The sequence below is a fragment of the Cryptomeria japonica genome, chromosome 2 (genome assembly GCF_030272615.1).
Source record: "Cryptomeria japonica chromosome 2, Sugi_1.0, whole genome shotgun sequence".
NCBI lineage: Eukaryota > Viridiplantae > Streptophyta > Pinopsida > Cupressales > Cupressaceae > Cryptomeria > Cryptomeria japonica.
This window is the reverse complement of record NC_081406.1, coordinates 204,853,227-204,925,315: the sequence shown is the minus strand read 5'-3', so window position 1 is coordinate 204,925,315 and position 72,089 is coordinate 204,853,227. Positions and strand designations below refer to the sequence as shown.

At 36.0% G+C, this 72,089-nt stretch overlaps 1 protein-coding gene across 3 annotated transcripts; it reads right to left on the bottom strand.

Annotated features, from left to right (window-relative positions):
- Positions 1 to 35,099: 35,099 nt before the first annotated feature.
- Positions 35,100 to 60,773, bottom strand: LOC131044348 (uncharacterized). 3 transcript variants are annotated; one of them, XM_057977661.2, is made up of 8 exons: positions 60,636 to 60,773; positions 60,319 to 60,420; positions 39,840 to 40,212; positions 36,851 to 36,928; positions 36,387 to 36,485; positions 36,072 to 36,264; positions 35,472 to 35,881; positions 35,100 to 35,375 (listed from the first exon to the last, which is right to left on the bottom strand). In XM_057977661.2, the coding sequence occupies exons 3-8, from the start codon at positions 40,164 to 40,166 to the stop codon at positions 35,157 to 35,159; spliced, it is 1,326 nt and encodes a 441-aa protein (XP_057833644.2). In that variant the 5' UTR covers positions 40,167 to 40,212; positions 60,319 to 60,420; positions 60,636 to 60,773; the 3' UTR covers positions 35,100 to 35,156. The 3 variants fall into 3 exon arrangements, with proteins under 3 accessions (XP_057833644.2, XP_057833645.2, XP_057833646.2); XM_057977662.2 differs by having other exon boundaries at positions 60,631 to 60,771; XM_057977663.2 differs by lacking the exon at positions 36,851 to 36,928.
- Between the last annotated feature and the right edge of the window lie 11,316 nt (positions 60,774 to 72,089).

Genomic DNA, 72,089 nt, shown 5'->3' with positions numbered 1-72,089 from the left:
TCCAGACACTCAAAGATTATCCTTTGAATCCACCAGTTTTGATGCCACTAGTTCCGGACCAGCCTCTATTACTATACATATCAGCTACTTCAATAGCACTGGGGGCACTCTTAACACAACAAGTTGCTGAGGGCAAAGAAAAGGCAGTATACTATATCAGTCGCACATTGGTGGGATATGAGCTAAACTACACACCAATTGAGCGTGCATATATCGCTATGGTCTTTGCTTCGCAGAAATTATGACATTACATGCTAACTCATAAGACTAAGTTGGTTGCAAGGATTGATCCATTGAAATACCTTCTCAATAAAGCAACACTTACTGGGCGACTAGCCAAATGGGTGATGCTCCTGAGTGAATTTGACATCGAGTATGTGGACAGAAAAGAAATAAAAGGACAAGCTATCACAGATCAGTTAGCAGATGCTCCCATGTTAGATGATGTTCCTCTAATTTCAGAATTTCTAGATGAATCCATTTTAATAGTGTCACATGCAAAGCCTTGGCAACTATACTTTGACAGCTCATACACATAGTATGGGGCAGGAGCTGACATCCTCTTCATAACTCCTCAAGGGGATTCTATACCAAAATCATATCGATTATCATTTCCCCGCACTAATAACATAGTGGAATATGAGGCATTAACAACTGGATTACAGATTGTTGTTCAGTGGAAGATCCAGGAACTCGTGTTTTTGGAGACTCTCAATTTGTAATTCGTCAGGCAACTAATGACTACCAAACAAAGGATGATAAATTAATGTCTTACAAAAGAATGGTGGATGACCTGAAACAACATTTCACGAAGATAGACTTTGAGCAGATACCTAGAGAGCAGAATCGAGCTACAGATGACATGGCTACAATTGCTTCACTAATTGATCTACCACTGAATGAGACCCGCTATGAGTTCTTGGTGGATAACCTTTTGGTTCCCTCATATGAAATCACTCCTACTGAGATGATATGTGTTGTTGGTCCTGAGTCCCAGTTATACGGTTCCATTTTCGCATACCTTCGTGACAATATCCTACCTCCTGACCTATCCAATAACCAACGTCGCACTTTCATTCGCCAATCTTCTCGATATATCATTTTAGCTGATATCCTATACCGTCGAAGTCTAGATGGCACTCTTCTTAGATGTTTAGAAAGTGACGAAGCTCAGATTGCATTATGTGAAGTACATGAAGGGATATGTGGTCCACATTCTAGTGGTCCTACCTTAGCCAAGAAACTCATCAGGACTGGATATTACTAGCCCAATATGGAAAAAGATTCATATCAGTTTGTCAAGAAATGTAAGCAGTGTCAACTTCATGGAGACCTCATCCATGCGCCAGCGCAAGAACTTCAACCAATTGTGACTCCTTGGCCCTTTTGTCAGTGGGGACTCGATCTCATAGGCAAGACTCACCCTCCATCTTCCAATGGTCATAAATTCATCATCACTGCCACAGAGTATTTCACAAAATGGATCGAAGCTGTGCCTCTCACACAAGTCACTGGAAAACAAATTACTACATTCATTCTCAACTATATCATTTGTCGATACGGTATTCTTGTTTCCATCATCACTGATAACGAGAGTCCCTTCAAAAATCAGGATGTTCGTGAACTCTATGACCGCTTCCATATTACCCATCATTTTTCCACACCTTATTATCCCCAATGTAACGGTCAAGCTGAGGCATCTAATAAAACAATCCTTAAAATCTTGAAAAAGACAGTCGACGATGCTAGCCGTAATTGGTATATCTAACTTAATCCTGTACTTTGGGCTTACCGCACAAGCGTTCGCACACCTACAGGAGCTACACCCTATTCACTTGTCTACGGCACTAAAGCTATCTTTCCTATTGAGGTCGAGTTACCCTCTTTACGAGTCTCTTTGCAAAACATTATCAGTGATGAAGACTACAAGGTCTCTCGCTTACAAGAACTTGAACTATTGGATGAACGAAGACAAACTGCTTTTAATCATCTCAAGGCTTATCAACAACGAATGAGTCGCAGCTGCAATCATAAAGTGAAGCCTCGCACATTTGAGGTAGGTGACTTGGTTCTCAGAGAAAATCCTAAAAATCAACAAGACAGAGAGAAGAAGGGCAAGTTTGAACCAAACTGGCTTGGTCCCTACATTATCACAACAGCCTATGGATCTGGTGCATATCAACTCTCAACTACAGAGGGTGAACCTTTGGAGGATCCTATCAACAACATACATCTTCGCAAGTTTTACACATAGCTCTTCAGAGTATCCTAATTCAAAAATACAAAAAAAATAAAAATAAATTAATTAATTAAAAATACAAAAAAATCATAAAGCATAAAAATTGTTACTTGGTGAAAACCTGGCAAACAGGCGCCTTGTGACACAAAAAAAAAAATTAAAAAATAAAAAAAGTAAAGAAAAAAAAAATATTCCGTCCAACAATGAAAATCACTTTGGTGGTGCCCTGGGCGAGTACCATGGTGAAAACTGGGTCACCAGCACCATGCGTAGAGACATTGCTCCTCCCTCCTTTAGGATTCCACCTCATCCTTTCACTTTTGCACACACTCACAACCTATTCATTCATAATAAACTTTACACATTCCCATCATGGCTTGTTATTGATCTACCCAAGATTGGTTCGTCATTCATAATAAACCTCCCTTTCCTCCCTTTTCATCCATAATAAATCAGCTCCTATCTGTGGCTAAGGCAAATCCTATGTCTAGTGATGGGTGTGGAACTAAGAGCATCACACGTTTTGAGGAGTACAGTTTCTTCTACTTTTCTTCAATCTATCCGTGCACAATCCACAATAAAGTGACACTTGCATCACAGATCTGCAATAAAGTTTTGTCTTCTCCATAATAAAGTATCAGTTTCATGGATTCAGTCAGTTTCAGATGAGAGACAACAGCAACAATGGACTTTAACAAATCAAATCTTTCAACAGACTCAGAAAACATTATGGTTCAGTGCTATCTATCCTTTTTGTGAAAGTAAACATTGTGACCACAATCAAATACGACTTATACAAGTGACAAGAGACACTAAATTTGAGGACTATAGTGAATGTTTGTGTCGAGTCTTGGTTTTCTTTTGATTTTATCTTTTGGTGACATGTCTTTTAGCTTTTCCAGGATGTCTCTGACTAGAGATTCTATCTCCAGGATGTCTTTGACTAGAAAGGCGAGGATGGGGTATCGTCACCTATTTTTCTTTTGCTATCTGTGGATTGTCTCTTAGTAATGCTATGACTTGTCCAAGGATATGAGGACACTGAGAGTCTAGTATGAACTGGGTCATTCCTTGTTTGTGACTGTCTTATCTCCATGCAAACAGGTACAATGACTTTCTGGGTCGAACATATGCCTCGATTGTCATAACCTATTTTTCCATAATAAAGCTCAATGATGATAATGCACAAGAAGCTCTTTCACTTTCATATATTCTATCTTCCATTCCCCTTTCTTGATTGACTTCCATCATCCTTCTTGAGTCTATGTAGCCTGCTATCACAAGACTGAGTATAATGACGCACCAAAAAAATATCTGCATTTCATATAGTTGCACTTGCATTACCACATATAAGCATTTCATACATACATATAGATATCACAATTGCATCACATCATGCACACAACACATATTAGCACATTTTACATTTTCATCATGTAAATAATCATTTGCATTATCATATTCATTGGCATTTCATACATTTACATTCACATATGCATAACGTATTAAAAACATAAAAGAACAAAAATATTGCATTGCATCATATACATATTTGCATCCATATCATAAGCATCACATAAAAACATACATCATGAAACATCTCATCACATAGGTACACATGCATATAGCTGCCACAAAGATGAATCGTCTCATATATATCTCAAAATAATAAGTGTCATGATACAATGATGTCAAAATCATATGGCTACAATCTACGTGAAGGTGTCTACATCATAATACAAAATGGTACAAAACTGATACATAGGGAGCCCTCTATGGCTATGATGAACTCCCTCCCTCAGAGCCGCTTAGCCTTGATGGAGTTTGAGCCCTAGAAGGACCTGCCCCAAGATCATCTCTCCTGTCCCCTCTATCTGGTGGTGGTGGAGGACCCATAACCCCACCGTTGGACACCTGTCTCCTCTGACTCCCTCCAGTAGCCGTCGTTGTCCGCAATGGTCTGCGGAAGCTCCTCGCCCGCTGCTCTGGTGGCACTGCCCCATAATATAGGTCTCACCAATAGCCTATCTCCTCCCTTGCCCGCATAACATAGGCGTATCCAACCCTTGTATCCTTTGTTGCCTGCCTCCCAGCCCTCAGTGTTGTCTCAGCCTTAGTATAGCGCTAGATAGCCTGATCTCGCTCCCGCTCAGTATCCCTCAGCTGTCTCCTGAGCCTAGTTGTCTCCCTCTCCAGATCTTGGATCTCATCTGCTTGTCCTTGGCAGATCTCCCTAAGCTCAAATAGCTCATCCTCCTCCTCCTCGGCCCCCTATGCCTGTGGCTCCCCCTGTACTGGTGGTTGTGCCTATGCCTGTGCCTCTGCTTGTACCTGTACCTGCCTCTGTCCCTATCCCTGCACCTGTCTAGGACCCTGTGCTACTGGCACCTATAATGGCAATCCACCGCGACCCCTCACCACCTGAGCCTGCCTCTCCTCTCCACCCTCTCTCCGCGGAGCCACCCTCCTCTCTCCAACTGCACCCCGCCTCCTCCGTCGGCCTCTCCCCCCGCCATCTCCATCATCATCCTCATCCACACCATCTCCATCTATCTGCTCCCCCGGGTCTGTCAGTTGTGGAAATGGATGCTCAGCCCAATATGCAGTGTACTCTACATCCATACCTGCATCCTCAATCTCAGGCCACATATCCCATGGCATGGGCACCATCTCTACCAGCTGCATCACGGCCTGATCATATGATAACAGTGGCCCAAAGTGTGCCTGGTCTCGCACTATCCGCGCATACATACCAGAACCCCGTGGCATCCGCTGGATCCTGCCAAACTACCTGCATACCCTATCCACTAATTGCCTCTCTAGTACATAGGGCGTCTGCCCAATCAAATATCTGCTCCTAAAGGTATAGGGTAGATCCACTGCACCATCCTCCCACTGCTCGCACTTGCAGTATGACCTCCATATCATAGTGTCAATCTCATCGATCACTCGATGCCAGTGCTCCAACCTGCCAATTCGTGGCTATGAGGTAATCATATCATATAGATGAACAAAACTGCATCCATGACCCTAGCCTCTGAAATGTATCAGTCATGTGACTGGAAGATGCTCATATGCCCAAACCTGCAACAATGTAACTCCACAGCCCAATCCTATGGATCCATGATAAACAAACTGATGAAGCTCATAATATAAGTGTGCCAGCATGCACGGTCCCCAGGCATATCTGGTATGTTGTGTAACTAGTGTCTCCAAGGTGCTCCCCTAGCCCACAGCCAACCCTCGTGTCGCCCTGTCTGGACACAGGAACCCACTGATCACTCCTCCTAACACTGCTAGTAGCGCCAATCTGGTCTGTGTCATGGTATCCCATGCCACGTGTCCTACCCTCTTCTCCAGTCCTGGATCCCGAAACACTCATCTCAATGCCTCCCTGTCTCCGTCTCAATCATAGGGTATCAACTCCCCATCGATCGGTATCCACAGTATCCTGTACACATCCTCTAAGGTGATTGTCATCTCACCCATAGGCAAATGAAATGTGCATGTCTTAGAATGCCACCTCTCAGCCAGCGCAGTCAGCAAACCCATGTTCACCTGAAACTCAGGCACATACAGAATGTATCTCAGACCCATAACCTCAATGGCAGCCCTGTCCTCGAATGTCAACTCTGGTCATAACCTCTGAGTCGATGGGAATCTCTCCCGTGACTCCAGCATAGGTAAGTACTTCTGCAGTCAAGCAAAGCAATCATGTCAGTCAAAGTGACACTCACTGTTCATCACAAAGTGTTGCTTCTATCCTAGTGACACTCACTGTTCATCACAAAGTGTTGCTATCTATCCTAGTGGTACTCCCTATTCATCACAAAGTACTACGTGTTTTGCACTCCCTGTTCATCATAAAGTGCTACTCATATTTGCACTCCCTGTTCATCACAAAGTGTTGCTCCTATTGGTACTCCCTGTTCATCACAAAGTACTATGTCTTGGTACTCACTGTTCATCACAAAGTGCCTCGATTTATCCTATCCTAGGGCCTCTGCTTGAGTGTATCCTCTTGAGTAGTTTCATAATTGGCAATGTATGTTCTATCACAGAATTGTCAATCCTAGCCCTATCTACTATCCTAGTTTTCCCTAGAGGACCTGCTTGAGTGTATCCTCTCATCAACTTATCCAATCGACAATGTATGTTCATCACAGAACTGTCGATTTGACCTTGAAGACATAAACGCGTTTACAAACTGCACAAACGTGCCTGCTCTACACAGATGCACCTGAAATACATAGATGTGCTTATGCTCTGCACAGACGTGCCCACATTTCACAAACGTGCCTGCACAATGCAAACACGCTCGCATCTAACACAGATGCTTTTCCCAACATAGACACGCCTGGCACAAACGCAGATGCGCCTAGCCAACATAGACGTGCCTGGCACCAACGCAGACGCGCCTACACATTTTTGACATTTTTTGACATTATCCTAAAGCACATTTATTGTGCTACCTAGCATGCATTAATGACAATAATTAATGTGACAAAGTACAAAGAGGTTTTGTGGTACTTACCGGCTCTCCTGCCTCTGCTGGCCTTTGATATCAGCGAACGCGATCGAATCTATGCACCAATGCCATCGCTGCTGACTGCTTCTGCTCTATTCTCTCTCTGCACTCTAAGCTCTTGGATGTGTGGATGACAATGAGGATGTGTTCTCTTGTGGTCTATCTTATAGACTAGCCTAGCCTAGCCCTAGCCCTAGCCCTAGCCCTCGCCCGAGTCAGTCTTCATTATCCCGTGACTCTGTCACTCTATCCTATCTAGCCAGTCCATTCTAGCCTTTCTTTCTTATCGAGAGATTGTCTGCGATCTTTCCAGACATTTTCATCCAATCTCTCGAGGGGGCATATCATTCCTATCTTGGGGCAACTTTGTACAGTTCATATTATCTTCTTTGAAGCAATGCGACAAGCTGCATTGTCTCAAAGAGGGGCAAAATGTAGACACCTAAAATTGTCATGTCTAATTAAATAAATATTTTTATTTATTTAATTATCTTAAGCCTAATTCTTCTATTAATTAAATAAATCTTTATTTATTTAATTAATTCATTTATCCTCTTCTAGCCTAATTTCTCATTTAAATAAATACATTTATTTATTTAAATTATCCTTTTCCTAAATTAAATAAATATCTTATTTATTTAATTGATCCCACTTCTTCTATTAATTAAATAAATTTTTATTTATTTAATTAATTCATTAACCTTTTCTACTTATGACACATGTCATTCATCTCTTAATTCATACACTACCTACCCTCTCATTATTTTCTTATTTTCTCTACCTACCATTTATCTTTTACACCTCTCAATCTTATCCCTCCATTTCTTATGGTGTCTTCTATATAAGGAGATGCGTCCTTCATTATCAAACCCTAACTAACTCAATTGCGCACTCGACTACACTACGCTTTCGAACTTGCATATGCGATCCTACTTGCAACCACATTTCCATTCTTTGTTGAGCTCTTGTGCACATAAAATCTGAGAGCAACTATATCAAGCAAGATCAATGGAGATAGGAAGAATGGAGATCCAAACCCTATTGGACATGTGATGGTATAATCTTTGTGATTTCATTTGATTTGCATTGTCTTAGGTAATCTTCATATGTTATGGTGGATCTTTGTTGTTGTTAGGCTAGGGTTTTGTGGTTGAATTCATTTAGTCTTTCAATATTATTGTTGTTATCCATTTTCACCGTATACAATATTATTTAATAGAAATACAATAACAAACTAATTTTATAATAACATTAAGATAATAAAAATAAAATAATAACAATATAACAATTATTATTATAATTGTGATATAACTCTAATCCCAAGCTATATGCATTGAACTATAATTCCAAGATTAGAGCATTAATATTGTTTATAAATATATATTTAAAATAATAAATATTTGTACATTGTTTTAAATATATAAAATTTATAATATATTGCATATTTATATAATAATATATAATTATAATAACATAACAATATAATAGAACAGTATAATAGTAATATTATTAAATGATATTATTGTATTGTTATACTATATTAAGATTAAAATTATCATTATATTTTTATAATTTAATTATTGTAAATATATTATTATAAATTATATTATATTATATTATTATATTACATTATCATTATATTATTAATGATTGGGTTTAATTTTTACATTTAATAAGGATTACTTTTCAATTATGATTATGGTTAGAGTTTAATTTGGGTTAGGATTTAATAAGGGCTAGGGTAAGGGTTATGATTAGATTTGGGTTGTGGTTATGGTTAAGATTTGGCATTTTGGTGATTCAACCTAATTTTGTCATGGATGATGTCAATTATTTGTGAAATTGTGTGTTAATATGCAAGTTCATGAGGTTTCGTGTCTCATTACCATTTCTAGAGTCATGGGTGTGATGAATGTGGAATCCAAAGGGGGAGATGGAGATTATGATGGCAATGAACAATTACTTCATGGTAGTTTTTACATGCATGGCAAATAAAAATAGGGTTTTTCAAGGAGGTCCCTATTTCTATAATCAGGTGGGATTGTTCATTAAATCTTGGCACATGGGTTTTTACTCTACGGAGGAGCTACCTTCACGAGTTTTGGTGTGGGTTAAGCTTCCAAGGTTGTTGCTAGAATTCTAGAGGAACAATATCTTTCAAATGATTGCTCTATTGATGGGAAAACATGTGGGTTTGTCTCTTATGCTTGTATCCATGTAAAACTTGATTTGAATAGCCCGTTGCTAGATTTTGTGGAACTCTAACTAGGAGCCTCTTCTTGGACTCAATATCTAGATTACGAAACACTTCCTTTTCAATGTCAAATATCTTATGAGTATGGTAACCTAAAAATGAAATACCCTAGAGTCAATGATGCAGGAGCATCCCCGATCTATGAGCAATCTTGCATCAACCAAAAATATTTCCTTTCAGTTTTGTTCTTGTTCAGTTCAATGTTGCAGTTTTTGTATTCTTTCAGTGTGTTCCGATAGTTGGTTCTTTTTCCTTGTGGATTAGATTTTTGGTTTCCAAGCTTGTTCTTGATCGTCATTCCATATTTTCAGTCCATTTGGATTCTTTTCCGAGGAGTTGTTGCTTTCGGTTTGGCTGTTCTTGGTTCCTGAAGCAGTTTTTGAGCTTAACAGCTAGTTGGAGATTTATTCTTGTGTAGAGTGATTTCTTGGCTTGTGGATCTATTTGGTGCCTTTCTCGATGCTCTTGAGTCCTTGGCCGACCTTCCTTGGTGGTTTGCACTTCATTTGTACTCTTGGTAGAGGATATATTTGCATTTTGGGGCTAGCCTATTTTACATGTTTCATTTTTCTTTCTTGGTAAATGTAATCTTTTGAGGCCAACCCGGATGTGTTTCAAATGGTATATATATTGTTATTTGTGATCCTTAGGAGGCAGAGGGAGAGTATATGAAGATATATTGAAGAAATATGATGATAATTCAGATACCTCCTGGAGGTCCAGATGGATTGTAATCTGGCATGTAGTTTGTAACCGGGCAAGTTAGCTTGCATGTAACCAGATGTTACCAGATGTTCTACAATGAATATATAATGATGTGGATATCTGGTTTTACATTTTCTCTATGTGTTGTTATTTCTTCCATTGTCTTACTCTTGTTGCATGATCTGGTCTATTATCTTTGAGGACCCACCAGACCATGGTTGCACAAAGTGGTATCAGAGCTGGTTGTGAACCTTGAGGCATTCCTTTGGGTGAACAGATCGCCGAGTTGAGGCAGGTTGCAAGTGTGTTCGATAGATCACCAAGTGTGAGGCAATTGAAACTGGTAGTTGCATCACTGAGTTGAGGCAGTTGCACTGGAGCAAAAGAGGAGATGCTGCCAAGAAGGATGAACCCTCAGAGGGTAGAGCAGATGATGGAGGATTTCAAGAATGAGATGAGGAATGAGATACAAAATGCATTGACTGGTTTGCGAAGGAATCTGAAATCTGAGGATGAGTATAAAGAGGCTAGACATAAATTGGAGGTTGAGGAAGCTAAAGGACCGAAAGATGAAAGAGAAGAAATATTCCTTAGAGTGGTGGCAAGAGTAAGTAAAGTTCATAAAGTTGAGGTTTATAACTTTTTAGGATCGTTGAATCCAGAAGATCTGATTGATTGGATCAAAGAGTTGGAGGAACACTTCGAGTTTGAGGATGTTAAGGACCCACAGAGAGTCTGGTTGGAACAAAATAAATTAAAAGGGCATGCTTCCTTATGGTGGAAAGAGTTGCGGAGAGATAGAGTGGAGAATGGTGAAATGAAGATCACCTAGTGGAGGTAGATGGTAGTGAGATTGAAGGCTAAATTTATTCTGGGAGACTATGAGTTGGACTTGTTTAAGAAGTTGCAGAACTTGAAGTAGAGAAAAATGAGTTTGAAGGAGTATACCAAGGAATTCTACAAGGTAATGATCAGATCTAGGCATAAAGAGATGGATTGGGAGAAGGTGGCTACCTACATAAATGGAATTGCATTTAACATTCAGGATGAGATGAGTATGGTGAATATTTCCATAGTTGAATAGGCTTACCAATATGCTTTGAAGGCTGAGGAGAAAGTGAAAAGAAGACAGAAAAATAACCCTAGAGGAAAGGAGAGGTATAAGAGGTAGATGAGTGGCAGTGTAGAGAAGCAGAATGTCGAAGAAGAATCAAAACCTATGAGGAGTAAAGAACCAGATCAGAAGATTCAGAGAAAAGGGAGTGGCAGTAGAAGCAGAGAATTTTTGGAAAGATATTTTAAGTGTGGAGAAACCGGACATAGATCTTTTGAGTGCAAGAAACAGATGGCAAGAAACTATGTGGCAAATGAGGATCAAGAAGTTAGAGTTACCAGTGAAAATGTGTTGGAATCAAAGCAGAGAGAATCCCTTATGTTTAGAAGAGTCTTGATGAAGCAGTGCAATGAGGATACTAGACCTACTCAAAGGAAGAATATTTTGCGGATTGTGCGTAAATTAGGTGGTAAGTGTTGTAAGATTATTGTTGATAGTGGAAGTATAAATAATTTGGTATCTGAGGAGATGGTAGAGAAGCTTGGATTGAAGAGGCTTAATAACCCTTGTCCTTACAAGGTAAGTTGGTTGCAAGATGATCAGAAGTTAGAAGTAAAAGAGCAGTGTTTGGTGAATTTTAATATTGGACCTTTTAGGGATGAGGTCTTATGTGATGTTTTGTCTATGAGTGCTTGTCATGTTTTGTTGGGAAGACCTTAGCAATTTGCTAGAGGAGCTATCTATGATTGTAGAAGAAACCTAATCACTATTGAGAAGGATGGAAAGAAGTTCACATTGGCTTCTCTGAGGAAGAAAGAGAAGTGAGGGATTTGAATCTTGAGAAGAGTTGCAATGTTGAGAAGTAGGTTGTAGAGGTTACACCGGATGGTGGCATGAATTTGCAGGAGGATCTAATAGATAAACCTGATAGTAAGAAGGAACCGGATGCCAGTAAGGTTATGGTGGCAGATCGGATGAGACCTTGTGACAAAAATAAATCGGAGTTGTAGAAGAAAGAGAGAATTAGTCAGAGATAGTGTGCAAGTCTAAAGAAAAGGAAGAGAAACAAAGAGAAACAAGAGTTATAGAATCCAATTGAGGTTCTAAAGGAGGTGAGGAAGAGGTTTGCAAACAAAGAAGATGTTTGGATTAAAAATGAGCATGGAGTCTATATTCTGAATCCTTTTCAATGCTCATGAGTTGCCTCTCATGGAACATCTCTTTCTACCTGGGGTTTTTGATGCAGGAGCATCCCCAGTCTATGAGCAATCTTGCATCAACCAAAAATATTTCCTATCAGTTTTGTTCTTGTTCAATTCAGTGTGTTCTGGTAGCTTGTTTTTTTCGTTGCAGATCATATTTCTTGTTTCCAAGCTTTTTCTTGATCATCATTCCATATTTTCAATCCATTTCGATTCTTTTCTGGTGAGTTTTTGCTTCCAATTTGGTTGTTCTTGGTTCCCAGGGTAGTTTTGAGCTTAACGGCTAATAGGATATTTTTTCTTGTGCGGAGCTATTTCTTAGCTTGCGGATCTATTTGGTGTCATGCTCGATGCTCTTGAGTCCTTGTTTGACCTTCCTTGGTGGTCTGCACTTCATTTTCATTCTTGGCAGAGGAGATCTTTGTGTTTTGGGGCCGACCTATTTTACATGTTTGATGCAGAAGCATCCCCGATTCTTGGCAATCTTGCATCAACCAGAAATATTTCCTTTATGTTTTGCACTTTCAGCATTTCATTCTGCATTTTCTGGCATTGTCTAACCCCATCTCAAGGAGTTTTATTTTTGCTTGAGGACTTGATTATCTACCTTATTCCCAAACCGCAGAGCATTTGGATCATTTTTCGGCAAGTTATCGCTACCAGTTTCTGAGACAAGTTTTTGGTACCGATTGCCTGGACCTATTTGCATTTGTAATCTACCGAAATCTATCGGATCCCTTCTGTAGCTTGCAGAGCCTTGAGAATTGATTCCAATGTTCCTTGGCATGTGGCTGACCTTCTCTTTGATCTACACTTAATCCTTTGGATTTTCCAAAGGAATTTATTTGGTGGAGGTCGGCCTTGTTATTTTTATAGGTTAGGTCTTGTTCTTTGACATTTGATCCTTTTCGGGCCGACCGGATCCCCTTGGATCATATAAATTATTATAATTGAGCATTAGAATGAGGATAAGTTAAGACGTCAAACATAGAAGATAGATCTGAAGATTTGAGGTCCCGATTGTGACCTGTTATGTAATTAAGCATGTTTTAGCAGGCCAGTGAGCCAATTTTTGTAACCGACTATTACTAGTTGATTGTAATCAGTTTTGATGATATAATGCATACTGTTCTATATTGCCTCCATCATATCCTTGTGTTTCTATTGTGTTTAATCTTGCTGACCAGTCTGGATTGATCTCATTGAGATCCCTCCTAACCGGTGACTACACCAAGTGGTATCAGAGTGAGATTTCATTCCAGAGATTGCGTTCTCCTAAAAAAATTTGTTGTAGGGTGGCGAACTGTGGATCCGACCTGCAATTGCAGAGGACTGGCATGAAGATGGCGCGAAGAGGAAATAGGAATGGTGGAGTGCATGGGAATGCAAACCCTGGTGTGATGGAAATGTTGCGAGGAATTGCAGCCCGGTTGGAAGCCATTGAGAGAGCTGAGAGAAGAGGCCGACATATTGAAGATGAAGGAGAAGAAGCCCCAACAGAACAAGTAAACCCACCAGCGATTGATCCTGATGAAGAAAGGTTTTTTAGGGTTTTGAGTAGGGTGAATACTAAACCTCATTTTACCCCACTGAAATAAGATGGAAATTTGGATATGGATGAATTAATGGATTGGATCTCGGAGATGGAGAAATATTTTGATTTTGAAAACACCGCAGAAGAAAGAAAGGTTAAAAATGTATGTACGTGATTGAAAGGTCATGCATCTCTTTGGTGGGAGCATTTGCAGGTTGATAGACAGAGAAGAGGTAAAGAGAAGATCAAGACATGGAATCTAATGGTTACTAAGCTGAAATCAAAATTTATGCCAATTGATTATCAAGTGAATCTATTCCGGAAGTTGCAGAATTTGAGGCAGAAGGAATTTAGTGTGAAGGAGTACACCGAAGCATTTTACAAGTTGAATATCAGATCCAGACATATTGATGATGAAGCTGAACAAGTTACAAGATATTTGAATGTATTGCGGATGTCTATACAGGATGAACTTAGTTTGATCAAATTGCAGAGTGTTGAAGAAGCTTACCAATATGTCCTAAAAGCATAAGAGAAGTTGAACAAAAGACATGAGTAGAGATAGAGAGGTAGAGGTGGAAGGTTTTTCAGAGGAAGATTTCAAGGAGGAAGAGGATATACCAGAGGTAGAGGAACCTATATAGATCAGAAAAAGGAAAAGGAAGTAAGAAAAGAAGGTAATTCATATTGGAAAGATGATAGAAATTTCTACCAGAGGAGAGAATTAGATGCCTACCGGAATGAGAATTTTGGAAAAGACATGACAGAAGACAAGACAAGAGAGTGTTTAGAGGAACTTTCTATAAGTGTGGAGGAGAAGGACATTTTGCTTTCGAATGTAAGAAGACAGAGAATACCGGAAGAACAACAGTGGTGGAAGAAAGCCCCATCAGATCAGCCAATAAACAGGAGTATGGAGAACTGTTGATGATGAGGAGAGATTTGTGTCATACCAGAGGAGATGAAGAGCCCTTGGAGAGGAAGAATTTGTTCAAGACCAGATGTAAGGTATCTGGTAAGTGTTGTAAAGTTGTTATTGATAGCAGGTAGTTCGGATAATCTTGTTTCAGAAGAAATGGTGAATAAGTTGAATTTGGAAAGATTGAAACACCCTAAGCCTTATCAGATAGCATGGATTCATGATGATCATAAGTTGTTAGTAAGTGAGCAATGTTTAGTGAAATTAAAAATTGGAATTATCATGATGAAGTCTTGTGTGGCTTTATGCCTATGGATATTTGTCACCTTTTGTTGGGTAGACCTTGGCAGTTTGATAGACAGGAAATACATGATGGGAGGAAGAATACATACACTATTGTGGCCAATGGGATGAAGCAAACCTTGTTGCCCTTGGAGGAACCTTTGAAGAGTGAAGTCTGTATGAATGCTAGAATCTGTTTGGTGGATGTAACAAAATTCCTGAATGGAATGAGACATGAGAATGTGTGTTTTTCCTTAGTTCCTAAGAAGACTGAGAATCTAGAGCATGAAGAAGAACAACTTGAAGAGATAAAATAGTTGTTGACAAAGTATGAAGATATCATTTCAGATAATGTGCCTAATGGATTACCATCTGTGAGAAGTATCAGTCATTGCATGGACCTGATTCTCAGAGCTAGTTTTCTTAAGAAAGGTGTACACCAGATGACACCGATAGAGAATGAAGAGTTGAATAGATGAGTACAAGAATTGTTGAAGAAAGGTTTGATCAGAGAAAGTTTGATTCCTTATGCAGTACCAGCAGTATTAGCACCTAAGAAGAATGGAGAATGGAGGATGTGTACTGATTCCAGAGCAATATCAATATCACAGTGAAATACCGGTTTCCTTTGCCTAGGATGGATGACATAATTTACTTTTTGAGTGGAGCCAAATACTTTACAAAGATAAACTTGAAGAGTGGACATCATCAGATCAAGATCAGAGAAGGAGATGAGTGGAAGACAACATTCAAGACAAATGAAGGACTATATGAGTAGTTGGTGATGCCTTTTGGGTTAACTAATGCACCGAGTACTTTCGTGAGGCTAATGAATGAGGTATTGAAGAATTTTTTGGGTAAGTTTGTTATTGTATATTTGGATGACATTCTAATTTTCAGTAGGACAAAATATGAGTATTTGTTGCATTTAAGACAAGTTTTGGAAAGGTTGAGAGAAGAAAAGTTGCTGATAAATCTTAAGAAGTGTACTTTCATGAAGGAAGAATTAGTCTATTTGGGATTTGTGATATCTGAAGATGGTTTTAAGATGGACTCTAAGAAAGTAAAAGAAATTATTGAATGGCCTACACCAAAAAGCATTGGAGAGGTAAGATCATTTCATGGATTGGCTAGTTTCTACTGGAAATTCATCAGAAATTTCAGTTCAGTGTATAACCCTATGACTGAGACAATGAGGGGAGATAGGAAGGAATTCAAGTGGACCACTAGAGCAAAAAAAAGTTTTGAACTGTTGAAGCAGAAAGTAACTGACCAACCTATGTTAGTTTTACCGGATTTCAATAAAGTATTTCAAGTGGATTGTGATGCAAGTGGAACTGCAATTAGAGCCGTATTGAGTCGGGAAGGGAGAGTAGTAGCTTATTTTAGTGAGAAATTGAATGATGCCCAGAGGAGATACTCAGTGTATGATCAATAATTTTATACCATAGTTCAAGCCTTGAAGAAGTGGAGACATTACATGTTTCTTAAGGAGTTTGTTTTGTATAAGGATCATCAAGCTTTGCAGTATTTGAACAGTCAGAGTAAGTTGAATTAGATACATATGAGATGGGTAGAATTTTTGCAGAGTTACACCTTTGTGTTGAAACATAGAAGTGGGAAATCTAACAAAGTTGTTGATGGATTGAGTAGAAGAAGGAATTTGCTAACAGAGATGAGAGTGACAGTATTAGGATTTGAGGAGTTGAGGACCTTGTATGATGATGACCCTGATTTTGCAAAACCTTGGAGAGTATGTAGAGAACCAGTTATGGTAGATAGAAGCAACTGGTTGGATTACTTCATTCAGGATGGAAATTTATTCAAATGAGTTCAGTTGTGCATACCTAAGAGTTCTATGCGGGGGAATCTGATAAAGGAAAAACATAGTGGAGGATTAGCTTAACACTTTGGTGTTGATAAAACAGTAGCAATGGTGAGTGAGCATTACTTTTGGCCCCAGATTCATATGGATGTTAGGAAATATGTGCAAAGTTGTAGAGTTTGTCAAGTAGAAAAGGGTAGTAGTCTGAATTTGGGATTGTATAAACCTTTGACAGTACCGAAGAGACCTTGGGAAGATATCAACATGGATTCTGTAAAGCGGAAAAACCGAACCCTAGTCGTTCTCCCCTCCCCAACTCCGAGGATAGAGAAGGGAGAGTCACTAGGGTTGATGGTTTTCACTTAGGGGAGACTTTACATTCAAAAGAGGGGTTGAAACCCACAAGATCCAATCCCACGCAATGCAAGATTGGATCCTATATGAGTTTCAAGGGTTGTGATAGCAAGGATACCCTCTTTTGTAAAGAATGTAGAAAGATTGAACTAGGAATGCATGTAGAAGCAAGAAAGATTCACTTATAAATAGAGATAGGGATATGATATGAAGCTGCGGACCTGGAATTAGTAGTAAAATGTCGAGACGACGCTGTCCTGCAAATTTGAGCAAAAGTTGACGGGACGATGGCGCCCGGCGTGCACACGGTCCTCCGAAAAATCCGCGAAACGAAGGGGGATCTGTTCGTCTCTGCACAAGGATTCCAGATCTTCAATTTCAGCCGCGTACCTGCAACCTACACATAGAAAAGCGAAGACGATTGGGGGGTTAGGGATTAGGGGTTTGCCCTTAGGTCAAACCCCGGTTTTGGAATTAACCAAGAAATGAGAAATTGCTGTAAATGTAATGTAAAACAAGTACTAATACCTTGTTGTAAGGATGTTTGTATCCTTATATGCGAAGGTATAGATGTTGTTGTATGTTGTATGTTTGTATGTTGTAGCATGTGATCTCCTCTTCAATGGTTGAATCCTTGTCTTGAATGCAACACCTAGCCTTGAATGGAGACTTAGAATGATCAATTGCTTGAAGGAATGCTTGAATGTTTGAATGCTTGAATACTTGAATGTTTGAATATCGTTTCCATGCCTTTTTATTTCCTCCCCAAAATGAGAGAGGAAAAGTAGTTTATATACTTGCCAATTAGGGTTAAAAGACTGATTTTCCCGACCTTAGGCCGACCAGGAAATGTTATTTTCCAAATTGCAAACAAAAAGGCCCGAAGTCCCATAGGAGACCGGGCCCAAAATAGGGCCAGGGACCAGGGCGCTGGGCGCCATGGTCTTGGGGGACCAGGGCATTGGGCGCCCTAGTCCTGAAGGACCAGGGCGCTGGGCGCTCTGGTCCCACCTCCCGGGATAGCGGGGTGCAAGGAGAATCAGGCCAGAGTGCTGGAAAAATGCAGTTTTTGGTGTCGTGAGCAAGTTTCGGGGTCTCCATTCAGGTTTAGTGTTGCGTCGCCATCGTGAAGACCCAAATGCGATCGAAATTGCAAGTGTCACAATTTTAGGACGCTACATTTAGCCCCCACTTTAGCGGGAGTATAAGTGTACGCCAATACTTCCGGTAAAGTACAAGGAAACAACATTGAAAAACTTTCACCACGTCAAGGAGGCAAGATACACCAAGCCCCCAGTGGACTAAGGATCTAACGACTTCGATTGACAAAGTAAAAGGGAAGATCACGAGGGAGAACCATGACTGTCAGTAGTAAGGTTCCCTCACTATGAGTCATGCAAGAAAGATATCAAAAAATTTCAAGGCAAAGCTAAATTTGTCAAGAAATTTTCAAGTATCTTGAAAAGATATGGACGGGATGTATGCCCCCCTACGTTAAAGCGATCGCACACGCCTCACCGGGGGTGATTTCTTTAAGGTAGTGATACATGTAAGAAATGAGAAAGGAGCACGTTATCACAAGGATTTAGCCCCCAAGTGTGAGATAAACCCAAGGATAATAGACACAAAACACAAAGCACGAGGTGACTTCGCTTTCCTTGGGGTCAGTATGCTGTATGATAATTCATGTATATCATATGTATGTATGCATAATTGTTCTTCATTCCCCAATCAAGGAAGGTCACCTAGAAGAAGGGAACACATGTGTCTTTTGAGTCAACATGAGAGAGATCGAGAGATCTCAGTGCTTTGCATCGTCCTCAAGTAGACAACACTAAGGACAACAAATAGAAGAATGAGAATAACATATAGAAGAAGTAACAAAAGAGAGGAGAAGAGAATCTGCTATGCTAATGAAACTAGTCTAGCACGTCATCTACCCCCCGATCTTGCTGATCAATGTTTCGGGAAGGTAGGGAACACGCTAGAGGAGGAACATCCAACACAGCAGATGGAGCTATCACAAGATCCAAACAAGGGCTATGTTCATATCTCAAGCCGCGGTGTTCTTGTCTAGGAGCTAGGATAAGTGCTTTAAAAAATTCATTAGATAAATGGTTATCAATATCAACAAGTTCATATTCACTATCAGAATGAACAGGAGAAGCATTTTCATCTATATCATCATCAAGATTTATGAAAATAGGATCTTTAACTCGCACAGGATCAAGACCGTCATGCATCTCATGTTTAGGAGATTTCGGCTCAATCGTCGGCTGAGGAGAAAATGGAATAATGCTTGTTGAAGGTGTTTTGGGGGATTGCAAAGTTTGAGAAGCAGCTGCCTGAGCTCTAAGACGACGCTTTCATCGGCGTTCACGTGTAGAACGATTTCGTCTAGTCTTAGTAGGAAGATTAGGAGATTGAGGAGGAGGAATGTTCTCATCCTTATCACTTGGGTGTTTAGGTTGTGGTCTCTTAGGTTGAACAATAGGAGAAGAGGAAGGTCTCTTCTCTCTATAAAAGGAAGGAGGAGGAACCGCTCCATAAAAAGGAGGAATATTTGGTTTAGGAAGGAGACCAAGTCCATCATGACGAGGAGGGATAGGTCTACTTTTAGGAAGTTTATTAAATATAGGCGTAGTCACATCCATAGGAATAGGTTGGGAATCTTCTTGAGGAGAGACATTGGTTTTATCTTTCAAAGGAAGAACTTCCTTCTCAAGAACGATAGGAATGTCAAGTTTGGGTGTTCTAGGTTCACTTAGAGACAGGATCATATCTTTTTTCCACTTTTGATAAGATTTGAAAAGATGATCACTTCGCGGAGGAAGAGACTGGAATTGTTTAGGCCAAAAATAATCAATAGGAACACTAGGAATTCTTTCAGCTGGTTTAAAGAGACTATGATTGATAGTAACAACTTCACCATTATGGGGAAATTTCAAACACTTGTGAATAGGAGAAGCAATAGCTGTCATGGAAGATAGCCAAGAATAGCCAAGCTTCACACGAAATTGTTCGGAAGATGGAATAATAGCAAAGTCCACATCAAGGGATTTATTATGGACCTCGATAGGTAATGTAATAGAACCAATTGCAGGAGAAGAAAATGCATCAAATAGTTTCACAACCACATTTGTTTCATCATAGATCACTTGATTCAATTGCAAAGTAAAAAGAAATTCTTCAGTAATGACATTAACCATACAAGAAGGATCAATAAGCACCCCACGGCAAGGTGTATTTTTGACTTTTGCAACTATATATAAAGGACCATCAGGTTCCCTGATAGTTTCACTAGAATCAAAGGTGATGGAAGGTTCTTTAGGGATTTTCTGTTGCTCCACAAAGTTAATCACATTCGGAGTCATAGACACAAGATCATCAGGTGAGACAGAAGAATCAGTAGTATCAATCGCATTAGAGGTATGAGAAGGCAATGGATCAGTAAAAATCTAAAGATTTTGGTTAGGAGGAGCTACAGATGTATTGCCTTTATCATTCACTCTAGAAATAGAAATAGTATTATTATCAATCAAATCTTGAATTTTACCCTTTAAAGCAAAACATTTTTCAGTATCATGCCCAGGTTGACGATGAAATTGACAAAAAGATTTGTTATCAAAATAAGGTGAATTAATCTTTGCAGGATCAATTTGCCTTATAGGAGGAAGAGTAAGCACATTTTGTTCCAATAACTTATTCATAATACTATGCAATGATTCATTCAAAGGAGTAAACTTTCTTTCTTTCTTGAAAAACTTAGAAATAGGAGACACACCTGATGCTGCATTCACATTGTTGTTGATGATGTTTTCATTGAATTTAATGGACTCTCTATTCGGTTTAAACTTCCCAAATGGTTGTTGACTACTATCACCCTTATCACTCGGAGCCATAGGATGTGATTGTTCCATTTGACTCACAGTCAGTTGATAATTGTGAAGAGTTGCGCACAACTGTTGGAAAGAAGTAAACTCAGAAAACAGGAGTTTTTCTCTAATGTCTTTTTGTAAATTAGAAATAAAGATTCTTTGAATATCATTGTCAGGCACTGGAAAGGAAATTTGAGCATACAAATGCTTATATCTACCAATGAAATCAGTCACTTTTTCTTTAACACCTTGTTTACAATGCATTAAATCAATCAAAGTAACTTTAGGACTTATATTGTTTTGAAATTGTTGAATGAAAGCATTTGCAAGTTGTTCGAAAGAAGTAATAGAATAGGAAGGCAACGAGCAATACCATTGTAGGGCTTTGTCTCTTAATGTTCTAGTAAACAGTTTTGCAAGCAACCTTTGGTCATAAGCAAAATCAATACATATTGTTTGAAAGGTCTTAACATGTGTTAGAGGATCACCCTTACCATTATAAAGCTCCAAATGCGGAATTTCAACATGTTTAGGGGGAATAGCTTGAACAATGTCAAAAGAGAGTGGACTCGCAACATCAAATGTGGGCACACTAAACTTAGATTGATTCATAGAGGCAATTTGTTGCTGTAAAGAAGAGACAGTTTGTGCAAGATTGTTAATGGTCGCTTCAGTCGAAGAGTTCATATTAGATGTGTTAGATTGTGATGGAGGTGTTATGTTATTGAAAGAAGGTAGAGAGTAAGGTGGTGGGACACTATGATAGTTAGTCATAGGAGATGATTGGACAGGAGGAACACTACAAGGAGGAATGGAATGATTAAACGAATTGCCCCCTTGCGTCATGTTCATTTGTGGTGATATAATAGGAACACTTATTGAAGGAATGAATGAAGAAATTGGATTGAATGAAGGAAGAGGGTTGATTGAAGAAGAAGGATTGCCCCCATGATTAGTGATCATAGGAGGAATGTCTTGTATTGAAGTAGTCATTATGTTTGATGTAAAAGTAGGTATACTAGCAATAGGAGTCGTCAAAGGAATAGAATGATTGTCTTGAGTAGGAGGTTGTGTATAACCTAAGGTTTTGGCACAACTTTTCATAGGCATCACATTTGAATCCACAATGTGTGCAATACCACGCAAAATATCAATTCCATTCTTATCGCTTTGAAGCATACGTTTTAGACCCTCAATTAAAGGAAGAGCTTGACTATCAGGGTATTCTTGAGACATCCATTGTCTAAAATCATCAAATTGGTTATCCAATTTTGAAAGTTGTTCTACAGAAACCTCATGGAGAGCTTCTTCATCATTAAGAGGATTAGAGGAATTACCCATGTCCTCGTTAAAAAGACCATTCAAATTAGGTTCCATCTCCTCAGTAATTAAACCTTGGAAGGACTTAATCCTAAGGCTTCGTCTAACGGGAATAGTGTAAGTAGGGCTTATTGTTGTAAAACTCATGCACTAAAGAGAGAGAGAAGATTTTGAATTTTAGAGGTAGCAAATTTCAGTAAAATCAGCCAATCTCCTAGATTTAAGCTGTTAAATATAATCAGGACAATCTCCTGAAATTTCGAAAAAAATGTCCAGGACCGTGGCGCTCGGGGTGCACACGGTCCTCGCAACTTTTTTCAAAATTTGCAGGGATGAAAGTTATGATGATTTTACAGCTGGCTTGAAAAAATTGAGGGATTTTACGATCTGTAGATAGGCCAAATTAAAGTTGCAATCTCAAAATTGAATCCTACCAAGATTGTCGAAAAATGCAAAATTTGAATTTTGAAAAAGAGAGGGAAACTGAAATTTTGAATTTTATGATTTTAGAGGGAATACCAAAAGCAATGCAAGTTTTGAAATTTGAAAGTTGACTCAATTTCACACAAAATTCAATTTTGAAAGCGGAAATCGAAGTTGTTGTAATTAAGCACTTAATTTCAAAAGTCACAAATTGCAAAAAATTTGAATAAATCACTGAAATTTCGAATGAATGATAACACACTTTTCAGATTTAGGACTGTAAGAAACACAATTTTGACACAAATTTCAATTTCAACAATTTTTGAATGATTAGAAGCCTCAACCCAAGCAATCGCTAGACCAACTTTGACTGTAATTTTGAAAGTGTTAAAATTGATAAAATCAGCCAAAATTCTGGATTTTAGCAGAAAAATACAGTAAGATCTAACTCCCGAAATTTCGGAAAAAATGTCGGGGACGATGGTGCTCGGGGTGCACACGGTCCTCGCAACTTTTTTCCAAATTTTCAGGGATGAAAGATATTGTGATTTTATTGCGGAATCCAAAGTTACAGCTGATTTGGAGATGTTTTGATCAGTGAAATTGTCGGACAAAGGTTGAATCAAGTGGGTTTCAAAAATTAGGGTTTTGACACTTAACCACTTAATTTTCAGAATTAAAGCACAAATATGAATTAACAATTTGCAATAGAAGGGTAGATCTGAAACAAGCATTAACAATTAAACATTTCACAAGTTTAATTACTTAAAAATAAAATTTAGGGTTTTTATGCAATTAACCTCTAAAATTTGCAAAAGATCAAACATGGAAATGTAATTAAGGAAGCAAAATTTTCAGATCTAACCATGAATAATCAGAAAGGATGTTCACGTCAGGTTCACCAAAATGTAAAGCGGAAAAATCGAACCCTAGTCGTTCTCCCCTCCCCAACTCCGAGGATAGAGAAGGGAGAGTCACTAGGGTTGATGGTTTTCACTTAGGGGAGACTTTACATTCAAAAGAGGGGTTGAAACCCACAAGATCCAATCCCACGCAATGCAAGATTGGATCCTATATGAGTTTCAAGGGTTGTGATAGCAAGGATACCCTCTTTTGTAAAGAATGTAGAAAGATTGAACTAGGAATGCATGTAGAAGCAAGAAAGATTCACTTATAAATAGAGATAGGGATATGATATGAAGCTGCGAACCTGGAATTAGTAGTAAAATGTCGAGACGGCGCTGTCCTGCAAATTTGAGCAAAAGTTGACGGGACGATGGCGCCCGGCGTGACGGTCCTCCGAAAAATCCGCGAAACGAAGGGGGATCTGTTCGTCTCTGCACAAGGATTCCAGATCTTCAATTTCAGCCGCGTACCTGCAACCTACACACAGAAAAGTGAAGACGATTGGGGGGTTAGGGATTAGGGGTTTGCCCTTAGGTCAAACCCCGGTTTTGGAATTAACCAAGAAATGAGAAATTGTTGTAAATGTAATGTAAAACAAGTACTAATACCTTGTTGTAAGGATGTTTGTATCCTTATATGCGAAGGTATAGATGTTGTTGTATGTTGTATGTTTGTATGTTGTAACATGTGATCTCCTCTTCAATGGTTGAATCCTTGTCTTGAATGCAACACCTAGCCTTGAATGGAGACTTAGAATGATCAATTGCTTGAAGGAATGCTTGAATGTTTGAATGCTTGAATACTTGAATACTTGAATGTTTGAATATCATTTCCATGCCTTTTTCTTTCCTCCCCAAAATGAGAGAGGAAAAGTAGTTTATATACTTGCCAATTAGGGTTAAAAGACTGATTTTCCCGACCTTAGGCCGACCAGGAAATGTTATTTTCCAAATTGCAAACAAAAAGGCCCGAAGTCCCATAGGAGACCGGGCCCAAAATAGGGCCAAGGACCAGGGCGCTGGGCGCCATGGTCTTGGGGGACCAGGGCGTTGGGCGCCCTAGTCCTGAAGGACCAGGGCACTGGGCGCTCTGGTCCCACCTCCCGGGACAGCGGGGTGCAAGGAGAATCAAGCCAGAGTGCTGGAAAAATGCAGTTTTTGGTGTCGTGAGCAAGTTTCGGGGTCTCCATTCAGGTTTAGTGTTGTGTCGCCATCGTGAAGACCCAAATGCGGTCGAAATTGCAAGTGTCGCAATTTTAGGATGCTACAGATTCATACTTGGATTGCCTAAAACACAGAGAGGGAATGATTCTATATTTGTAGTAGTGGATAGATTCTCGAAGATGGCTCATTTCATACCTTTTAAGAAGACATCAGATGAAGTGCATATAGCTGACCTATTTTTCAAGGAAGTGGTGAGATTGCATGGATTACCTGAGCATAGTTTCAGACAGAGATACTTAGTTTGTTGGTTATTTTTGGAAAACACTTTGGAAGAAGATGAAGACAGATTTGAAGTTCAGTTCTGCTTTTCACCCATAGACTGATGGACAGAGAGAAGTAGTTAACCAGAGCTTGGGAAATTTGTTAAGATGCTTAGTTGGAGACAAAACCGGAAGTTGGTAATTAATTCTTGCACAAGTAGAGCTTGCCTACAATAATTCAGTAAACAAGAGTACTGGAAGGATGGCTTTTGAGATTGTTACCGGAGCACAGCCCAAAGGTATATCAGAATTAAGAGATATTAGCAGTAAAGACCGGAGAAGTGCAAAAGCAAAAGAATTTGCAGATCACATAAAGGACTTACATATTCAAGTTAAGCAACATTTGGAGGATATGAACAACAAGTATAAGGAGAAAGCAGATGAGAAGAGGAGACATAAAGAATTTGAAGTTGGTGATGAAGCGATGGTGTATCTGAGAAAAGAAATATTCTCGGTTGGAACTTATAACAAGTTGCAAATGAGGAAGTTTGGACCTTGCAATATTTTGAGAAAGTTCAGTTTCGAAAATGCATATGAAGTGGAGTTACTGGATAGTCTGAGTACTTCACTTGTATTTAACAATGCAGACCTACATCAGTATTATGAACCATAATTCAGTGAGGAAAGTATTACAGACTTGGAGAAATAGTTGCCCCGGAAGGAACCGGATCAGATTGAAGGCATTTTGGACAGTAGGATTGGGCGTAGTACCCGAAGCAGTAAGTATAAGGAGTATCTAGTAAAGTGGAAAGGCAGACTAGTTGAAGATTCATCTTGGATTTCTCAGGTAGAGGTAGACTGCCTTGGTTTTCCTCTGACCCCAACAAAGTGAGAGACTCACTTTTTTCAACAACCTCGGATGTCTGATGCAAGAGCATCCCCGGTTCTTGGCAATCTTGCATTAACCAAAAATATTTCCATTCTATTTTGCTTTTTGTTTTGTAGTTTCAGCATTTCATTCTGCATTTCCTAGCATTGGCTCACTGGATCTCAAGGAGTTGGATTTTTGCTTGAGAAATTGATCATCCACCTTATTCCCAAGCTGCAGAGCATTTGGATCATTTTCTGACAAGTTATTGCTACCGGTTTCTGAGAAAGTTTTCGGGTACCGGTTGCCTGGACCTATTTGTAGTTGTAATCTACCAGAATCTATCGGATCCCTTCAGTAGCTTACGAAGCCCTGAGCATTGATTCTGACATTCCTTGGCATGTGACCAACCTTCTCTATGATCTACACTTCATCCTTTGGATTTTCAGAGGAATTTCTTTGGCAAAGGCCAACCTTGTTGTTTTTACACGTTAGGTCTTGTTCTTTGGCATTTGATCCTTTTTGGGCTGACCGTATCCCCTTGGATCGTATAAATCATTGTAATTGAGCATTAGAATGGGGATAAGTTAAGATATAGAACATAGAAGATAGATTTGAATATTTGAGGTCCCGATTGTGACTTGTTCTATAATTAAGCATGTTTTAGCAGGCTAGTGAGCCAGTTTCTATAACCGGCTATTACTAATTGATTATAATCATTTTTCATGATATAATACATTATGTTTTGCATTGTCTCCATCATATTATTGTGTGTCTGTTGTTTTTACTCTTGCTGACTGGTTCGGATTGATCTCTTTGAGATCCCTCCCAACCGGTGACTGCACCAACGTTTCATTTTCCTTTCTTGGTAAATGTAATCTTTTGAGACCGACCCAGATGTGTCCCAGATGGTATATATTGTTATATGTGATCCTCAGGAGACAGAGGAAGAGTAGATTAAGATAGATTGAAGAAATATGATGATAATTTAGATACCTCTTGGAGGTCTGGATGGATTGTAATCTGGCATATAGTTTGTAACCGGGCAAGTTAGCCTGCATGTAATCGGATGTTACCAGATGTTCTACAATGAATATGATGATGTGGATATCTGGTTTTACATTTTCTCTATTTGTTGTTGTTTCTTCCATTGTGTTACTCTTGCTACATGATCTGGTATGTTCTCTTTTAGGAGCCACTGGACCATGGCTGCACCAATCAACCAAACAAATATGTAGCCATACTTCCTCCTCAGTCGACCCCTAAGGTTGATAAAGGGGAAAAAATTATGGTTGATGAGGATGTGGATAAAGAGGGTTTTATTTTTGTCAAACCCTGGAATAAGGGCAGGGGTCAAAGGGGAACTCTCAAGGCCAGATAGGATGATGAGATGTTCAATCGGTTTGATAGTTTAAAAGATTCATCTCATGAGGAGGGGCTCCTAACATGCATGCAGTTTGGGTTGGCCCTTTGGATGCTAGTCATGCAAAATGTAAGGAAATAGACAGTTTCATGCTAATGCAAGATGGGCTTCAAGAGGCATAAATGGAGCAGAGTAAAGTGTAGGATGAGGCATCAACATCTCAAATGGATACAAATGAAATCATAGGAAATCCTTGTGGCATGCCTAATCCAGTGAAAAGTGGGGTGCTAGAGACTTGGACTCTAGCTATTTTGGCCCATGTTCCAAAAGAGGAGGTTCTAGAGATAAAGAAAAGTAGTAAAAGCCCATATTCTTTAGGATTGAAAAAAAAGAATATCAAATGGGTGGACTAAAAACATGTCCAAGGCAAGTCACAAAAAAGACCTAGATAGGATTAATCTTATGGAGAAAAAATTGGTGGAGTCAAGGTCTGCTAAGACCATCAATTCTCACTTACCTAACCCTCATTTAAATTATTGTGTTATCTTGGAATGAAAAGGGGTTGAACAATATCCCTAGACAAAAGGTTATTCAAGAGTTGATTAGGTTCATTCTCTAGATGTTATGTTTATCCAAGAAACAAAGCTATCGATGGAAGGCATTCTCAACATTGTTCCTAGGCTTTGGTGGACCTGAGTCAATGTCAAGGTGTAGGTGTACATGGTATTGCAAAAGGTTTTTCTTTCTTATGGGATCCATGTAAGCTCTCCCCTCTTTGGTTTTTTTCTAGTAGATGTTTTATTTTCATGGTTGTTTCTTTCTTTAATTCTAGTGAGCTTATCCTGTTTACTAATGTTTATGCTCCTTTTGAATTTTTTGGAAAGACTCAGTTGTGGAATCATATCTAGTTTGTAAGATCTCCAGCTCCTTTATTTCCTTAGATTCTAGCTAGTAACTTTAATTCTATCACTAGCCTAGAGGATAAAAGAGGCAGGGTTGCAAGACTCAAGCCATATGCCTTGTTATTCCAAGGAAATATTTATTTTCTAAACTTGGTTGACATAAAGAAAGACAATGGTGTTGGCCATTTGGTGGAATTGATTATGTGTTGCATTGATGTTTTTTCATTGATGGCAACACTAGATGTGAAAAACATCAAAGTACCAAGAAATTCCAAACAAGTCTCCCCCAATGGAACACGGCCAACAATCTCCCATATACAACTCTGAATGTCAATATCTCTCCCCTTTACTTTTCTTATTCATATTTCTCCCCTTTTGACTTTTTCTTTTTCTTTCTTTGTCTTTTTCACATCAATATCTCCCTCTTTGAAATCAATGTCAGAAATTTGACAAAAATATCAAAATAAAAACATAAACCACTGAATCACAAAGTTGACTACTCCCCTTGAGTAGTAGCATCCCACATCAATGCCGGAATAAATGGTATCTTTGATAATGCATGCCGAACTGATGTCAAACCGCATGTAATAAGATTGGTCATTTTGCATCTAGATGTCCTGAAAGAAATTCAAGATTTGAAGAAAGAGTTAGAATATCATTTAAGCCTAACCCTGGATATCAGAACAAGTATAAGTACAAGAAAAATAGAGACAAATCATGCTACATAGTAGATGAGGAAGGCATTATTGATTCTGATGACAGAAGACTCTGGTAGTGGTTCTGACAATGGGAAGGAATGGGTGTTCTTGACTATCAAAGAAGATGATCCAGCACTGGAAGTGAATGTACTTGAAGAGAAGGCACTTGCTGCTAAAATTGAAGACAAGGATGAATGGGTAATTGACAGTGGTTGTTCACATCATATGACTGGAGATAAAGGGAAGTTTCTATCTTTTCAAGAATTTGATGGCAGTCTAGTTAGATTTGGAGATGACAAAGCATGTATGATCAAAGGAAAAGTAACTATATCATTGGATGGTAAGAACAATACTGACAATGTTTATTATGTTGAAGGTTTGAAGCATAATATTTTGAGTGTAGGATAATTGGTAGATAAGGGATTTCAATTACAGTTCAAGAATGGAAAACTCAAAATCATTAATAGATTTGGATTGGAGATTGCAACTGGTACACAGACCAAAGGTAATATATTTCATTTGAACTTTGGTGAGAAGACATGTTTGATTACACAAATTGATGAGAGTTGGCTATGGCATAAAAGGCTACGTCATATGAATTTTGATTGCATTGTGAAGATCAGTTCAACTAAGGCAGTTAGGGATATACCTAAGATTATGAAGCCCTATAATCTGGTATGTAAAGAATGCCAAATGGGTAAACAGGTCAGAACCTCTTTTAGGAGTATACAAGACAAATCAAATGATGTTCTTGATCTTATTCATATTGATTTGTGTGGCCCTACTAGAGTTAAAAGTTGTCAAGGTGATAGATATTTCATGCTAATCATTGATGATTATTCTAGAATGATGTGGGTTACTTTTCTAAAAGAGAAATCTGAAGCATTTGAAAAGTTTAAAATCTTTAAGGCTAAAATGGAAACTGAGACAGGATTGAAGATTAAATGTTTGAGGTCATATCATGGTGGAGAATTCACATCCAGTGAGTTTAATAAATTTTGTGAGAAGCATGGTATAAGAAAACAATTTTCTACTCCCGTGACACCTCAGCGGAATGGAGTTGTGGAAAGGAAGAACAAAGCTATCTTGGATGCTGCTAGAACAATGATGATGGAAGCTAGTCTACTTCATATCTATTGGAGAGAAGCAGTGAGCACATCGGTTTATACATTCAACAGAGTACATATCAAAGGAGAAACCGATGTTGATTGGGTTGGAGATATTGATGATTGGAAAAGCACTTCTGGTGGAGCTTTCTTTCTTGGAAAGAAGTTGGTTTCTTGGATCATCAAGAAACAGTCATGTACTTCTTTATCTACTACTGAAGCTGAGTATGTTGTTGATGCTACTAACTATACACAAGTCTTATGGATGAAGCAAATGTTGAAGGATATAAAGGTGGATTGTGATGCACCAGTAGTTATTCACTGTGATAACTCTGTTGCTATTGATATATCAAAGAATCTGATATTTCATTCTAAAACAAAGCACATATCTATCAAGTATAACTTTTTGAAGGAAAAGGTGGAAGCAAATGAAGTTAGACTGGTTTATGTGAACACTAAAGAGCAGATTGCATATATTTTCACTAAACCTTTACCCAAGGAATCATTTGAGTACCTGAGAGACAGATTGGGAGTTTCTGCCCCTCCGCTAGAGACTTGATTGATGCGGTTTGGCATCAGTCCGGCATGCATTATCAGAGATACCATTCATTCTGGCACTGACGTGGGATGCTACTGTTCAGGGGGAGTAGTTAGCTTTGTGATTCAGTGGTTTATGTTTTTTAATTTTGTCAGATTTCTGGCATTGATGTCAAAGGGGGAGAGATATTGATGTGAAAAAGACAAAGAAAGAAAAAGAAAAAGTCAAAGGGGGATAAATATGAATAAGAAAAGTAAAGGGGAGAGATATTAACATTCAAAGCTATATATGGGAGATTGTTGGTTGTCTTCCATTGGGGGAGACTTGTTTGGCATTTCTTGGTACTTAGATGTTTTTTACATCTAGTGTTGCCATCAATGCCAAAGGGGGAGATTGTTGGCCATTTGGTGGAATTGATTATATGTTGCATTGATTTTTTGTCATTGATGCCAACACTAGTTGTTTGGATGCTTTACCGACACTCTTTTGGTCCCGGTAGGTTGAGTGGTTTCTGGTTGATTTGGATCCGACATGATCCGGTACGCTCCGATATAGTTTGGTGATAGAATTGGCTTGTTCATGATACTCATGTTCATATTCAGTCAGTTGGTTTTGGTCTGGTGATCGAATGTTATCCTTCTTGCTTAGAAGCTTAGTTTTTGGTTCAGGCAAGGGTTTCACCGGCAGATCTTTTGATGAAGATCTTTGATGAATTGCATAAGTGGTGTTGGTGCAGCTTCTGGTGGAGTTTCAGGATGTTGTTGGTGATCATGTTTGATACTTGGCGGATGGAGATCATTGTTATAGCATGTGGACCTATATTGGGTCTCGGCTGATCTACGTTATGGACAGACTTTAATGTAACGTGTGGATTGGACCTCTCGATGTATTTCTGAGATGTCTTATGTGTTGGATATTATTTGTTTGGTCTAAGGCCAACATGGTTTGTAAATATGTAATTGGTTTATTATCTGGTGGTCGACCTAATTGTTTATGGTCGAGGGTTTGTATATATAGATGTAAGATCTCATTGTAGATCATCATGGTTATGTTAGAGGTCATGGTCAAGGAATGTAATGTGCGAATAATGTAATATCATTCAAGCAGAGGATTTGGTCGATCATTGGAGATCGAATTGGGTTTATGTAAGAGGATTTAGTCCTCAGGTATTGAACTTAACCGGAACTGTACTCGAGCATAGGAGATGATATCTTTTGCAGTTCAACACTTCTTCGGATTATAGACCGGAATTCTATGTAGTCAGTAAGGGTACTTTTGTGATGAGCAGTGCGCTCTAGGCTATTGGCCTTCCTGCAAGTGCAGGCCCCTCAATTGTAATTCACATACTTACTGTAGAAGTATTATCTAACTGTGGGTAGGCTTCACACCGTGGTTTTTCCCTTTATCAGGTTTTCCACGTATAAATCTTGGTGTCATGTGGATGGCTCTTATTTTGTGATTATAGTTTATGCTTAATTATTTTAACAGTTATTTTGGTATTAATGTTTTGGGTTCCGATATTAAAAGTTTTAAATTGCTACTAGTTCTGGTAATCTGAGACAACTGATTCATCCCCGCCCCTTCTCAGTTGTCTTCTGGTTATTTGAACTGTCTAACAAATGGGATGTTTTCTTGGAGCAATTTAGAAGATGTGGCAAGGATTTTCTTTTGGAGAGATTGGACTAGTGTCTAGTTTCAATATTTTGGCTCAATAAAAAAATGGATAACAAGATCTCTTTTTTTTTGGAGTGGAGAGGCTTTGACTATTGGCCTATCAAGATCACTACAATAGGGTATGGTAAAACTAAGAGTCCTCCTTTCAAGTTTTAGCTGATGTGGTTGTGAGAATCCTCATTATAGGACCTTATGGGTGTCTAGTGGAGAAGGGGGCAACCTGATCATGACACAACTATGTACTCTTTTGTCAAACAGTTACAATTTGTTAAGTTTCAACTTAAGAAGTGGAATAGGCAGTGTTTTGGGAATATCTTTCTAGCTAAGGCTACAACTTAGAGTCGATTGGATAGCATCACTAGACATAACAAAGAGCAAGGGCTTATCGAAGGATCTTTTAGAGAAGAAGTTGAAGTGTTGAAGAAGTTAGAGGAGTGGGAGATGAGGGAGGAGATATCCTAGAAACATAAGTCTTGTATTGATTGGCTCCAAGAAGAGGACAAAAATGCATCCTATCATCACTTCTTAGTGGGCTTAGATATCCTATTTTCGTGATATCTTGATGAAGGCTATACAATATTTCAATGTCTTCTATTGTCACTTCTCAAGGGGCTCAAATATCCTATTTTGGTGGTATCTCGATGAAGGCCATACAATATTTCTCTTCTTTGTTTTTAGAACACTCTCTGCTAGTAGGTGAGGAGGAGAATCTTATTTTGGAGTGTATTCCTTGTATAGTTACCAATGAGATGAATGTGATTCTCATAAATCCAATCTCCTTGGATGAAATGAGGGTATAGTTTTTTAGATGAAGAAAGGTAAAGCCCCAGTCCTAATGGGTGTTGGTATGTGGCAATTGATCATGCAAATGATGTACACTTGTAATGTATCCTTGTCAGGGTTTAATCCTGTTGATTCTATTAGGAAATATGATATAGGATTGAGGGTTTAATGTTTATGGTTGACTATAGATGGTTTAGGGTTTATCATATAGGCCTTAGGGCCTAGGGTTTAGGGTTAGGGTTAAGGGTTGAGGGTATAGGGTTGAGATATTAAGGTTGAGTGTATAGGGTTGAGGGTTAAGCCTATAGGCATTTGGGCCTAGGACTTCTCTATAGGGTTTAGAGTTGATGGTGCAAGGTGTAGGGTTTAGGAAATAGCATATAAGTTATATGGTTAAGGGTTTATCATATAAGCCTAAGGGACCAAGGTTGAGGGATAGGGTTTGGCCTATTTACCTTTGGGCATAGGTTTGAGGGATAGGATTTAGGGTTGATAGTACAAGATATCTAGGGTTTAGAGTTAGTGGTATAGCGTTTAGGGTTGTGTATAGGTGTTAGGGTTAGATGTATAGGGTTGAGGGTCTATCATTGAGAGATTATGGGTATAGAGTTTATGGTTAAGTGTACAAGGTTGAGGGTTTATCCTATGAGATTTAGGGTTTACAATAGGGTATAGTGTTGAGGCTCTCTCTACCTAACTCTCACTACCTACCTCCCCCTCCCTCTTTAGCTATCTCTATCACCCACCTTTATCTCTACCTCTCCTTCGTCCCCCATCTAGAGTCCTCTCTAACTCTATTCCTCTCCCTATCTCTGACTGTCTCTCTCTATCTCCAACTAACTCTCTTTCCCTCTCACCTACTCTATTTCTTCCTCCCTCTCCATCCCTAACTTTCTCTTTAAATCTATTGTAAATCTAAAATTAAGAAAAATGCATTCAAGTTTTGTTAAGTTAAAAGCACAAGTGTGTTTTTTACATTGTAGGTATTTTTAAGTGGAGGACAATATTTTGCAACTTTATTTAAGAAAAATGCACGTGTTATTCTTTCTAAGCTTAAAGTGCTCACATTATACTTATTAAGCATAATGGGCTTGTGTTTTGCTAACATAAAAAACACAAGCATGTTATTTAGGCCAAATAATGCACTCATATTATGGCTTGGAAAAATTTCTACATAATACACTTGCATTTTCTTCGTTTTTGGCCATTTGACCACTCTTTTATGCACCATCTTGGTGCATATGCCTTTTTATCCCAATATTTTTTTCCCAAGGATGTAATATTTTGATTAGGGTTTCTCTTAACTTAGAATTTAAGCTTTTGGCTTTCAAAACATGAATTAGAGCTGAAAATAATGCTAATATTGTATACAAATCAATTCAAAATTAGGTCAGACACTAGAAATCAAGGATAATTTCCTAAATCACCATTATAGGTGTGGTCAAGAAAATGAGTGAAAATATAAGGTGGAGATCACAATGTAGGTCATTTGTTCCCTTTCAATTACCAATTAGAATTTATCTAGTTCTTTCATGATTGGCCAAGCATTTTTTATTTTCTTATTAGATCATCATTCAACCATCCCTTAATATATATGATTTCACCATTAATAATTTTAACATCCAAATTGGTTTCCACTCTATTGCTAGTGGCCAAAGTTCCACTATCTATAGTTTTTAGAGTGTAGATAACATAAAATAATAATTTATTCTAACCTCTACAAGGACATACCTCACACTAATTGCTAATAAAGGGGAGAGATCTTTAGTGAAAGATCTAAGTTATTAAATATTATTATTGTCTAATCCCTTCCTTTCATTTTTAGTCACTTATCTTGTTACACTATGCTACCATCAAATTTACTAATTGAATAATGCGCGTTGTCATTCCTTTTTAGAATATGCTTTGAATTGTGAATTGAAATTTTTCTTTGCGTATAAATTATCATTCATTTAAATACACACAAGCATTGACAAAACTAAATTTAAAATAGAATTATAAATTAAGCTAAATTTGATGTATTCTATATAATCACTTCATACCTCTCACAACCAATATAAGTGATACATGTTACATTTATCATTTTATACAACTCATGACAAATTTTAGAATAATATTATCTAAATATTAAGCTCTTTTATTGGATGCATATATATTATCTTTAAACAATAATTCAATAGATAATGGATATGTACAAGCTTTCTATAAGATAGTTACAACATGTACATCTTTCTCTAAAAAGAATTATTTATTAAAATATCTTTTACATAAATGATTTATCATAAAATTATTAGTTGGATTTTTAAAAAAAGAAACTAAAATACAATTAAAAAATTGTGTGGAATTTAAGTTTACTAAAAAGATTACATATTTTGCGTTTAAGAGTATCCTCTAGACCATGTTGGTATTGAGCATATCAAAATTCCAAAAATAAATGCTGGAAATAAAGATAATAATATATATACGTAAGCCCTCCAAGAGTGATTGCTTTGATGCATAGCACGAACTTCTACTACAAATGCAGAGACGGTACTCATGCACCCTAGAAAACCAAGTTGAAGGGATTCTATCATGATTTTTCCTGTACGATCCTTAACCTGTAATAAGGAAATACAATTTTAATTTACTAATATAGAAAATAGGAAAATTATAAATTAGTGTAAGAAATTAATTTAGAAAAAAAAAAAAATTACCACTTGGTGAATTGTTGATAATGCAGCCATAATGATGCTTGTCATGAGATTCGTAAGCAATGTTCCTATTGGCAGCCATTTTAAGTGTTTTTTTGCTCCAATTCCTTGTCCATTGAGGCGTGCCATATACCATCTTGCCCATACTCCAAATGGTCCAACCATACAAGCCATCCACAATTTTGTCTTATGTTGGGATGTAAAATTAAACACTAATAAAACCAAGCTTCCTCCCCATAATATTGCAAAGATGAACATAACCAAGATAAAACCACATAAACCACATTGATAGTGTTCACTAGATGGCATCCATGTCAAGACCAATTGTTTCTTCTTTATTTGAATATGAGCATATGTAATTAGCTTTGTAGAGTCAATCCCTAGTTCAAGTGACATTTGGGCCAACTCCATACCTGTCATTTTGTAAACAACATTTTAATATGACTAATTTAATCTTGTTTTATGTTTGAAAAAAAAAACATTGTAAAGAATAAGAGATGTCTATATAGTAATAGAAAAATATAAGACATAAAGTTCTTAGCGATGATGAAAAAGTTACTTCAAATCTACATGAGGTAAAGCTTGTATTATTCTACATCTTACCTAAAAGAAGACCAATAATTCCAATTATCCAATGTCCTTTAGTTGCTAGGTTTACCATTGCTTGCATCCAAGATGTAAAAGTAGTAATGCTTCCCATCAATCCCGATGATAGTCCAATGGCCAATGCTTCAGAGAAAATAGAAATATTTCTTTTGAATGCAACTCCAACCCATCCCATGAAAAAGCTTCCAAGCTTATGACAATATATATATATATATATATTAATCAAAAGGTTATGAATAATTATTAACCTTTAGCAAGTATTAACAAAATTATCTACAAACCATAAGGATATAAAAAAAGATAAATATTTACCATATTTGAAGGAAGATCGATATAAAGAGCACTATTTTCATTTGTCACATTGGCTACATTTGGTCCAAATAATATTTGTAATCCATATCTTATAAAGACCTACACACAAAGATATCTCAATGTTTCAATATTGAATTTAATAATTTCAATAAAAGTAAGTTTTAATCATATAATTTAAGATCTTATATTAAAATATTTGATTATTGCATCTTAGATAGAGTTTAAATAGATGTGAAAAATTATTTATCATACATATTCTTCCACCTACATTAAAGTTACATTAGCACATTCTTATTAAGTGGTGTTGTATAAGGCTATTGTAGATTACTATCAAGTCAACCATTCATCAATTAATAGTTAATGTGTAAAAGACATGAGAAATATACAAAAACATTATATGTGGTCACTAAAGAAAATGATCTTATTTATTATATTAAAATTTTCAAATATAGATAAAATCTTACTCCAACAATTCCAAACACTCCAAGATAAGAAAGGATCAATATATATTCCATTGCATGTGAACATTTCGTACGATTAACCTGCCATTAATAAATTTAGAATTTGTTAGTAGTGCATATTTAAAACATTTCAAAATAAGATGAGCTTTCCAAATTTTGAAGTGAATAACCTAAATAAATAGGTACTTTTACTTATAAACTTTAATAACAACCTTATTTATCTTCACCTATTGAAACAAGTCAAATTTAAACACAAATAAATGTTGAACATAAAGAGTTTGAGGACATGTAGAGAGGACCATTTTCTATATTTTAAACATTCCCAATGAAAATTATTGTATATTTTATGGCCATCCTTTGAGAATACTATTAGTATTTTATAGACAAAACAATCTCTTTGATCATTGGGTTTGGTTTTTATGCATAAATTTTATTATAATACACTAGTAAAAATAAAGATGCTAGTTTATAAGGAGGTTTAAAAATAATATGATAGTAAATCTTGAAAAGGAAAATATTGAGAACGTCTTAGCTATACATTTATTGACCATCTTGCACTATCTAATGATTATGGATATAAGTATAAAAAAAATGAACCTCACAATTAAAAATTGATTGATAAAACTAAATATTGGTACCATATAATTAGATTTTGATATTCTATTATAAAAAATTACAAAGTGAGATTCTGTCCATATCGGCTTATCAAGAAACTAAACTTTGGTACCCCATACCACCCACTACAATTTACTATGCCACCCTTTGATTGCTTAACCCTATCCTATTGACTGCTTCATTTCTATACAATAAAATATTCACATAACATATATACTTTATCCATTGTAGTGCCCTCACTATTATCTTCTAAATATTAAAAAAGAACAAAAAAATACCATATGACCAAACTCGATTAACTTCATGCCAACACCCAAGGCTCCGCCCCCTATCCTCTCAACTGTGTGCTTCTTGTTTGATTTCCAAGGGCAATTCGACCAACATTCACTATGGTTAGCTACCGCAAAAGTTATCCATATCATCATCTGCTTTGAGCTCCTCTCCATTGTTTGAGACTAATATAACTTTCATTATTAAAAGATCCTTTTTTCTTCCATCAATGAGGATGAAGTGCAAGCTCTTTGTGAAAGGTTGAGGTTAGTCGTGAAAAAAGGGAGAGTTTAGTGGTGGAAGGAAACTCATCATTGATCTATAAGGATTAAAGAAATATGCATTAGATCTTTTCAATAAATTATCTTTCTTCATTGTTTTTGTGAGGCTAATTTATTTGTTAAGGGCTAACTAGTGTCAGGATTAATCAATATTGTCATTCAACTAAAGAAAGTTTAATTCCTTTAGCCTACCCAAGTCTAGAAAAGACCCTAGTTGTTAGCAAGTTGTGAAGTAATAAAAAATAATAATAATTTTATATTAGAATAAAATATTATTAACTTTCTAAATTAGTAATCTCATTTTTCAAGAGCCCAAGGTGTCAAAGTGGCAAATGTATAAAATGCAACTATTACTCAATAAGAAATGTGTGCTATTATTCCCTACATGGTAAAGGCTTAGATGGGATGGCAAAAGCATGTCAATTTTTTATTAATTTGATTAGGCTTCTTGGCTCTACCATGTCATATGGTTTTTTTTTTGGTCTAGGTATGCTATTTAGTAGGAATTTAATGGTAAACATTAAAAAGATAGTTAAGATTTAAGGATTCATTGTATGGCGAGGCATGTGCTTTCATAGATGATTCAATTGTAACATTGAGAGTGATTGGGGAGGGGGGCTTGGATTAAAATATATTGAAAATAAAAGCACAAGAACTTGACTTAGGATTTTCACTAGATTGTTAAAACAAATTACACAAAATAGTCCAAAATAAAGAGTTTCATGAATAGATTTTATGGATGGTGCTCAATAAATTAAATATTTTTTGAAAGAAAATACATAGGACCTTGTGGAAGAATTTTTTCATACAATGCAGTGGACCTAGATGAAGGGTCTTTTAGACATTCAATAGTGGAGGGAAATATAGCTAGGAAGTACAATAGGCTATTTATTCTAGAATATTTGGATGGCCTTCAAATTGTGAATTGGGATAGGAATTCAAAGGTAGTAATTTATGTTACCATGTTTGTATTTATTGAGGAAGATTTCAAAGGAGTCTAGAAGTAGGTAGTGAAAAATCAAGGTTGATCACTCATTCCTTGAGAAAAAGGGAAGTAGTGGGTTGTGTTATGGATAATTTTGAGTGCATCTGCAAAGGTGGAAAGAGGTACAAGCCCAAATTTAAAAAAATAAGAATTAGTGTAGTTAATAAATAGTTGCAAGTTCTAAGACAATCAATGATCCTATGTTAGGTACTAGGACATAGCTAGAGAGGCATGCACAACATGGATCGTCTATTTTTAATTTTATGTATTGAATGAAAATAAAGTTAATAATTTTTATGGTCTTAAGTGGTTCCTATGGTTTCTAATAGAGGTTACTACTATGTCAATATCAAGCCACTATGGACTACTGGTTTTTTAAATTTTGCAATAGTGTACTATTTTTGGTGCTTTTTTCTATAGGCTTCAACCTTTGAAGTTGTTGTAATATTTTTTGTTTCATGGGTGAGAATCTTAATAGATTTCTCGCCATTACCAATATAAAAAGAATAAGAGGACGGGAGAATATGACCCACATGATAGTGTTTGTCATATGAATGGTTTGATAATAAGAAAAATCAATTGAGAATGATATCCTTATAAACAAAGATTATATATTACAACATGTACCAATAATTGTTTTCAAAAGTTTAACATCAACTAAAAAGTATAGTTATTCTTAATAAAAAAATTAATATGGTTAATAAGAATTTAAATATTATTAAATATCTAGGAGGTAAGGCCTAATCTTATACATCATTTTATGACTATATGGCTAAAATAAGATGCATACAAAAAAAAAAACATGAAATACATCACATTGGATTAGAAACTAGCAACTAACCTGTTTTTGTGAGTGTTGATGTTGTTGGCTTTTATCCATATCTTCTTCTTTTAGAAGCATTGAAGAGTAGTTTGACAAAGGTGGGGCAATGATATCAGAAGGTAATGGTGACACAAGTGAAGTTGCAATCCATTTAGGATCTCCATGTGAGTAAGAACAAATGAAAGCATCATTTGGCATCACTCCCACACCCTTTAAACCCATCTCAATTGCATTCTCATTGATTTCATACCTTGCACTACCCTGGAGCGATCGTCTTCCACCATCATCACCAACCTCTGCTGCTCTCTCACTTACATCAATTTCCTCTACGACTATTGATTCCATTAGGAGATTGGTTGTCTAACCAACAATGCTTCAATTGTTGTCAAATCTGTAGAAAAACAATAAGAAAATATATAAATGTATACAATTTAAAAGATTGTTGTATGAATACTTGATGGTCCACATTAAATCTAGGTAATTGTAATACATCTATTCAATACCTTGACATGTAATATAAATTTCCCTAATTTTGGATATATATATATATATATATATATATATATATATATATATAAAATTGTTTGAAAATTTAAACATGAAAAAATTACAATCACTATTCAAAATTTCAAAAATAGTTAGTAAAGAAATAAAAAATACATTCATTATTTTGAAAGAGGGGTTTAAAAGTAATCTAGATATTCAAATATTTAATTTTTTATTCTATAACATTATTCTTAGAGTTTGTCAAAAACATTGTTATATAAGAATACAATTCGATGAAAGTGACATAAAAATCCCATATGAATTTAAGTATTCTGATTAAGAAGTTTTATTCACTTTATAGACCAAGAAATATTTTTTTCATTTTCCTTATATTCCCATGGGTAGGAATTCATAGATCAAGCATCAATCATGTGAGATTAGATAATAGTAAAAACTCCACCATCTATGTAAGGGAAGTGAATCATTAACAAGAAAACAAAACAATTTAATTGAAAAAGGTTCATATGATATTAAAACAATATAGTAGGGAAAAAGTCTCTTTTTGTAAGCAATTACCAAGAAATTAGGTGTTATATGAACATTGAAGCCTAAACAACCCAAGAAACAATATCAATTATTATCAACAATTGTAGAAGTGACTTTAGTTACTTTTTACAAGGAATTACAAAGAAATTGGGTGTTTACAAACATTGAAATTTAAACAATCAAAAAAATAAAGTGTCATTGATCATCACAATTATACAAGTGGTTTTCTTTGAGTATTTTGGATACTTATAATGTAATGAGATGAAATTAATCCCTCACTACAATAAGTGTTCTAGTGACTCTTAAATTGGAGTTAAAACTGATTGCCTAAGTTTTTTGCATTAAAACATTTTGAATCACATTAACTGATCTATTATTAGGATGAGGAAAATAGATGATTGAATTGCAAGCTTGACTGCGTAAATAACTCATTCAAATTGAAAGAATGTGTAAGCAACATAAGAATTGAGAAAGTCTAAGATAAAAGAAAATAAAAAATAATTATAAAATAAATATTTCAAATCAAACTCAATAACTTATTTAAGTCAATTTTATTAGGTACTTCAAATAAAAATCAATCTAAAATATTAAAGATGGAGAATATGTGGTGTAAACTTGACCTACAAAAGAAAAGAAAAACCTACAATTTATTTTATTGAAATATACACATTTTAGATCATATTCAGTAATCTACCACTAGCATACCTATATTTTATAAATAAAATTTATGTAGATGACGTGGAGAGATATCAAATTTTAAAAATATTTACCTTTAGCATAGATTAATTAATATTTATTAAAATTTAGTCTTAATTTAGAATATGAAATGATTTGCATGAAAAAATAGAAGTTTCTTTTAAATATAGATTTAAAAACATAATTTTTCAAATTAGGAGTTTTTTTTAAAATCTAGATTTAAAAATATAATTTTTTGAGTCTTGTTTTAGAATATGAAAGGATTGATGCAAAGTAAATGATTGGAAGTGGAAAAAGGCGGTGTGGGAGCTCTGCAACCAAGGTACACGAACGGTCCTTGGCTGCAGGTCGGCTCTCTGCCCGAGGGCTCCCAGACCTGGTGGGAGGCCCCCAGCATTAATCCTTGCTCGTGCCTCCATTAATGTAGATGAAAACTAGCGATGATGGGATTAATACCCACAAACCCTCTGCGAATGGCAAGAAATCATTCAGCGAAGCTGTTAAAGGGCACCGCGCGACCATCCCGGACGAGGCAAAGTTTGAACCAGAGACAAACCAGGATGCAACAACAAATCTCGAGGAAGGTGAGGTTGCCCTCGGCCCCGAGAATCATCATTAAACCTAATTCCACTATGAAAGATTGTATTTCTAAGGAAATTGCTCGGCTTAGGGATTCTGCGATTTTTTTAGCAGCCCTTGATGTAGATAAAATGCCATCTAAACAATATCTTAATAAATGGTTTCATGATACTTGGTCTGTTAGGCTTGGAATTCAATTTTCTTTTTGCAGAATGTTACAAAAAGGCTTATTTCTTCTTTTTTTTAATGATAAAGAGATTCAAAAGAGGGTTATTGAAAAATAATTCTGGAATGTAGGCAACGCCTGTTTTAGGGTCGTCCCCTAGACTCCGCTTGCTTGTAATGAAGAAATAATGGCCCTCTCCAACCCTAAATGGGTAGTTATTAAAAACGTCCCCCCTTTTTTGTGGAACTGTATTGCTCAAATCACGGAGTCGCTTGGAAAGATTATTAAAATTGATTCTTCGACCTCTCTACTTCCTCACATGGATGCAAGGGTTCTAATTGCATTCAACCCTGGAGTAAACCTCCCCTCGGGTATTGACATCTGTATAGAAAGCCAACTCTTCTCGTGTCCCTTAGAATACCTAGGAGGGATAAATGCTTGTCATAGATGTAGGAAACGTGGCCATTACTTAAAGAATTGCCCTCTAATGGTGAAGAAATTTGGTACTTCCCTCAAGAAAACCTCCAACAGTAACCAACCTCACTTGGACTTGGAGGAAGCTAAAAAATCGGACCATGTTCCCTCTGCTCCCCCACCTCTTGAACCCTAATCCTAGCCTAGGGTAGCTAAATCTCCCCCCTCGTCTGATCCTTCCCCCCCCCCCCTACCTCAACCCCAAACCCTCCCTTGCACATCCACTTCTCCTCCTTCAATTGCAGAAGCTATTCTCAAATATCAGTTGGCCTTAAAGGAAGCAAATCGGACTAGTAGTGAGTCTGGTGTTCTGGATATAGATATGAGCAAAGTAGCCAATCCTCCTGGGGAACCTAGGAAACAAAATGCTCAACAAATTGTCTTTGAAAAACTAAAAATGGCGGCAGATCATAGAAAACAACTTGAACTTGCATTATATAATCAAAAAATGGAAATTGAGTCATGTACCATTCCCTTCCTCCAAGAGTTGATCGAAGGGGAAGATGGTGGGTCCCAGGTTGTCACCAGTGCTACCGAGAAGGTCGGTCACTCCCCTTTTGGACCTATAATTAGCATGAATGGCCCTACAAAGGACATAAGCACACCTCATATGGAAAATATTTCAGAGGAGACTAAGACAGGAGGTGACATTGAATCTAGTAAGCAGATTAATATAACCTCTAATAGCACTGATAGGGAGGTGGAGCCCACCACTTCTCCTTCGGACCAACCCCTTGAGAAAGGGCATGATATTGAATCTGGGATAGAGTCGGCTGTAACTGTGGATGACAATATTGTGAAGGAGAATCCTTTCTCCCCTGACCCTAAAACCTTTGAGGTGGGAACCAATGATGAGGGAGAAGATCTAATTGGTAATAAAACAAAAAAAAAAAAAAGGAAAAGATCTCCTAAAGTTGGTAAAGACAATTCAGCCAGAAAAGAATCATTAGGACCTGATCAACTCTCTGAACTCAGAAAAAAAAAAGAGGGAGACCACTATCAACTGTAGCCTTTGATGCCAACCACCTCTCAAAATCTGAGGAATGGCCCAAATGTTTTGAAGGGTTTAAAGCCCTTGGGGACAATTCTGAAACAACCCCTCAATGATGAAAACCATCTCATGGAATATAAGGGGATTAGAGGCCCCGGATAGGAAATATGTGGTTAAAAGATTTCTAAGCATGCACAAGGAGATTGATTGTCTTATGATCCAAGAACTAAAATCAGTAGGATTCACTCTAGAAGTTGGCCTAAAATCCATCTGGAGGGATGCGACCCCCTTCTTCACCAAACACCCTAAAGGTAAGGGTGGAGCTGCAATACTACTAAGCCCTAAATGGAAGAACAAGGTTCTCAAATGGGGTCAATCCCCCTATGACAGGGCAGTATGGGTTATAATAAAAAATGATAATGAGACATTTGGTCTCTATTCAATATATGCATCTAATGACTACCGAGAAAGAGGGGAGATGTGGGAATGGATGGCAAAATTAGAAGACATCCCCTGGCTCTTAAGAGGTGACTTTAATATGGTACTCAATGCACAAGATAAACAAGGGGGAAACAAGGTGGAATGGAAAGGAGCGGAGAGGATTCATTGGAAGAGGATGATCAACAAGCGGAGGTTGATTGACCCAATTGCAGGGGAAAAAAAGGAGAACATAACTCAATATGGTACACTTGGTGTAACCACCAACAATACAATAAGAGAGTATACTGCAAGCTAGATAGATTTTACTTCAACAGGGATTACTTTGAAATTATCAAGAATGAGGAAGGGGTTCAGTATGTTGTCATACCATATACATTATCTGATCACCACCCCATTATGATTGGGCTAAAGATAACTAATAGCAAAATTGCCCCACCCAGCCCTAACTTGAGTTTCAGAATGAACACTAGCTTGCTAAGAGATGGTGATCTCAAGTGTGCAATATACCTGATCAGAATGTTCAATAAATGTGCAAACAACAAGCTATCAAAGATTGAAAGGTGGAACCAAAACATTGAAACCTGGACCTCACTTTGTCAGGTGGTAGGTAAACAGAAAGCTAAGGATACCAGAGCTAACGAGATGAAATTATATAACACTCTACAAGTTGCTGAATCTAAACTGCAAGGGGATCTGGAAAGTGAAACATTCACCCATCAACTCATCAGGGCCAAAAATGACCTTAGAAGGATACAAAATCAGAAGATTAAAGGTTGGAGAGCAAGAGCTAAGCTCAACTGGTTAGAGGCAAGGGATCGTGGATCCAAGTTTTTCTTCCAAATGCTCAAAATGAAACAAGCAAGAGAAAATATAGACTCTATATGGGAGAAAAAATAAAAATCTCTCTAATCCAAAGGAAATTTTAGAATGTTTTGCTCAATACTACAAACTACTGTTTTCTGCAGAACCAGTTAGGAAAGAACAAGACAATGCAAGGAAATTAATCATGTCCTTGGTCCCCAAACTCCTTGATAAAGAGGATAGTAAGATTCTTGAGGCTGCAATTACAAAAAAGGAAATCAAAGAAGCTATAGAGGCACTCAGTAATGACAAGTCCCCTGGACCAAATGGATTCCCAATAGAATTTTACAAGGATAATATTGAATGGATAGTGGATGATCTCCATGAGATATACTCAGAGGCTATTCACAAGGGATCCCTTGGGGAAAATATAAACCAGGGTCTAATCAAACTCCTCCCCAAAGAGGGAGATAGAACCCTTGTTAAAAACTGGAGACCTATTACACTGTTAAATGTATCATATAAGATATTAGCAAAGCTGACAGCAAGTAGATTGGAAAGTATTCTACCAAAGATCATCAGTACTACACAAACAAGGTTTGTCAAAGGTCGTTATATTTTAGAGAACTTAATCACTTGTTGGGAATCACTCCATTGGGCTAAAGAAATAGGTCAGAATGGGGCAATGCTACTCATTGACTTCGAGAAAGCCTATGACAGAATAGAATGGAAATATATTTTTCAGATGCTCCAGACTCTAAGTTTCCCCCCAGGTTCTGTAAATTGGTCAAAACTCTATTGTGTGATGCCAATGCCTCAGTTGAAATAAATGGAATAAGATCCCCCAAATTTGTACTGTCCAGGTCAATAAGGCAAGGTTGTCCCCTTGCTCCTGCATTGTTTGTCATAGCTGCTAATGCAATGGCCTATTTAATCAAAGACTCCTATCACTCCGCCTGTCAGGGGCATATCCTTACCTAATCAAAAGGAAATATGTAATATCCAATTTGCTGATGATACTGCAATGCTAATTAAACTTGATGAAGAGAACCTTACTGCTTTGCTAGAAAATATAAATGTTTTTTGCCTGGCCTCTGGAAGTAAGATTGCTATGCACAAATCTAACATACTTGGCTGGGATGACAAACCCCCGGGTTGGCTTTCTAAATTTTCCCTCAATTGGTTGGGTCCTTCCCAATTGGTAAAATATCTAGGTATCCCATTCTCTGTTTGTCCAAACCTAAAGGAGATGTGGGAATGTGTAAGGAATAAGATAGAGAAGAAACTCTCCAAATGGAATAGGAACTATTATCTTTGGCTGGAAGATTTCGGGTATGTCAAAAGATCTTGGAATCATATAACATCTATTTCTCCGCTGCCTAGCTCTTCAAGAACTATCAGTTTAACCATATCCAAAAGCAGATAAGGGCATTCCTTTGGTCTGATGGGAAAGGCATCAAGAAGCAGCATGCAGCGAAATGGGAGTGGTGCACAATGCACAAATTGTATGGTGGGATGGGACTAAAAGATCTAAGAACTCAAGGGATAGCTCTCGCTTCCAAATGGATTCTCCAAGCCATAGATGGGGAGGAACCTTGGAAAGTCCTAATAAGAAATAATATATCATCCTCTAACTCCAAAAAAAGCTAAGAAATGGAAAGGCCTCCCTATAATTGACCTTCTTCTTGGACAGATGGATGTAGCCCCAGCTGGATTAGGGGTCTTCAAATCCCTATGGAAAGCCTGGGAACATGTGAAACATCTGGTGCAATACAATATGAAGGGATGTAAACAGGGACAGTTCACTAGTGAAAGATCTATCTAGTGGAATCTAAGTTATCATGGAAAACCATTGGTAGCCCTTCAAGGCTGCTCTGCTCTTAAATGGAACAATATGAGAATTAGACAATTTGCTCAGATTGTGGAGAATGGCAAACTGAGATTATGGGAGGATCTGCAACTTGCCTTCGCCATTCCGGTGTCCCAACACAGAACCTATAACATGCTTAGGTCTGCCTTATCCAATGCTCTACCCCAATCCCCCCTTTCTCACTCACCCTTTTCCTCCTCTACATTTAGTTGGGTTGACGACACACCTCTTTCCTCTCTGAAAGCCAAGAACATCTATGCATCTCTCACTGAGGTAGATACCATTTTTCTTGACCTTAATAAATGTTGGGAGCTAGACTGGGAACCTGGGATATGGAAGGATAGATTAGGTAGATTTTGGATGAACCCAAATGAACCTAATAAACAATTCTTTGGCTAGAGACTGCTGTTAAATAAACTCCCCTTAAAGGATAAGGAAGGCAACCTCCTAAACTGCAAAATTTGTAGAACTCTTGAGACTATGAAACATGTATTTTTTGACTGTCATTTTGCAAAAGAGATCTGGAATTTATTTGGTTTAAGACTGAATGTTAACTGTGTTGAAATCATTAATGTTGTTTTAGGCTACATTAAGGGCTGTAGGAAAACTGCAAATATCTTCTGGTCTTGTTTATCTTTAGAAATTCTTTGGCTCATTTGGAAATACCGTAATGATGATGTCTTTAATAACAACACCAGGCACCTCACTGAGTCTCTTAGGAGACTCATTTTTCATACTGTCTCACTGCAGGTCACTGTGGTCATATAGCTAGACTCAGAAAAGTTTGACAAATGGATAAAAGAAGGAGCTACCACTGTCTACATCAGAGAGCTATCCCACAAATTCACATGGGAGAGAGATGAACCAGGAAAGGCGGCATTTGAGCAAGCTCTCATGGCCTTCATGAGATAGGTTGACCGCAGACACCTACAGATGGAAATTTCTAGGGAGGAAGCTGACCGGATCCACCAGAGCACCTCACACTCTCACAGGCAGGATATTCTGGATGGTCGTATGGAAGTATGGCAAGATGGAGAGAAGGGCTGGGTGGCTTGGATCCCAATAGTGGGAGTTATTTCTACTCCAAGCTCTGATATTTCTTACATTTAGACTGTGACTACTCCTTAGACTATCTGTTTTGTTCATATAATATGTTGTAATTGTGATTATCATCTCCCCATATGTGGTGATACTCGTAGATTATTAATTTTTTTTTGTTGACTGCACCTTCCTTTGGTGCCTTGATACTCGCCATATCCAGATAGTTCTGGTTTTTTTTGTATTGACTCTTTGATATATAATCCAAAAAAAAATATGAAAGGATTTGCACGCAAAAAATAAAAATAGAAGCTTCTTTTAAATCTAGATTTTAAAACATAATTTTTTAAATTAGAAGTTTTTTTAAATCTAGATTTAAAAATATAATTATTTTTACATTTAATAAATTATAATTGTACACCTGAAATTAATATTTAATTAATTTAAGCTTGTCAACATAATTAATTGATTTAATTGTGTCAGCCTTATTCTTCTCAATGTTAATTAGATCTAATTTAATTAATCCTATCACTATTGTCCAATAATTAATTTATCAAATAAATTAATTATTTCCCTATTCTTCTAAAGTCTCTCCAATAATCATTTCATCTTAACCCACTCAGATAATTAATTTTAATTAATTAACCTAGTCATGTGATTCTTACAAATCACATTCTCTTAATCCATCATTAACCTAATTAATTCCTCTAGAATCTCTCATAATCCCACTTATCATTATTCTCCAATTTTTAATTCCCCCACTCATGTCACATCAATCTTGAACCTCTCAAAGAAATTCAAATTTCTTTGATTCCCCCTATGCATCCTCACTTTGAAATTCAAATTTCTTTTTCCCCCTCTTCCCAAGGAATTTTATATTCCTTTTTATTTCTCCAATGCATCCTTGATCCATGTCCACTATCTTGAATCAATCTTAGCCTTTCATAAGCAAATCAATCCTGGCCCTCAATTAGCCTCCTCCAATCTATAAATTGGAGCATCGTTCATTATTAAAAGGGGGTCTTCCATTCTTCTACCATTATGCTGCTAATTTCTCCTCTCATCTCCCTCTATCACATCCTTATCATTCCCTCATAATCCTCTATCGAATCCTTGTTATCCATATCCATCTATCCTTCATCCAAATCTAAATCCTTAATCCATCTATCTTGTTGAGCATTTGAGAGCAATCCACATCTACAACAAGCAAGGAGCAAATCAAGTGGAGCATCAAAGGGGCGTCTTCACTTCATCAAGCTCAATCCGAGGAACAAGTAAAGATTGGTAAAGGTATAATGGTGTTTTATTAAGTTTGTTTGAGTGTTTCATGTTTATTTATGTTTAAACTAGCCATCTACCCTCATCCTAGTCTTTCCCTTGCTTCAATAATAATAAAAAGTTGCTTTTTAATTATTATTATTTTATTTTATTGGGAAAGTGATATCATTATGGGGATAGCTCCCTTCATTAATCTAAGAAACAAAGGTTACATCTGAAACCACCAATCCTCTGCAAAGGCTAACATAATGGAATCACCTGACAAATAAATTCCTAGCCTTAACCAGAACAACAGAAGATAAATGAGAGTTACATTTATCCTAATTTCCATTACCTAAGATGTCTCAGCCCTCTAATATGGGTGCCCTATCATTAATAAACTAAAACCTAGACCAAGGATGAGCAACATTTTATCACTTCTCTTGTGTATATTTCTCTCTAACTATTGATCTAAGATTCATAAGAAGCCTAGATGAAGACATTGAAGATTTTTTCCTCTTCACTTATGTCCAATCCAGGTCTAAGTGTGAAGGGGAGATCTGAGAATCCTTTCAACATACCTCAATTGTCGGAGAAGAGGCAACTGAGTCTCCCACTAAAGAAATCATAGGTTCATCCACATTGGTAACCACCTGATAATCCAATGGAGGAGGGGGAGACCCTTCAAGGCCTTGCGCAATCGATCCATGAGGAGAAGACTTGATTATTTGATCATCTTGAGATAACTTGGAACCATTGGGGGAAACAACAATGTTTGGGCTCTACCCCAATCCACCAAGAGCCCTTGCCACCTGTTTCCAAATTCCCACACTTATGAATAGTAATCTTTTGGCATTCGGGAGTAAAATGATCAATCGAGAAGCATTTTTTGTATCGAAAGGTTGTTTTTTCATAATCAATTGGTTGCATCCAACAACGTCCTCCCATCTTAAACGATATTTCTGTCAGAAGCCCTTTAGAAAGGTCCATTTTTACATATTCGTGCACAAGTAGAATTTTGGTAGTTGATTGTTTCTTTGAAACTACAATGATATATTCCTAATCCATTGCCAATAGCCTGTAAACAAACTAATTCCCAAAACTGAAAAAGAAGATAAGGAAGGTGAACCCAAAAAAATGCAGAAGAGAAGGTTTCAGTACGGGGATCAAATGACGGATACCATGCTTTCATACACAAGAAGTCTCCATGTAGAGCCCAAGGGCCATTTTTCAGCACCCAATCCTTGTCTACAAGAGATTCAAATTCCAAAATTAAAAACCCCTTTGTGTAGGGAAAAATACAAATCTCATCTATCAATCGATCTTTCCAATAATCCTGAATCCACGCATGCAAGTCACTTAACTTTGGCCATTTTTTAGTAAATCTACAAATCAAAGCATGATCCTAAAGAAAAGCCTCCCTATCACTAGCCAAATTATCCAAACAAATTTCTGGAATAACAGTCAAGCGACTAACAAAGATTGCAGGTCTGTGAGGAACCCCTTGAGCAAACCCCAATGTCTCATGCTGCAAAATCGATCTGCATTGTGGGGGTGGCTGAGGATTCAGTTGTTGAGGAGGGGTCGAATAGGAAGCGTCGCATGCCCTAGATCCCGAACACAACGCCTCAAAGAAAGAACAGGCTCCTACCTTTACAAAACCCTTGCGCCAAGGCTTGCAGGACCGATCCACGGGGTGAGAAGACCAAGAAACGAACCTGCCATTGTTCGAGGGCAAAGCAATTTAAGGAACGACAGAAGTAGACAGAGACATTACAAAGCCCTTGAAGAATTCTAATATAATAAAAGTTAATTTAAATTTGTTTCTTTTAAATCTAGATTTAAATATATATTTTTTGTATTTAATAAATAATAATAATAGAAAGTTTCTTTCTAATTTAGATTTTAGTCTTTAACTAATTTTTAAATTACCTGTTGTCTAGTCATTATAAATAATTTTAATAGAAAGTTGCTTTTTAATTTAGATTTTAGTCTTTAACTTATTTTAAAATTATCCATTATCTAGTCATTAAAATTACACGGAAAAAATAGATGGGTGGGTGCCACTGTAGTGTTACGTGGCATAGCCCAATGTGTTGATTCTAGAACTTGATGTGGTTATTATGTTAGGCCAATAAGAAAAATCACTAATAAAAAATGGATAAATCAATAAACCTATTCCAAAAGCCATTGTACTCCAATAAACACCAAAATTAACACATGGCTAAATAGGATAGTGGAATATAGAAAAACTAATTGCATTCAAAAGTGTGACATAGACCTAGCGCATCAAGAGATCTAGTAACTCTAAAATCATCTATAAAAATATTTAAATTATATTACTTTCATGATCCCATACATGAGATCCATGTCGAAACTTAGCTCTGCTATTAAAACATAATTTTAGTTCATGATCAACATACATAACTTGACAAGATGGAATTACGATTTGGCAAAACATTTTAAAGTTATTATTCCTTGGCTAGATATTAGACAAATTAAAAAGGCTTCAATCACGACTAGTCCTTTGATCTAGAGTCAAAGTTTGAATCTTGGTGAATAACACTCTATATGAGGATTTAAATGAAGTTGTAGACATGTGCAAAGGCTATGTTACCAATATGTATATAGAGATTTTAAAAAATTATGCTATGTAGGTCAAGAGTTATTAAGAAGTTAAACTATCTCCTATAGAAGTAGATTTATTTCCTATGTTTGACTTTCAAACCAATGGTTACACACTTGAATTAATTGCTAGTGTGCCCTTGATGAGTTGGTAGATGATGACATATCATAAGCCTATTCTATTCCACCATGGTTTTTATGTCAACCTACTATACAAAGTTTGGAGAGTGGCACTCAAGATTGATATGTTAGGAAAATTGTGAAATGGACTATATAGTGTGTTCTAGAGATGTAGGGGGGGCTAGTGAAGCAATGGTAGAAATGTTTGGAGATGAGGTATGATTACCACATAAGTGTTTGAATCTTATATAATGTTATTTATTAGAGGTACTTGGTACATCTAGACACGTAGCAATGATTTATTCTTGATTAAGTGTATTTTGTGAAATATGTTATTTTGAAATTATGGTGGTCCTTACATTTGGTATCAGAGCATCTAGGTTCCACACTAGGGCCTTAAGTTTGCTATGCTAAGTTGTGACAATTGATCGCATAATCCTCTAGTTAGATTGCTTAGCACATTTATGTGTAGTTCTTATAGATTGAGTCAATAGTTGGATCTATGTGGATCAACTCAAGTTGTGAAGGATAGACCCTCCAAGTTTTTATTCCACCTAACTGGAAAGGGAAAGATGTCCCTTGCGCTAAAATTATAGAAGCAAAAATAGTTATTCTTAAGATAAATCTCGTCTTTATGTTCGTGTTGTACTATATGCATATATTTGTGTAATTTATGAATTGTTGGTTGCCTTTGTTGATAGAACCTTGAAGTGCTTAGTTATGTCTGCATTTTTCTTGATTGGAGTGAATGTCCAACTTTTGTTTAATACTGCATATCCATTGAATCTGATTGGAAATTACGAACTCTATATTGCAAGAAATGCATTTGAAGTAAAATAATTGTTCTTTTGCATGTGTGATATCAGAAATAAAGTGAAATTTGTGAATTTGTTGCATAATCAATTGGTGTTTCATGAGTTCGGGTGTGTTCTCTACCAGACCTTGGAGGCAAGGTTACATGTAGCTTTTTACTCCCCCCATGTGACTGGTATTAGCCACTCAGTTATGTGAAAATATTTCAAGTTTGATGACTTATTTTTCAGTTATTGATAAATTTGTATTAATATTTGATTGAACAAAACACATTATCTTTGTAATGTATCCAAAGATGTGGAAAATTGTGTGAATTTAATGCTGGTCTATAAGTAATATTTGATTGAACAAAACATATTATCTTTGTAATGTATCCAAAGATGTGAAACATTGTGTGAATTTAATGCTGCTCTATATGCATATTGATGTGATTTTTTTTAAAGAAAGGTAGTTCTCTTTATGTGTGTTTTGAGTTTACTTTTTTGGGACGGGTGTCGAATATGGAATAATAGAGAAGGATGGTCCTCTTTTCAGGATCTTTTGGATAACTAAAAGTGCTTTGGCCAAAGCCATGTGTCCATTGAAATAGATGGAATTAACCTAGCAAAATTAATTAATATGTTTCTCTGCCATATCCTGATAGTAGGATACATGCATTTCATACAAACAAATGCATGTAGATATATCAGGTTGCACCAAATTCCCTCTTGCCTATTGTTTCCAGGTAGCTAGGCATTGCATGATTGGGTATTCTTTGGGTAGGAAGAATCCTAAGGAAACGTAAGCTTCATGGTTGGGTGGAAAAGCACCCAAACCGTGTTCTTGTTTCCTAGACTTATGTATGACTAATTGATTATAATTCATATGTATATTACTTATATAAGTTGGCTACAAGGCATGAGAGCCTAAGTAGTATATTTCATTTCATGTCCTAATACTTGGATTAGGCATTTTTGCACATGAGGTGTAATATCGTATTTTTACATATTATTGAATTATCTCATTCCATTCCAACATTAATACAAAATTTAAAGGTATATGTTTGACATAGTTCTTGTCTTCGATGACTTGCGGATGACTTTTAGGGCCAATGGCAATCGAAGACTCATTCTATATATATATACTCTTGTACATGTGACAAGATGGGCTTGAGAGCCTAGGTCACATGAATAGCTATGTGGATCCACTAACTTTGCAAGAGATGTGTGATTATGCATGGAAGACCTCTAACATATCTATGTACCACATGTGAAAGGGTACGTATGAATGATTCATCTATTAATTTCTATATATGATCAAGTTATGATCATGCTTAAAGCTATACCTAATAAGAAATTATAATTCTTAAATGAATAACTTGTGTCTTTGAATGTTGAAAATCAAAATGATCTTTACATGAGGTATACTTTTGAATGAGCTAAAAAATAGTGCAAGTGTGTATACGGACATGTTAGAAATGTTGGTGAGAAATTCATTACACTTGGCCAACTTATTAAACTACTCAGGTATGGTAAGCACGGGTATGTGTGTGCATTAATGTGATTTTTATAGTTATAGAATTCGTGAAAATTTATGTGCTTGCTTAAGCATTGGGTCAAGAAATTATTATTTGGGCAAGGAGTAATGTTTTGAAGAATTTATTTTATTTTATTTTGATTGTGATTGTTGGCATTGACATGGACTAATATTCTAGTGTTGTTCCTATGAGTGTGACAGATGGGATGACACATTACAAAGAAGAGAACATTGTCGGAGAGAGGTAGCCTAGCTTTGTGAAACCGAATGGTAGCAATGGAATTCACACACTCACTCAAAATTTGTCATTGAAATGATTATTTTATGAATGTGCATGCTTGCATATATGAATGTGTGTGCTACCATGAAAGTTATATTGCATTTAGCTGATAAAAGTACTTTCCATGTTTAGTATAGGCAATGTTGAGTTGTTTTGGATATGATGATAAAATTTTGATTGATGCATCGAGACAATGCATGCTTTTAGGGGGGAAGTATGTCACATCCTTATTAATTTCATAATTATTATATAATAATTAAATTAATTGCAAGTAATTATTTAATCATGACATTTCTTATTGCATGATTTAAATGTTTTAATCAATATTGTATTGATTTTTCCTTTAAATCTTAAATATAAATTTATATTAATAATATAAAACTAAAATAAAAATTGTTTGTAATATATTTTAAGAAAAAGGATGTATATTTAACCAAAAAACATGTTTTATTGTAAATAAAATCTTTAAATTTAATATAAATAAATTAAATAAAAAAATAAAATAAAAAGTAAGATTTATTTGTATTTCTTTTTATTTAAAAAAAATGCATGGTTGATTTATTTAAAATTGGTGCTTTATTAATAAAACACATGATATAACTAAGAATCAAAAAGTTAAGTTAGTACTTTATGAAGAAAGCATATAAATAAATAAATAAAACAAATGTTTTATCTAATAAACTTTAAAAGATGAATGTATTAAGTGCTTCTTTAAAAAGCACATATTTAATTTTAAAATAAAGAGTCTTAACCACGTGAGTTAAACCAAAAAAGAGAGTTTATTTTAGAAATCAAATAAAAACAAGTCAAACTTTAAGTTTGACTATCTAAAGATTAAGCAACATGGCCTTGATAAAATAAAATAATAAATAAAGCAATGCACTAATTTTTGCATGATGAAGGCCACGGGGAAACTAATTTAAGAGAGTAATTTACGCCAAGCGGTGCCACAATACTTTTGGTGGTTATATATATATAATTTTTTGGTAAAGGGGGGAAATTGGTTGTTCATTGTATTTTTTTTCGATGTTGCGTTTCTTTATAAACTCTCTCTTCTTATTTGGAGGGACATGATAAGAGAGTGCAAGGTCGATGGATGAGAGAGGGCATAAGCGAGGATAGCACAATGTGCTACAAAAATCAATCAGCTAAAGATTTGCAATCTTATGCTCTATCGGTATTGCATTGCTAGTCTTCCTCGTGTTGGGTTGGCTATCTTTTGTGTCATGAAAGATTCTGGGGAAGTGTAACTACTTCGTGATAGGGTGGAAAAAGGCTCCGATAATGTTCTCGCCCATGATGTGCGCGAGAGAGATAGATATCAGGAATTCTTGTCAGGTCGGTCATCATGATTTGTTGCTCATGCATTTATTTTATTTAACCTTGTAGTCCATTGTAAAGGTTTACATTTGCTTATGTTTATCTTGTTGTCAGCTTATGTAATTTGACTTCATATGTTGAAATGTAATTTCTTGTCTCTAACCTTGTACATCTAGACACGTGGCAATGATTTATTCTTGATTATGTGTATTTTGTGAATTGTTATTTTGAAATTATGGTGGTCCTTATACCTATGTAAACATGGTTTCCAAAATCCAATGTCTTTGCCGCAATAATCCATTCTTCCACTAAGGTAAGGTGTGTAGTGTCAAGTATGGATAATTAAATAACACTCTTCATTGGAGAAAGCACAATAACTGTTTAAGAGCATGAATTCATTTCAAGAATTTGATATCTCTTATTGCCTATTGTTACAACTACATTGTGTAGATTTCCACTACACTCACACTTACAAATGTGCCCAAGGATGATTTAACAAACCTCTATCATATAGTATATCTTCTTGAAAAGGATGAATATTATATGATGAGTGATATTGGAAAACTCAACATGTATAGCTTAAGTATTATAGGAGTTGAGCCATCCTAGTTTGTAGCATCATAGATGAAGTCTGGTTGGTAGCTTTGTTCTTTCTACAATTTTTGAAGAGATTAGATTCTTCATTCTACCATCATTGATAATCATTTACAATAGCTACATTTTCACCAACATATATGTCCAAAATAATTTGTATACTTCAACTTCATTTGGTAAGGGATTTGTTGCTTATGCAATGTTGACTAGGACATTAGGGCTTGAATTAATGATTTCCTTTGATAGGTTGACATCATCCTCCTCTAATTCAACCTTTGTAAGTAGATTTTTCTAAGCACTATACTTAGTGTTGAAATGTCTACACCTCTAGTGCCTATCATAGCAAGTATTTATCTTGGATGGTTTTCTCTTGATTAAATGAATATCTTTCTTGATTTATTAGCTACTTCAATGGCTCCTACATAGCAATATGCCTCTCACATCATCATGTCCTTATTTAACTCCAACCTAGGTTAGATGGCTAGTCAAAGATTTATATAATACTTGAGGACTTGATGCTACTTTGACTCGAATGAGTCCAATTTCACATAGAAATCAAGGAAGTCGTTGATATAGGCCTAGACTAACTAGTTTTCTCCTTGCAACTACTGTGACCATTACATGTAATTCTCCCAAGTTGGCTTATATTTTTCCTTCTATTTGTTCCTCCTCTAAAAGTGCATGGGTTCACCACAACTTTTTTACAAGTGAATAAACTTTTTATGAGAGCAATCTTAATCTTCTCTAAGTGGAGAAGTCATCCATGGTAAAGTAAGCATCTAACTAGTTACCTACATAGACATTAATATTACTCTCAAACATAATCATATCTACCTTTTTCTAAAACCTAAGGAAGACTTGACCACCAAAGGATCCACCTGATAATAAGGTTGATAGAACCACCCATTTGATGATATCTAAAAATTGGTTGAATGATATTTTTTGTTGAACCATGAGTGCTTCTTCAATCTCACTATTGCTTATCATGTGTATACCCTCGTGTTGATTTGGCCATGTTGAAACAAGTTTGAAAGTATTTTGACGCTTCTCATGATTTAATTAAAGGCTTAGGTACTCTAATTGCATATTGTAGGTCATGTAAAATGAAGAAAAACTACTCTAATACCACTAATATAGGGCCTAGATTTGAATCTTGGTGGACAACTCTCTAGATGAGGCTCTAGATGAATTTATAGGCATTTGTAGAAGCATGAGATAAGATACAAAAAGAAAGAGATACATAATCAAAATAACAAAAATATTATTATTTGATAATTTGACTATTTGTTATATACACAACATACCTTTAAGGTGTATAATTGTTATCTTCTATTGTCTACCTATTTATCTACATGGACAAATGATTACAAGCACTCCATTACATATATGTTTTAAGGATTACAAAGAATCAATAGGAAGTTGAATTGACTCCCACGGAATTGGAATTTTTTTCCTATGTTGGAATCTCAATTCTTGATAATTGTGAATTTATATTAATTTTTGGAATGTTATTAATGTTATAACATGAGCTTCATGGGCATTTTCTTGATTACCACATTTATTACACCATCTGAAGATCTTCAATAGTGTGCCAAAAACCATAGAGGTATCTCATAATTACACAAAAGGCGTTACAACAAGTACCACTATTGATGAGTCATCTTGAGTAAGCATTGATTGCTCTCTTTTTTTTGGTAAAAAAAGTGCAAGAAACAAAATCTTTTATTGCCACCTAAGACCCACATATCAAATAAAGAAAATGGCACAACAAAGACATGGAATGCCCCAAATAGCTTTTAAGAAAGCCAAAACATTAGATGCTATCATCTAATACTACACGTTCACATATAATGTTATCATTTTGCTTAACTACAAAAAGGTTTTGCCTAACTACAAAAAGGCCATGTAAACCTAGACTCTAACTAATTCTATATAAAAAAAGAAATTAACATATAAGACTTAAACTATAGGTGTCTTACTAGAGAACTATAAATAAAGCTATTTAATATAATGTTATGGTTTAATATAAGATTATGGTTCATGGAAGGGGGTTAGCTATTTTCAACAAATGTTGTTGAAGAAAATTAAGAGTCTTTTTAAAGCACTAAAAAAAAAAAAAAAAACCCTCCCCTGACACATTTGAGATTTTTTTAGGCATTCTAATCCTACAACCATGGAAGTACTTTCTACGTGAAAAACGAAAGCCCAAGCCCCACGTCGTCTCACCTTGATTAAAAATGGCACAAACCTCCATTTTGGAGGAGTCCACAACGGTAACTAACCAGTTCCCATTCGATAAAGAACAGAAAAAGGTTAACCAAAATAAAAAAATTTAAAAACAGCTTTATGGCATGCAAGAAAAAAAGACTTTCTATATGCCGACAAATAGGCGTTTTCCTAGGATTGAATGACATCAATATATTTTTTCGTGCTAATCATTACAAAACTTCCTTACTTCCTTTCCAAAGTCTTCTATTCACATTACAAAACTTTCTTTCTAAAAAGTCTTCTAATCACATCCCCCCGCCACGTATTCAAAACTGATCAAACATTTCAGGCTTGACCATTCACATTTCCAACTTCATCCGTACTTTACGTGGCTCGTCTCATAACCATAACTCTTTACATTCATAAAACACAGAAATCTGCCATTTAAATTATTAATAAGGATACTTTTCCAAACACTACATGTGTAAGCGAAAATATGATTGGCTATGGCTTTCTCAGCATAAAGCCCGAATAAATTTATCAAATATCTGTTTATTTTCACATTTCCTTGAGCTAGAGTTCTAAAACAGACACCGCCATTTAAAATTTAGGGGAAAATCAATAAACAAAATTTAGCCTCTCCACCAAATTACAGGTTGACTATCTGTTTTTTTTTCCTTTTTTCTAGTATTTTTGATAGTCTACAGTTCGAAAATCTGAAATTCTGCATCATGACAAATACTAACTCTTTACCAGCAATACAATACTAACTCTTTAGAAGCACTAACACTGAAATAAAATTATAAATTTCTAATATGTAACTAACTGTTACAAAACAAGCATGCATATGATATTTTCGCTTTGTATGCCTGTGTATTTCCTAAGTATCTATTTCAGATTTGTTTTTCTCCTGTAAACGGAAAAAAAATCATCTAATAGCATAGACATGAACAGAGCATTATCTATTTCAGATTTGTTTTTCTCCCTTAACACGGAAAAAATTTCATCTAATAATACAGTCATGAACAAAACATTTTCTATTTTTAAACCACAGAGATTTAGCTGAAATATAGCTGATTTGAGCCAACCAAATAAGGAAAGAGAGAGCATTTTCTATTTTAAAACCACATTGATCTAGCTGATATATAGGGGAAAGGATCCAGTAGTTGTGCACCCTAACTTCACGCTTCTCAAAATCTTATTTGGAAATTTCAAATCATTTCGATTTTTTTACAGCAGCTTACTTGGCAAGTCCCCTGCTTATAACTAAGGTTTCAGGGCCACATCAGCATGCTTTTTGCCAAGGTGTCCAAAATAGCCCTAAAAAAAGTGAGACCAATAGGCGTGCAAAAGAGACCCCAATAGTTGTACAGCTGACATGGCATCACTGATTGGTTACTTTTTACAATATTAGTACATATCTTAATAACTATTGGTACATTTCCTAACAACTGTTGGTACATTTCCTAACAAAAATTGATATTTTTTGTTTCAAACAATAGGTTTTATTTGTTCAATTTTTGGAACAAAAGGTATCAACAACCCTCACAACAATTGGTACATGCTCAACTACTGGATTATTTCCCCTCTCCGATCCGAACAAACGAGATAACAAAAGACAGCATAAAACACCAGCAGACAAATAGAAATGAGGTTCTTAAATGCTGATAAGCGCACCTTTTGTTTTGAAAGCAAAGATGTAGCCGCCCTTAAATATTGCCTGAGGGAGTCTCCAGATCTATCAAAGTCAAACCCTTTCCGCTCCGTAGAAAGTTCAACCTGCAAATCGGAGGCGAAATATGAAACTGCCCGGCCTGCCCTCCCTCAAATAACACCTTCCTCACATAAAAGCTTAGGAAATAATAATGAAATCAAACTGGAAGCCTGCCCTCCCTCAAATAACACCTTCCTCACATAAAAGCTTAGGAAATAATAATGAAATCAAACTGGAAGAAGAACAAAATGTAGGAAATAAAATCCTTCAGAGACCTTACCTGTCCTCGTTTTTTCTCCTCCTCCAGGTAACACCTCCCTCAGATAACCCCCAAAACCCTAAGGCAGAAAAATCCACGGAAAACCAGATTACTTATTCACATGTGGAGGGCAAAGAACCGCCCTCTAACACGGCACTTATAGCGTGTCTCGGGATATGTCACCGGACTCCTACTGTGGTTCGAACCCACCACTGCTGAATTTGGCAACACCTGTACAATGGAGATTTGTTCGTACCGGAAAAGGCTTACCATGCAGCCTTCGCGGTTACCGGATGCTTAACCACGGTTAGGCAGGCCCCGCTGGCACGTTAAATTAGAAAGAGAAATTGATGGACAAAGGTTTTATTTGTGGAGCTTAGGGAGTCGTTTCTTTTGTATTTTATAATGATGAGTCCATTTTGACATACCGGCCTCATTTTCAAAGTAGGGTCTATTTTGACATGCTGTTTAATGTAATGGGTCTATATTTTGATATACTGGCCTAATTTTTAATGTATTTTCTATTTTTTTAATTAATTATTATGATTGAATTGTTTTTTTTGTTTTGTTTATATTTGGTTTTATTTTATTCTTGTTTGCACTTGTTTTAAACATTTGTTATATTCATGTTTATATACATTTATAGTTATTGTTCATTTTAATATTTATTTTTATTTTTATTTATTTTTATTTTTTTTGGGTAACATGTGGAAGTAATCTTATATCATATGGAGTTGCTCTCTAAAGTTTTTGATTATTAATAAGTAGCAAAACTAGGGTGTTGTCCCTTTACAACCAGTCTATAGGGCAAAAAGTGAGAGAAAACATTAGCATGTTAACAACACATTAACAACACTAAGAAAAAAAAACATCCAGTTTAAAGCGTTCAAAAACATAAACTATGCTAACATATCTATAAACAGTCTTACTATAAAAACTACCAGAACTGAAAATAGTCCTACCATCCCATAAAAGGGCTAGCCCAAACAAAAGCATAAAACTCGAAATAGTCTTAAGTTTAACCAGTAACATAAACAACATGCCAAAAAATGAACAAGACCCGAAAACAAAAGATCAAGTAATTTTGCACCCAGCTTGGTGCAACACATTAGCCCAATCTTCATTACGGAACTTAAAAAGTTCCTTGATGTTCTCTTCCTTTCCAGCATCCGACCCCAGAATCTTTCTCTATAATAGGCAGAGAGTCGTGACAGAGTTGTGCATCACCCGTAAACTGAATCCGGAGATGCTATCAATCTTTTTGTCCAAATCCATGACTTTGGCATTTAACTTGCTCATGTCATTAGTCAGTGTCTTGCAGCTAGCACAGGTCTTAGGTTGAGTAGGTTTACAGGTCCCCGTGACATCATCCTCTTCCTCTAGCATCATACCCTCAATCAGGTCAATGGGTCTTGACTTCTGGCTCTTAGAGACATGGGTGGAAGAATTGTTCATCTAAAAACCCTTAATCTCCACATCACCACCCTTCTCTTTCTTCTCATTATCCTCACTCTCTTGTCCTCCAATATCCCCTGAGTTGAACTCCACCATCTCTTTGTGGTTACCCTTAACAGTCAAGCAAGTGGCATTTCTGTGGGAGCACCTAGGGGTACTCGTCTCCTCCATAGCTTCATCTTCAGACTCCACCTCCAAAATAATGTATTTGGCTTTTTTAGCCCCAACTTTACCTTTTTTCTTGGAAATGCCCTCCCTTTTTTCTATCAGGATCCTGCTTCATAATTGTATGGATAGGGGTTACCGAGCTAGCTTGGCGGGAGGCAATTTTGAGGTTAGGGTTTCTCAAGCATTTCTTCTTACTGGGACTAGGAGTGTCAAGGATGCTAGCCGAAGAGGGAGTGGCAGACTAAGGAGCTTCCTAGACCACAATATGTCTTGGGGGGCAGAGGGCAAGGTAGAAATGATACAAACAAAAAATAAGGCCTTGGTGGAGTGGAATGGGCCTTTTTCCTTTATTTTTGGCACCCTCTACAACTTTTTAATAGAGTTTTCCAACAAATTCAAAAGGAAAAAAGGAAATGAAATAATACTCCTATTATAGAGTTGCTTTCCAAAGTTATAAATGTGTAGGTTATCTATTTTATAGTTATAATGAGTTTAAACAAGATAAGATTTGATAGAAATAAAAAATGGTTTGCATTAAAATCATGTGAAGGAAAATTGAAAGAAGAATAATGTCATGGAGTGAAGAGATTCCTCAATTAGCTTCAATGACGGTGGAGATGTGGCCATCTTCCAAGATTATGCCCTAATTGAGAGGTTTTTTAGGAAAAAATTTACAAGGGACAAAATTATGGAATGAATGAAGGAATCTTGGTTTGTGTTGTTCACACTAAAATTCCTTCTAAATGGATCCTTTTTAGCTTGTTTTGGATCTAAATTGGTTAGGGATGAAATTATCTATAATGGCTTATGGAGCTTGAATGATGCATCACTATTCCTATAAAATTGGTTCCCTAATTTCAATCCTATTGCATGCATGCCCCTAGATTTGCCTACTTGGTTCAACGTTTACAACCAAACGATTAAATTTTGGACAAAAGAAAGACTCAAATATCAAAAATATTATAGGACACACAATCTATCAAGACAATGATTTATTTGAAGGAAACTCCTACATTTGTACAATAATTTAGATTGCCTCAATCCATAAGATCCCCAAAGGAATAAACCTAGTTACATCCACAAACACTTGAGCTTAATCAATAGAAGTTGAAGAGCCACAATTTCATTGTAAATTTTAGAAACATGTGGAATCTAATTACCTCGGAGAACCAAAGGTGATGAGGTCGATCCCTAAATAAATTTGGCAACCTCCATAGAGGTAGGGGATCAAAATGAGGCCAAATTAGTGCTATCTTTGTCAAAATATATCTTACTAAACCCCTTTCTCAGTGGTTGTTATGAGAAAGTTTTGTTGTTCCAAGCAATTTTAAATGAAGAGAAAATCAAAGATGAGGATTCATACTCATGGTTAAACTCAAAGGAGGGCTTGGAGAGTGAATTAATTATTGACTTGAGGAGCATTATTGCTTTGCTTCTAGATTTTATTGTGTGTGATTTTGTTTGCATCACTGTTTCAAATCACACTCTATGATCCATCATCATAATGAGAGAGTTGTAGGAGAAAATTCTACCAAGATTCTAAAATCCAATATTGGATTAGGAAAGAAGAAAGGAATGAAGATAAATAAATAAATAAAGAGAGGAATCTACTCTATCTATGAACTAGTCATCTTTGAAGGAATATCTATTGAGATATAAAGGAGGAGACCCCTCCCATAGAGATTAATGAATATTTACATGCAAAACGTTAGGTTTTAAATGCCCCTAACAAATGACACTTAATAAAGTGTCAAATTGACAAATAATATGATGGTTGGCATTGTATTTCTTTAAGAAATAAAGCTAAAGGTAGAAGAATTCCTACAGTTTACAAACCATTGTAAAGGAATGAGCAATTTTAGGGTGGAGGATAATAACGTTACTGGTGGTTTCAAGTCTTTTGAAATCCAAAATATGCATGTGTGGATCCTTTATCATTGCCATACAATTGAATGTTGTTAAAGGTAAGTAGTGCCCTTGCTATTTGTCCTAACATGTGTTTAACATCTATGGCCCCATAAAAAATAAGGATAATTTGAGAGTATGGTTAGAGATCTATAATTCTAATAATGTTATGTGAAATGATATACACATGGACGAATAGGTGCTCAAGCTTCACAAGTATAGTAAAATGGATGGATATATTCAGTAAATTGGTTGTATTCACCCCAACTCTTCAAATCCTCTTTCATCCCGACCTTTGGCTTTGAACATTTCCCTATCACACTCTTAATTTCTAAAAACAAACCATTGACTCCCCACTAATTCAAATTCGAGCCAATGTGCTTTAGGAGTGAATATCTCATTGATCATTTAATCTATCGATGGTAGAATAAAGTGATATTTTTTAAGGGGTCCAAAATATTTTCATTTAAAAAAATATTAATGTATCTCAAAACAAAAATTAAAGACCAAAACAAAATTTCTTTTAATAATATCTTCATGGATAAAATAAGAATTAAGAATGATTTGGAGATCTAAAAAAAGAGCTCGTAATCTCCCACATCATGTTCCAACATTATTTCTCAAAGTCTAAAAAAATATTGTACAACATTTAGATATCCTTGCTAGGGAAGAGATGTATTGGAAGGCTAAATCTACAAAAATGTGAATTCTAGATGGGGATCTAAAAGAAAATACTTCTATAATGTGTTAAATTTGAGAAGAATTGCAAAGAATCAATAATATCATGTCCCAAGATGTTCAAACCTTTTAAAGGTTAGAAGATATCCAAATAGAGGCAACTGATTTTTTTCAAGATTTGTTGGCAAGGGAAGGTGTTATTGATTTAGGAAGATTTAGCAACATTTTAGATAGTATCATGTTTTGGTAAGAACAACAACAAATTAAATTATTATGGCATCGAACTTTGAAGAGGAGGTGAAATTGGCCACATTCCAACTCCATTTGGATAAGGCACCAAGGCCAGATGAATTCCCTACTCTTTCCTTTTAGAAGTCTCGGGAAATAATTGGAAAGGATCAATTTGAAGTCGTGGAAAACTCAAGATGGTCAAAGGACATTCTTATAGATCTAAACAACACCAATATTGTTTAAATCCCCAAGAACACAGATTACAATGTGCCTTTGTTGATTTTAGGTATATTTCCTTATACAACACTAACTTTATAAAATTATATATAAAGTGATGGCCAGTACAATCGAATATTTTCTTCCTCAGTGCCTTATTGCACCTAAACATAGTATTTATACCTCTAATCAAGTACAATAATACCTAAAGTCATGTACACTACTACTATAGATACCTAAAATTGACCACATTTGGTCAATTTACCCCTATTTAATATAATTCACCATCACTTATATTAATTAAATAATATTGTTTCTCATGTTTGAAATCATCAAATCTAAGCTAATTAGACTAAAAGGATGAATCACAAAAATCCTTAACTAATCAAGCTGATTTTAAACACAAAGCAATGAAATAAATGAAAGAAGTGGAAGAATTAAGCTAATTAAACTCCCTATTCTCCATTTGTGCTTCCATTGTTCTTCTCCATTGTTGTTGGTGTAGGTGGCTCTCAGGTATTGCACTTGATTTCCTACATAAGATGGACAACAATTTTGAAGACTATGATTCTAGATTGAATAGAGAAAAAAGGTTGGATTTATAGATTTTCAACACAAAGGAGGTGAGAAATAGAACTCAAGTGTTGATTGATAGACAATTGAAATTGATTGATCTGTTAACTCATTTTGATTTATCTGTTAATAGGGTTGATTGAGGAGTCAACTAGATAGATTGGCTAGTGAACTGAATAGATTAGTCGGTAGACTGAATTGATGAATCAGATGACTGAATTGATTGGAGAGATAAGTGGATTGATTGATCAGTAGACTGAATAGATGGATTAGTCAGAAAAAGGTGATTTGAGAGTTAAAAAGGGTGATTGATGAGTTAACTAAGTTAACTGATTAGATAATTGATTTGATCATTCAGTTCTAATTTTAACATGTGCTATAGGATTTTGAAATTGAATTTTATTTTCATTTTCAATTTGGATTTGAATTTGGTCTTTCGAATGCTGAAATGCACATGAAATTAACTGAAATTCAGATTTGATGAAATATGAATTTGGAAGAAATGAAATTGATTGGAATGAAGTGAAATTCGAATTTGGGAGAAAATGAAATGAAATTAAATGGAATTAATTGGAATTATAATTTCGGGATTTGGAAGAATTAAATTAATTAATTAAATAATTTAAATAAAATTATTTAATCATAGGAAATTGAATTAATTAAATAATAAAGATTATTTAACTAAGGAAAATGTCGCAATTAATTAAATAATTGATATTTAATTAATAATTAAGATAGGGTTAATTGATGAAATGATAGGAATTCGATAATTAGAAATGTTAAATGTGATGATCAGAAGAGATATTTAATTTAATCAAATAATTAAACAATTACTTAATTAAATAGACAAATAATTAGTATAGAATTAATGAGACATTTTTAGGTGTCTACATTTGCCCCTCTTTGACATAATATTGGAATGACATTGTTTCAAAGAAAAGAAAAAAAATTCTGCCTGAGTATGCCCCAACAACATTTAGGGTATAGATATGCCCCCTCAGAAAAAGTGGTCGAAAATTTGTGGAACGAAGACCATTTTTTCGAAATTGTGCTAGTAATCGATAATGTGAAGTTTGGTAAAAAGTAAATCTTGTTTGGTATGGCTACGACTGCGTTGAAGTTGGAGGGGTCTAGGACCGTTAGGGTGACAAAAACCCTTATTTTGATCTTTATATTGAAAATTGGTTTTGATTTGAGCTCATTTGCACTCATTTGTTTTGTAAGAATTCCTTGAGATTATAGTGCTTTTAGTGTCCTTGGAGCGAGATGGCGGGTCATAGAGAGAGGTTGCATTTGTTTGAGCGAGTGTGATTGTATTAGAGACCTCCCAACACTGGTGACATGGTGAGTTTTCAAAAATTATGCCCTTTTTTGTCTATTTTTTAAAAAAAATTCATCGATGTGTAAATTTGTAAAAATTAGCAAATTCACAATTGAGTGTATATTTATCCACAATTGCTAATATTAATTCACAATTGCTAATATTATTCACAATTGAATTATTTTCTCGCAATTGAAAATATTAGTTCACATTTGAAAATATTTGATTACTTGAGAGATTGTTTGTGCATTAAAGGCATGGATGATCTCTTGAAAGAAGAATAATGTTATATGATAGTTGGAAGAATGGTTAGTTGATGACATGGATGAGTTTGATTAGAGAAAAGAAATGGTTAGAATGATTTGTAGATTGATTGAATGCTAAGATTGATAGGATTGATGGGATTGATGAGATAAAGATAAAGTCTAGTTTCAGGAAGGACACATCTTGTATAAGACAAAAATGATCAAAACGTCTGGTTTCAGGAAGGATGCATCCTGTATAAGGTTGATTTGTCTAGTTTCAGGAAGGATACATCTTGTATAGGACTGATCTATCTAGTTTTAGGAAGGATACATCCTGTATAAGACAAAGATAGATGATCACATCTGGTTTCAGGAAGGATACATCTTGTATAAGACAAATGATAGATCAAAATATGATGAAAGTGTAGAATAATTGATTGATAAATAGAATAGTTGATATGAGAAAATGATAGAATTATAGATGAAAAGATTGGAATTAAGTGATAAGAGAGATCATGTTATATGAAAGAATGATAGAAAGAATCATCAAGTTGATCGAAGAAAAGATGCTTGATGAGAGAGTGATCTTGATTGATATAATCAACATGATGAGATCAGAAAAATGAAATGATATGATGATGATGATGAATAGTCCCCTTGTCTTTATTCATAGTGCAACACATTTTCATCATTGATCCTTATTATGTAACAATGAAGCTTTGTACATCAGGGTATGAGGAACCAAGATGCATAGATATCTCATTGCAAAGAACAAACACATAGTAGACAAGGAATGAAGCCTCCATTCTAGGAATAGCGCCAGGGGTCGAGGTATGTGCGGTAGACACAAGCATAAATATCCCTCATGGGATACTTGTCGAATAAACATACCAATCACAGACACCCACTGGAAATATTGCCCTAGAACTTCATTGGTCCACACCAAAAAAAACAGCAAACAAAGAAAAGGATCATGCCCATCACGGCTCCTCTAGTCACTTTTTTGGACATCCTTGAGTAGCTAAAAGCAATGATCTTCGCCAATTCGATAAAAAGATTCAACCAAGATAAACAAAACTCCACAGTTGGACTAACTATGTCTTTGCTTTTATATGTTTGATGTGATTTTGATAATGTCTCGTTTCAGAAGTTTTGGACCCCGTATAAGACTGACCTATCTGGTTTCGAGTGTACTGATTCTGTTTAAGACAAGATGTTGATCATGTTGAGAGTTTGATAGTGATTCGATAGATTAGACAGTTAATCAGCTTGATTGCATATGTTTGGTTTAAGATAGTTATATCCTTTGTGAACTTCATGCGAAGTGTTTGTTGGATAGCTACTAGGATTTTTTATTCTTGCGAGACATGTTATTTCAACTTTTCTATCAATTTTTTTCAATTTTTTTGTATTTTGTGGATTGATATTTGATTTTTTTGTATTTTTGCACCTTTCTGGCGATTGTGGTGGATTTTAGCAATTGCAACAGATTTTGATATCAATTGCAATGGATTTTAACATCAATTGTGGATAAATATTAGCAATTGCGTGGGATTTTAACATCAAATGCGGATTAATATTAGCAATTGTGGATTTCCATTTTCTGGGCTTGATTTATCAATGTTTTGTAATTTTGATATTTTTTGATGTTTTTTATTTTGAATTTTTTTTATGTTTTTTATTTTGAATTTTTTATGTTTTTTGATTTTTTGATATTTTTTATGTTTTTTGGATTTTTGAAATTTTTGATGTTTTTGGTATTGATGAAACATGGCCTGCCATTAATTGATAAAGATAAGACTAACTTGGACAAAATCTAGTAGTCATACTGATCTATGTCGTTATTTTGATGTGTGTGATCATTGATAGGAATGTCTGGTTTCAAAGAGTGAGTACCTCGTATAAGACCAATCTGTTTGGTTTCGAGTGTACCCTTCCTTGTATAAGACATTGTGATGTTTGATAAAGTTTGATCGATAGATTGATTAAGACATGTGATCATTTTGATTGTAGACTTTGAGAGTTTGTATGTTATTGATTTGATTTGATGGATGGTCTATGGTTTCTTGCTTTGATTTTCAATTTTCAATTTTGTGATTTTTAAGGCTTTTTCAGGACATTTTCTGATTTTTTGGGATTTTTTCAGGACATATTGCAATTTTTTTGGCTTTTTTTAAAGATATTTTTTATTTTTTATGATTTTGGAAAGACTTTTTTATTTTTTATGATTTTTGAAAGTTATGCCCCTATTGTGCAAATCTATTATGACATGATGATCTAGGCGATGCATATGGAGACAATGGATTTTTGATATGACCTATGCTAATGAAAGATGTAAGATGAAGATACAAGTCTTATTCAAACAAGAATGATTGTGTGCATCTTTCATTTAAAAATGCGCTAATTGGATTAAAGGTGCGAAACATTTTAGAGATAGGAGTTCAATCCATTCTCAAAAGACTTTAGACCATCCAACTTGACACACTATGTAACCAATATTTATGAATGGAGGCGCGAAAAACTTCTTCATCAATTCTTGAAACTTTGATCTGCTTTTGCCAATGTGTGTGCATTTTAGTTTATTCTGACTCTTATAACCATCAAAGACCCTTGGAATCCTATGTGGCTAGCTACATGAGTTATTTTGACTTCAAAAGAATCTTGGATAGAGCCTTGCTGCCAGCAAGCTTTTAGGGCTCCGATGAGGTTATACACTATAATTTCTCAAATATTTATCCATTGCCAGCAAGCGTCCATAGCCCTGATGGAGTTATTCACATGTTCCCATAGTCAAACTTTTATTATCACACTTGTATGCATGATATTTCAGTAATATATCATTTTTTATTTTGCCTTGAGATGGAAATTGGCATAGTATTTTTCTTTTCTTATTTTCTTGCCTTGACTTGTAAGTAATGAAACCTACTTGGGTATGACGATCACAACAACGCTGAAGTAGAACTTTGGATTTTTCACTAGCCACATGACCAACTAGGTATTTGTAATGACTTGGAGCTATTGATTAATGTGCGAGATATAGCAATTGATAGATCTTAGGTAACAAGACTTGATAGTGAAACTATGACCAAGGATAAATCTTAATCACAAGGTGACATTGAAGATGAATGACTAAAGGCCTCCTAAAGACTTCATGAACAAGTATCTAGGAAATGAGACAACTGTCGTTCCTTTTAGTGCAAACAGGTGAATGACTCAGACAATCATCATGTTTTTATTGATGCAACCATATGAGAAAGTAATAATGATATACAACTAGATGTTGTGCAATATAAAATGCAACTATGATGCACTCTGAAATGGAGATATGCAATGCAATAAAGAAATATGCAAATGCAGTACTGAAAACTAAAATGAACCCACCCTTAGATGTAATATCTTTTTAGGTGCATGTTGTTATTGAGTTGGTATGAACTTTGTGTAGATAATTCATTGGTCTTTGTTTGAAGAGTTGGATGAACCCATCTTTTTCAATAGGATATTCAACTGGGAGTCTTTCATGTATAGTTTCTGCTATAGCCTCCTTATTTTCAAACCAATTCAGTTGTGGTAAATCTTCTTTCCCCCAGTCTTTCAAGTGTGGGTGTACGAGGAAAATAGATTTTGGTTTCAAAGTTGTGACATGAGTGGGTGTTATGCCTATTTTTATTGATGCACTTGAAGAGGATGATGAAACCAACTAGGCGTTGATCTCATTGGCTGGTACTATGCTTGTTTTTGTCACTACATTGGCATTTGATGATGGTGCACATACCATTGTTGATAAATTATTATCTGTCGTATGATCTGGATTGGTGATTTCATTGATGAGGGGTTCATGAACAAATTTTGTAGAGGCATTGGGATCATGAGGAAGACTAGGAGAAATGGTAGATTCATTTGAGAGGGAATCTTGTGAGAGAAATGGAGGATTATGACATGGAAATGAAGGGAAAGTGGGATCTTGATAAGGATCTGGATAAATAATGGGATCTTGTTTAGGACATGATAGTGAAGGGATACTTCGATCTTGACTTGGAAAGAGATTATTAGGAAGGATGGAAGGGATGCCCTGATCTTGCTTAGCAGGTGGATGTTGGATGGAACTTGAAAGAATATCTTGCTCTTGAGAAACAAGGGTGTTATTATGAGTGGAATAGAAAATAATGAGGGGATCATCATAAGATTCTTGATAGGTGTGTTCTTCATCAAAAATTGGGTAGGATGAAAGGGTTTGTTCTTGATCTTGATTTATTTCATGACTGATTTCTTCTAGTTTTGGATTGTCCTCTTGACATGGGGAAGGAGTTTGGATATTCATGGGAGATTCTTGGAAGGTTTCAACCTTTTGACTTGATGAGAAAGGATTTTGAATGAGACTCTTTGAATCATGACTTGGATTAGATTGGATTTGTTCTATGGATACCCCTTGAGAGATTGTGTTATTGGATAGAGATGGTATGGATTGGCCTTGTGTGACTTCAGGGGATGATGAAATGGTGGATATATATGGTTGATTTGGACTTTGGTTGAAAGGGATTTGGTTTGGGCTCAAAGAGTTTTGGTTTTGGTTGAAAGGGTTTCGATTTGGGTTGAAAGAGGTTTGATTTGGGTTGAAAGAGGTTCGATTTTGGTTGAAAAAGGTTTGGTCTGGGTTGAAAGAGTTTTGGTTTTGGTTGAAAGGAG

Coding starts and splice junctions, on each gene's coding strand:
- LOC131044348 (XM_057977661.2), bottom strand. CDS start 40,166: ATGGAATCAATAGTCGTAGAGGAAATTGATGTAAGTGAGAGAGCAGCA. Junction 36,929..39,839: donor ATCAACACTCACAAAAACAG/GTTAGTTGCTAG, acceptor TATTAATGGCAG/GTTAATCGTACGAAATGTTC. Junction 36,486..36,850: donor GAGTGTTTGGAATTGTTGGA/GTAAGATTTTAT, acceptor CTTTGTGTGTAG/GTCTTTATAAGATATGGATT.